General features: G+C 55.1%; 8 protein-coding genes and 2 long non-coding RNA genes across 38 annotated transcripts in view; 6 read left to right on the top strand and 4 right to left on the bottom strand.

Moving 5' to 3' along the window:
- The window catches only part of LOC103351777 (uncharacterized), a 3958-nt gene extending 300 nt beyond the window's left edge, over positions 1-3658 (bottom strand). Inside the window, exons 1-2 of the long non-coding RNA XR_519485.5 lie at positions 3513-3658; positions 878-1009 (exon numbers count right to left, since the gene is read on the bottom strand). This is a non-coding gene — a long non-coding RNA (uncharacterized LOC103351777). The remainder of the gene's footprint in view (positions 1-877; positions 1010-3512) is intronic.
- On the top strand, positions 3239-4238 carry LOC108176349 (uncharacterized). 2 transcript variants are annotated; one of them, XM_017340707.4, is made up of 4 exons: positions 3239-3309; positions 3607-3674; positions 3886-3945; positions 4076-4238. In XM_017340707.4, exons 2-4 carry the CDS (start codon positions 3628-3630, stop codon positions 4230-4232), a joined length of 264 nt encoding a protein of 87 aa, XP_017196196.1. In that variant the 5' UTR covers positions 3239-3309; positions 3607-3627; the 3' UTR covers positions 4233-4238. The 2 variants fall into 2 exon arrangements, with proteins under 2 accessions (XP_017196196.1, XP_069909765.1); XM_070053664.2 differs by lacking the exon at positions 3239-3309 and having other exon boundaries at positions 3535-3674.
- On the top strand, positions 3570-8148 carry CCL27 (C-C motif chemokine ligand 27). 2 transcript variants are annotated; one of them, XM_089318313.1, is made up of 3 exons: positions 3570-3674; positions 7657-7789; positions 7979-8148. In XM_089318313.1, coding segments are annotated over exons 1-3 (297 nt in total). In that variant the 5' UTR covers positions 3570-3673; the 3' UTR covers positions 8142-8148. The 2 variants fall into 2 exon arrangements, with proteins under 2 accessions (XP_089174439.1, XP_002707984.1); XM_002707938.6 differs by lacking the exon at positions 3570-3674 and adding an exon at positions 7234-7516.
- A 2-nt stretch (positions 8149-8150) lies between these two features.
- Positions 8151-18770, bottom strand: IL11RA (interleukin 11 receptor subunit alpha). 17 transcript variants are annotated; one of them, XM_051844486.2, is made up of 13 exons: positions 18521-18770; positions 15430-15529; positions 15116-15176; positions 12676-12845; positions 12464-12578; positions 12280-12312; positions 12024-12190; positions 11279-11442; positions 10331-10472; positions 9868-9987; positions 9665-9761; positions 9359-9441; positions 8151-8602 (listed from the first exon to the last, which is right to left on the bottom strand). In XM_051844486.2, exons 2-13 carry the CDS (start codon positions 15527-15529, stop codon positions 8586-8588), a joined length of 1269 nt encoding a protein of 422 aa, XP_051700446.1. In that variant the 5' UTR covers positions 18521-18770; the 3' UTR covers positions 8151-8585. The 17 variants fall into 17 exon arrangements, with proteins under 17 accessions (XP_051700446.1, XP_051700425.1, XP_089174389.1 ...); XM_051844465.3 differs by lacking the exon at positions 18521-18770 and adding an exon at positions 18321-18374; XM_089318263.1 differs by lacking the exon at positions 18521-18770 and adding an exon at positions 18321-18374 and having other exon boundaries at positions 12502-12578.
- A 1167-nt stretch (positions 18771-19937) lies between these two features.
- On the bottom strand, positions 19938-23161 carry GALT (galactose-1-phosphate uridylyltransferase). 9 transcript variants are annotated; one of them, XM_089318291.1, is made up of 11 exons: positions 23009-23161; positions 22577-22746; positions 22322-22400; positions 22184-22232; positions 21944-22073; positions 21732-21788; positions 21465-21587; positions 21044-21176; positions 20858-20941; positions 20356-20510; positions 19938-20119 (listed from the first exon to the last, which is right to left on the bottom strand). In XM_089318291.1, the coding sequence occupies exons 5-11, from the start codon at positions 22064-22066 to the stop codon at positions 20030-20032; spliced, it is 765 nt and encodes a 254-aa protein (XP_089174417.1). In that variant the 5' UTR covers positions 22067-22073; positions 22184-22232; positions 22322-22400; positions 22577-22746; positions 23009-23161; the 3' UTR covers positions 19938-20029. The 9 variants fall into 9 exon arrangements, with proteins under 9 accessions (XP_089174417.1, XP_008270812.3, XP_017196213.1 ...); XM_008272590.5 differs by having other exon boundaries at positions 22322-22397; XM_017340724.4 differs by having other exon boundaries at positions 22322-22397; positions 22870-23043.
- A 6947-nt stretch (positions 23162-30108) lies between these two features.
- Positions 30109-33476, top strand: SIGMAR1 (sigma receptor chaperone 1). The gene is made up of 4 exons (XM_002708016.6): positions 30109-30377; positions 30505-30705; positions 30843-30935; positions 32433-33476. The coding sequence occupies exons 1-4, from the start codon at positions 30227-30229 to the stop codon at positions 32657-32659; spliced, it is 672 nt and encodes a 223-aa protein (XP_002708062.1). The 5' UTR covers positions 30109-30226; the 3' UTR covers positions 32660-33476.
- Positions 33088-50074, bottom strand: LOC127490722 (uncharacterized). The gene is made up of 2 exons (XR_016224242.1): positions 49940-50074; positions 33088-34593 (listed from the first exon to the last, which is right to left on the bottom strand). It is a non-coding gene; the product is annotated as an uncharacterized LOC127490722 (long non-coding RNA).
- ARID3C (AT-rich interaction domain 3C) lies at positions 41462-48881 on the top strand. Its single transcript, XM_089318208.1, has 8 exons — positions 41462-41633; positions 42476-42859; positions 44450-44522; positions 46303-46486; positions 46642-46931; positions 47469-47651; positions 47844-47933; positions 48382-48881. Exons 2-8 carry the CDS (start codon positions 42548-42550, stop codon positions 48480-48482), a joined length of 1233 nt encoding a protein of 410 aa, XP_089174334.1. The 5' UTR covers positions 41462-41633; positions 42476-42547; the 3' UTR covers positions 48483-48881.
- DCTN3 (dynactin subunit 3) lies at positions 50074-58040 on the top strand. The gene is made up of 7 exons (XM_002708018.6): positions 50074-50192; positions 53185-53269; positions 53933-54019; positions 55815-55898; positions 56873-56931; positions 57504-57563; positions 57744-58040. The coding sequence occupies exons 1-7, from the start codon at positions 50097-50099 to the stop codon at positions 57831-57833; spliced, it is 561 nt and encodes a 186-aa protein (XP_002708064.3). The 5' UTR covers positions 50074-50096; the 3' UTR covers positions 57834-58040.
- Positions 58041-59334: 1294 nt separating this feature from the next.
- Positions 59335-60946, top strand: RPP25L (ribonuclease P/MRP subunit p25 like). 3 transcript variants are annotated; one of them, XM_008272942.5, is made up of 2 exons: positions 59335-59485; positions 60147-60946. In XM_008272942.5, the coding sequence occupies exon 2, from the start codon at positions 60188-60190 to the stop codon at positions 60677-60679; it is 492 nt and encodes a 163-aa protein (XP_008271164.1). In that variant the 5' UTR covers positions 59335-59485; positions 60147-60187; the 3' UTR covers positions 60680-60946. The 3 variants fall into 3 exon arrangements, with proteins under 3 accessions (XP_008271164.1, XP_002708066.1, XP_089174354.1); XM_002708020.6 differs by having other exon boundaries at positions 59357-59476; XM_089318228.1 differs by lacking the exon at positions 59335-59485 and adding an exon at positions 59501-59523.
- Positions 60947-65003: the final 4057 nt, after the last annotated feature.

Below are 65003 nucleotides of genomic sequence, written 5' to 3'. Positions count from 1 at the left end.
AATACACTTAATACCGTTAACCTAGCAAACATCATAACTTAGCTGCCAGTACACTGTAGGGTATCAATTGTTCATCCTCATGAGACTACAACATTGCTGGCTGGGGAAAATTCAACTTAAAATATGGTTTCTACTGAAACTATATTACTTTCTTCTCTCTCTCTCTCTTTTTAAGATGGATTGATTGATAGATTTGAGAGAGGCAGTTACAGGGAGGGAGGGAGACAGAGAGAGAATCTTCCATCTGCTGGTTCACTCCCCAGATGGCCACAATAGCCAGGGCTGGACTAGGCCAATGCCAGGAGCCTAGACCACCACCTAGGTCTCCCATTTGAGCCATCTACCACCACTTTCCCAGGTGCATCAACAGGGAGCTCTATCAGAAAAAGAGCAGCCAGGGCTCAAATCGGTGCTAATATGGGATGCCAGTAAAGCAGGGGATGGCTTAACCCACTGTATCAGAATGTCAGTCCCATGTGTATGGTTTTCACATCATCAAAAGTCAGAAAAACTGTGAGTCATTGTAAGTTCCAAAGCCAGGGACCACCTATACTTGGGAAATTCCAAATGTTTACAAAGTTTTCTCAGAAACCAGCAACAAAAACCAGACAAATTCTTTATTATACGCCAGAAGACATGAAAAAGACCCAGATCTTTATTATACACCAGAAGGGAGGAAATTGCGAGACACAGATAATAAGGGAGCCGTAAGTAGGAGATAACCACAAACTCATACACGTACATTCACAGGACCCCTCCCCACCCCTGCCCAGTATGCAGGGGCTTGCTCCCCAACAGGATAACTCCGGCTCACTCTCCCCCATCCCACCTTACACACAGTCTCACACACGTGGGTCTCCTGTACCCCTGCACACACCTGCTGCTCCCAGGGATTCTGCCCACTTATCCATCTCCATCCATCCCGTGGCCTCCTGTGTGGCAGTTCTCATCTTCTTACTGGACTGATTCGCTTGCCAGGAGGGGGTAAACTGGAGTAGGAAGAGAGGGCCTAGAGGGACCAGCACATAGTTTTTCGGGAAGTCAGTGAAAAAACTGAGTCAACACTCAGGTCTGAGAATGAACCTGAGGCTGTACATGCGGCAAACGGCTGTGCCCCTCTGGTGACTAAGTTCCTGTGTGACGTTAGTGTACCTGCAGATTGTGGGTATCCCTAGGCAGTCTGCATGTGTCTGCTTGTGTGCTGTGGGCATGCCTGTGGCGTGTGCAAGTACCCAGGGTATGTAGATGAGCCTGTGCTCCAGGTGTTTCTCTATGATCCACACCTGGCTGGTCTGGAAGCCCCTGGCTGCTCTTCTCTCTGTATGCTCCGCCTCAGCTGGTCTGGGTTTCAGGGGAAGAGGTCAGTGCATGTGGGTGAAGGAGAGAGCAACACCAAAGCTAAGGCACTGGCCACAAAGGGCCTGAATCCCAGTCAGGGCTGTGGCCTTTCCACCCTTGAGTTAAGCTGGAACACTAACCCCAACCCCTCCCCAGCTCTGAGAGAGGCCAACAATTCTGAGAATTCTTGCTTCTTGGTAAGCTAACACCCAATTCCTGGGACATGTTTGGTGCCTCTTGCTATCTCTTCCTCCAAGACAGCTGCAGGGTTCTTTATCCCATGGGGGGGGGGGGGGAGTGTCTAGGTTCCTCCCTCCCGATCACCTCCTCCATCATCCAGGCCGCCACTCACCATCTTATCTCCCTTACCCTTGCCCAGTCCCTCCCACAAAAGAGCCCCTAAAACGGGTTCCCAGACATGGTCCACAGCTTCTGACCCTCACACAGGGCCCCCCAGGAAGCTGGGCTCCAGGGCTCCCTTCTCTCTGCCTCCAGGTTCACCACACTGAGGGGCCTGCAGCTCTGTGCACCCCCGGAACAGCCCTGGGTGGGCCGCATCATTCGGAGACTGAAGCGGATCTCTGCCAAGGCAAGCCTGGCCCTCCCCAGCCCTGCCTCCTGCCTCCAAGCCCCTGGCCCCAGCTTCTGCCCCTGACCCTGCCTCTCCTTCCTCCCCAGGGCAAGCACCAGAGCAGTTAGCCCAGGACAGCACCACAGGGGGCCCTGTGTCTCAGTGAGGATGTGAATCACCCCGGCCTGGGGTCGGAGGACGAGGAGGCAGGAGCAGGCTCCCAGCTCCCCTGCACCAGGCCAGAGCCAGCCAGGGCAGAGCCTGCAGTGTCGACGAGAGTGTGAACTTGAGCGAGAAGGTGGTGTGTGAGGGCACAGCTTCTCCTCACCCAGACTGCAATGTTTCCAACAACGCCACTTGACACTTAGGGATCTGTCTGCTGCCTGTACATGGCTCAAGCAGGGGAGGATGGACAGGAGAGGGAGAAACAGAGTGGAATGGAGGGCAGGGCGGGGCGGGCTAGCCATCCTTCAGCGTTCACCAAGAGCAAACCTTCACCTCATTCATTTCTGGCCCCTCCCATAGTCAATCCAGCCACAAGGCTTTTTTCTCCCCTCCCCAGACCAAGTCTGGCTCTGCACCGAGCCTTGGCTGGGACATCAGAGGCCTGGGCCAGCTATTTCCTGCTTCCTACCCCGAGTTCACTGCCCTTTATTGGCATTCCCACAGCACCTTCCTCTTCCCCAAGCTACATTTAATGATGCGATTGTTCTCTTTTGACAACCTCCTGGGGTGGAAATTGCGCCTGGCTTCTTCACCGCTGCATCTCCAAGCCCAGCTCAGTGACTGGCGCCTGGCACACACTCAGTAAACATTTGTTGACTAAATGATTGTAAAAAAAAAAAAAATCACAGGAAATGGAGCTCAGCCATGACCCTCTGGCCGTTCAGTGACTTGGCCAAGGTCACTCGGCCAACAGTTATTTCCATAGTCTGGAAATAAGTAGAATCCTACACAGGGTTCTCTCTGGGGGCCTATTCCTCCTCAGTCCAGGGTCACTGAAGCGGAGGGAGGCAGTCAAGCAAGGGCAACTGGCAGGGCAGAGACAGGGAGGAGTAGACGAGGATGGAGACACGGAACGGGGAAGCCAGTCCTGGACCAAAGCCCTTTCTTGCTGCCTAGTGCTGAAGCCTCAGCGCCGCAGAGCTGAGCTCCAAAACCTGCTCCCAGGCCCACACAGTCCTACGCCCCACTCTTCATAAAAAGCCCGCCTCTGCCCCTTTCGCCCTGGGCTCCACCTCCTAGCGGGAGCTCTTGACTCCGCCCCTTCCGGTGATAAGCAAACCCCACCCCCGGTGCGCACCGGGGTCCCTGTGACGCACTGGTAACGGTCCGTTTCCGGGGTGGAGCCAGGGAGGGCGGGAGTTTAGGCTGCACCGACCCCCTCAGCCCCCCTCCAGGTGACCCCAGCCCCTGAAACTCCTCACCCAGGGCCCCAAATCTCCCAGTCCCATGACTGCCAAACCACTCGCCCTAAATGCCTCAGGCCCCGGAGATGACCGACCTCCTAACCCATTAATTTCTGGTGCCCCCAAATCTTCTATCTCATCCAGTCCCGATGTGGCTTACTGAGGCTTCCCGGGGGGCACCTGCCTCAGATTACCTGAGAGCTAGTCAGACTCGTCCTGAAAATGACGAAGAAGGGGACCTGGGGCTGGGGCGGGGGTGCTCCTTGATCCAACCATGCCGCCCCCCAGGAGACGCTCGGAGCCCAGGACATGCCGGGATTGAGGAGATACGAGGTGGCGCTGGAGGCGGAGGAGGAGTGAGTGGAGGCGGGGTTCTGCGGAGGAGGAACCAGGAGGCTCCGGGTGGGGGAGGGTGCGAGCCGTCCGGGGGCGGGAGGGGCGGGGCCTTGAGGGGGCGTGGGCTACGAGGGAGCCGCCCTCGCCAGGCTGGGCGGAGCCTTGCCCGAGGGGCGGGGTCTGTGGGGGTCAGCCCCGCCCGCCCGGCCCTGCTCGGCCTTCTCTCTGCAGGATCTACTGGGGCTGTTTCTACTTTTTCCCCTGGCTGCGAATGTGGCGGAGAGAACGAAGGTGAGGGGGCTGCGGCGCTGAAGCCCCTCCCCAGGTGTGGCCGAGGGTCGAGTCTCAGCAGACGGACTGGGGCGGGCGGGAATCCGGGAGCCCTCGCCCCGCCTCATGGCCGTGTCGGGTCGCCCCACAGTTCTGCACACCCGCGGGAGCAGAAGCTGGAGCCTCTGCGGGGTCTAATGAGCTGTCTGTCGAGCGGCCTGGGCCCTGCTCCCTCGCGTTCCGGTCGTGGCCTCCATTGCCGCACTCCCGCCGCCGCTGCCCAGGCAGCCGGTGCATTAAAGATTTAAAACGAAGCCCACCGTCCTGCCCTCCTGACTCTGCCGCCGGTGCCGCCGTTCGGGCTGGGAGCCCTTCTCCACACTGGCTGTGTGCGTCCTTACTGACAGGGCCTCCTTGCATGTCAATGCTCAGGGTCAGGCCTGCTGGTACTGTCAGCGCCTCCCCACCAAAAAAGCCAAACAAACGAAGCAAACAAAAAGAACCAGCACCCATCACCATGCACTCAGTGTGTCCTAGCCTGGCCTTCCTCCCGGCCTCATCCTCAGTGCTGTTACCACCTAGGTATCCTCCTGGCCAGGATTTTGCCAAGTGTCTGAAGAGTCTATTTGGGAGCAGCTATAAACCTTTTTAAGCCAGAACTGTAGGAAGTAGACTGAGGGAGGGTGGGGGGTATTCCTGAAAGCTAGCTGCCAGCCACAGGGGTGTGACTTTGCTACCCCAACTCCTGGGTCCTCCTGTTTGACCCTAAGTTAGAGCTACTTGGGATCAGCCCACCTAGCAGTTCTTGCTGCTTGCCTAGGGCAGTCTGAAAGCACTGCTCCCTGCTCCCCATCAGCCAGTACCCTGCTGGGAGTCAGGGACTAGCCCCACCACCAGAGAAGGGCACCAGAGGACGAGGTTAGAGACAGCCTGGTTTCTACTGGCACCAAGTCTGGCTCTGTGCCCGGAGCTGTCCCTGCTCCAGCAGGTTGGGACTGGGAGAAGACTTGGCCTTATCTTTGAAAAGGTCAAAGGAAAGAGATAGGTGCACACCTAGAAGAATTTGTTTCCTAGGAAAGACCAGAGTGTTGGCAGGAGCTGACGGAGGTCCATGACAAGGGGGTGGAACCTGGGAGATTTTCTGATGTCTCCACCCAGGCCCTGGGACATAAGTGGACTTGGGAATGGGAGGAGGACCCTAAGGCCTCTGGCACTAGAAGTTCCAGATGAATGACCTCTGGGTTGTGGTCATCTTCAAAAAATGTACCCAAACTCTTGAGCCATTTCCTCATATCTATGTCAGAGCCCTGTCCAGCCGGGGGCCCTTACCTCCCCATATCACTATCAGAAGACCTGAGGGCCCCCTAAGACAAATTCCACAGGGAGGGGCCGTCAAGCCAGGGAGGAGACGTCCAGGTCTTCAGTGTGGAGGGGACTAGCCCCTGTCCTGGGACCCAAAGTCCCTTGTGATTTTTGAAGCAACCCACAGCAGGAAGGGCTACTCAGAGTAGGTGCGAGTCCTATCCCAAAAGAAGACCTACCCCATAGAGGATGGCTGGTCCCAGGGCAGAAGACCGCACAAGGCAGAGCGCTGGATTATTAGGTTATGACTCAGTTTATGTCTCAGAGCAGAACAGGCCATGAGGATTGAAATCCCCAGACCAGGAGTGGACATTCGTCAGGGAGCCAGCGGCAGTAAACAGCAGCATGCCCCCTCCCTAGGCATTTTCCAGCTTCCTGGAAAGTGCTGGATCAGGAGGGGTAGGAGGTTTACACTGGGGGAAGTGGGATGAGGGGAGCCGGGCAATGGAAGATGGGATGCAGAGGGGCCAGGGGTTGGAGACGTGGGTATTGCTGAACTCTGGTGGAGAGCAGGGATGTTCCTCCAGGCCCGCAGTGGAGGCTGGAACTTGAGAACAAACGAAAAGTAACTGAGCTCTTGAGTTTGACTTCTCCAACAAGCTAGGGACTGAGTCTGCAGCCTCCAGGCCCCTACTGACAAGAGGCTGGCATTCCTGGAACAGGCTGAGGCAAAAACAGGTGAGATTTCATGAACTTTTCACCTGTTTTTGTTTTGCTTTTAAGTTTTCCTTTTATTTATTTTATAATTTGTAAAGGCATAGTGAAAAAGAAAGAGATTCTCCATCTGCTGGTTCACTCCCAAATGGCTGCAACAGCCAGGTCTGGGCCAGATTGAAACCAGGAGCCAAAACTTCATCCAGGGCTCTCACATGGGCAGCAGGGGCCCAAGCACTTGGACCATCCTCCACTGCTCTCACAGGCAGATCAGCAGGGAGCTGAACTGGAAGCAGAGCAGCCAGGACTCGAACTGATGCTCTAATATGGGATGCTGGCAACACAAACAGTGGCCCAACCCTCTGTACCATAACGATGGCCACTTTTACCTGTTTAGACAACAGCAGCCTGGCACCAGAGAGCTTTCATCTTTCCTTCTCATCCACCTCAACTTTGCTCCCTCTCTCTTCTTCCTGGAGGAAGAAGCCCCCTCAGCATCCCCAGGGCCTCGTCGGCACCATCAAAAAGGGCCTCGTCGGGATGGTGCTGTGAGTTAAGTCACCACTTGGGACGTCCACATCCCATATCAGAGTGCCTGGCTACTCCGCACTTCTGATCCAGCTTTCTGCTAATGCATCCTGGAAAGCAGATGATGGCCTAAGTACCTGGGTCCCCGCCGCCCATGTGGGAGACTAGAGTAGTTTGCCTGGGTTCAACCTTGCAAACCCCTGGCTGTTGTATTTGGGGAGTGAACTAGTGGGTGGAAGATTAGATAGATAATCTCACTCTGCCTTTAAAATAAATACAGCTTTTAAAGGGGGGTGGACTTCTCCTAGCTTCCCAGAATATGGCTGGCCTTAGCCAAGACCCCTCCTGAGCCAGAGGACTGCTTTGGGGACCAGTCCCCACCATTTCTCCGATAAGACAGACAGGCCAGGGCAGGAAATGGGGAGGGGAAAATGAAGGCAAGTTGATACTGGCCTGTTCTCTTCTCCCGTGCCACCCACAAGTCCCCCACGAGAGTCTGTGTGTGCCAGCAGGACTGTCTGATGTCCGTGGAAACACAACCGTGTGAGAGGGACTTCGTAGCTGGAGTGGTGTCATTTTTTGTCCGAGGCTGTCTGATCGTGGGTGTGACTTTGTGAGGCTGACTGAGTGATCAAGGTGTGACTGTGAATGTGCAGCTGTGTACGCATGAGCGTGACTGTCTCTCACTGGATGCCACTGCGGATCCTCGGCTGCCCTTAGTCACTGGGCCAGCAGTCCCCACATCCTGCACTGCCCTTTCCCCAGCTTCTCCGTTCAGGGCTTAGGAGCACATGGGAAATGGCAGCCCTAGAAGAGGAAGGGGTCTGTGACAACAGGCCAAGAATTAGGACCCAGGAGTGTCACAGGATAAGCAAGGCATCTCCACCTGCCTCTGACTCACCCGGTGCCTCAGGTAAAAGGCGCCCAGATAAAAGGTACAGGAGGAGGAGAGAGTAGGAAGTGTCTAGGCTGAGCAGCATGGAGGGGTGTTCACCTACCAGCAGGCTCCTGCTGCTGCTGTTGCTCCTGAGCCTGGACCCTGGAGCAGGTGAGTACGCGGGGGACACAGGTCTGGGGATCTGGGTGAATGCGATGAAGGGAAAGGGGCCCAGCAAGTCCAGCTCCAGCTGTCCGACAGAGGGGTTCTGGGTCTGGGCCCATCTGCATGTGTGCTGCATTGTCCCCTAGTGTTGATACTGCCACCCAGCACTACCTGCTGTACTCAGCTCTACCGACAGCCACTGTCAAACAAGCTACTGAGGAAGGTCATCCGGGTGGAACTGCAGGAGGCTGATGGAGACTGTCACCTGCAGGCTTTCGTGTGAGCGCTAACCCCACCCCGATCCCTCCAACTCTGACCTCAGCCCGATCCCCGACGCTGAGCCCAGCCCCAGACCCCACTACCAATTCGGACACTGACTCAGGTGTTCATCTGACCCCTGCTCCTAAGCCTGGGACACTACCCACAACCCCAGGTTATGGTCATGGCTTTGGACCCTTCCCTTCCCAGGCTTCATCTGGCTCGACGCAGCGTGTGCATTCATCCCCAGAACCGCAGCCTGGCTCGGTGGTTCGAGCGCCAAGGGAAGAGGCTCCAGGGGACTCAACCTGATTTCTGGGTTGCTAGGGAAAATGGGTTGGAGCCCCACAAAGCCCCAATAAAGCAACATTAGACAAGAATCTCTGTGTGTGATCTGCCAAGAACTTCTTCACTCTCTTTATTTGCACCTTCACAACCCTTGCAAGAGGTAAGGCCAAGAGTGAAGGACCTACACACACTCCCCAAGTACCTCCATACATACATACATACATGCATACATGCAGAGAACACAGGTTCCCTGCCTCACATACTCTTGGTCACACATGGATACAGACATCCACATCTACACATGTTCGTCAGGTAGACCTCCAGCTCTGGAATGAAATCAGCAGTCCAGGCACCTTTCAGCCTGCAAGTCTGGAATATGGGGTCTCCCAGAAATGGCCTCCAAGCACAGCTTCCAGCTGAGACCCCCTTCCACGGAGGTCTACTGTCCTGCCTGGGTTCTAGCTGTCCATCCATCTGCGCCAGCAAGACAGAGTTATAGGTAGAATCAGCTAAAGCCCTCCTGGGTCTTCTATAGGTTTGGAGCTCCTAGAAGAAGCAAGAGGCAAATTGTGAGACATCAGGACTGGGTCTGGGCCTAGACACTCTGGAAACTGCCCGAGTGGTCCAGGTGTGACTGAATGTGTCAGCTTTGATCTAAGGTACTCCAAGAGAAAGGATGACTATCCAGTTCTGAGTCTAACACCCTGAAAATGGGGGAGGGGGGGTCCTAGTGAAGTACCCAGATAGAAAGGAAAGGGACCCGCTGCTGAGCCCAGGGACTCAAGAATGGAAGGCCTAGGCCCAGCACAGTGGTGTAGGGGGTAAAGCTGCTGCCCGCAACACCAGCATCCCATATGGGCATTGGTTCATGTCCTGGCTACTCCAGTTCAGCTTCCTTCTAATGTGTCTCCTTTGGCACCCACATGGGAAACCTGCAGGAAGTTCCTGGCTCCTGGCTTTGGCCTGGGCCAGCTCAGGCCATTGTAGCCCATTGTAGTCATTTGGGGAGTGAATCAGCGGGTGGAAGATTCTTTTCTCTTTCTCTTTCTCTCTCTCTCTCCCTCCCTCCCTCCCTTTCTCCCTCTCTCCCCTCTCCTCTCTCTAGCTCTACCTTTAAAATAAATAAATTAAAAAAAAAAAAAGTCCCAAGCTCCAACCTAAACATAAGAATGAGAACACCCAACTCAGATTCTCAACACCTATAAAATGACTAAGATAGCTGGCTCTTTACCCAGAGCCTCTGAAAATGGGGGCACCCATTTCCAAGCCCAAACCTCCAAATCTCCTGGAAGTCCTACTAACCTGGAAGCTTGTCCACTGGAATCATCGGGGCCAAGAACCCAGGCTTTGGGGGTCCATCCTTCCCACTCCATCTCAGCCTCAGCCTGGGGCGTAAAAGGCAGCTGTCTCAATGTGGGACAGCCCCGTCTCCTCCCAAAGGGTTTTTAGTAAGGGTCAGGAAGGGAATCAGTGAGAATCATGACGTAGAATGGGGAGGGGTCAGCTGAATCGGTTTCGGTGGGCAGTCACGAGGGTGAGGACGAATGTGATCTCTGAGTAGAACAACTGTGGGGATCTGAGGCTGAGGGACCAGTGGCAGTCACTTACCACAGCCCTACTGCCAGAGCCCCCGCTGCCAGTCCCAGGAAAGAGAGGATTCCCAAAGACACCAGCACAGCCACATACTCCAGGGGGTCCCTGTGATCTGAGGAGGGCCACATGCCATTGAGAAGGAACCTCATCAAGCTTGCTGCCCCTCCTCCCTGGGGCTTTCCACCCTCTACAACCTTTGCCCACCCGCCCAAGCTCACCAAGTGGCCGCGGGTCTGGCTGGAGGGAGGACCGTGGAGGAGCCGGGCTGTCGACCCGAGGATCCACCTCTGGTTGCGTGTGTACCTGGGTCCCAGGTGCTATCTCCTTCGTCAGGGGCCCTGAAGGAACACAAGACCTGAGAAGTGTCCACGTGAGCAGTAGGTCAGGGGCCAGGTCCTGGGGATGGGCAAGGGCCCCAGTGGGACACAGGGTGCCAAGGAGGTGGAGCCTGAAAGGCTGTGGTCAGTTGCTGGGGTCCTAGCTTGGAGTAAAGGCTTTAATCACAGGAACGGGGAGGAGGAGCAGGGCTTAACCTGAGGCAGGGCTACAGGCCTAGGACAGCAACTGCAGCGCCTGCGCGGGTAGGGCTGTGCTAAGGCCGCCTGCCTTCTGCAAACCCTTCCAGCTGAGGGATGCTTTGGGGTAGCACCTCTGCCCTTGGCTTTTCACTTTGTCTCTCACCAGCACTTGGAGTTCCCCAGGCTTCCGGGCTCCAGGCACTCCAGGTGCCAGCGTCCAGAAAGTCCCGGGCACTGACGCGCACGGCATGGGGCAGCCCAGCCACAGCGTCGGTGATCACCTCCTCCAATCCCACCGGCTCCACCTGGGGGTGAAGATGGTTCCTCTGTGTGCTATCTAGGCTGTGGGAGCACAGCCCACCAACCCAGTCCTCATCTGCAAAGAGCTCCCGTTCCTCCCAGCCTGGTGGAGCTGTCTAGACTTCACCTGGGGACCACTTAGTGCTTGGAAGTCGGTAGTAAAGTAGTGAGTACTTAAAGGCAGCTGGTGCCCAGACTGCCTGGCCTCAAATCTTCGCTAAACCACTTACTGGGTGAACTTTGGGCCTCCTAGTGCCCCAGTTCATTTGTAAAATATATAAATACCTAATGAATAAGCCTAAATGAGATAATGTAGGTACAATATGCATCATGGACCTGGCAGGCAGACAGCACTAAACAAATACTGGTTATTATCTGATGCTGCCGCTCCCCAGACCTGATGCCAACCAATCTTATCTCCAGAGGTGGAATTCACTATCAACTGAGTGATGACTGTTTATGTAAAGATGTGCCTCTGGGTGGAAGGCACTCCCTTTCTTCGAAAAGTTGTTTTTTAAAAGGCACTGCTGTCTTCCCGCAGCTGTGGGCTTATATTATCGTTACAGCCCTGCAGGGCAGAGACTGTCCCCTCTGCAACCCCAACACCCAGCACAAAACCTGGCCCACGGGGAGCACATGAGTATGTGTGCATGCGAGTGTGAGTGTGTGTGTGTGTGTGTGCAAGCACACGGAATGCACCGTGGGGGTGGGCATGCATCAGTGAACTGCCCGAAACAGAAGCTACACAAAACACGTAGGATCATGAAAACAAAGTGCATTCCAACTTAGAACCCTGCACTGCGGTCCTTACCGTGGACCAGGCTAGATGCTGCGCTGGGCGGTACTGCAGCCGGAACTTGAGCAAGAAGTGGGGCTGGCGGGGCCAGGAGGCAGGGTATGTCCAGCTGGCACGCAGGCGTCTGGGGTAACCGGGTACAGACTCCACCCGCAGCCCCTGGGGTGGGTCAGGGCGCACTGGGGGTGGCAAGGCACAAAGGTTAAGCGACAGACATCTTTCCCACCATTTCCAGGACGTGTGCTTAGTCAGGTGTTTCCAAGAAGGGAAATCTTCAACTTGATCATTCATTAGGCTCAGTATCTGTCATCCTTATAAAAGAAGCTGAGATCTGGGGTTGGGGGTTTTGAATTGAGTGAATAATTCTTTCCTTCCAAGGAAGATGAATCGGCCCAATTCTAGCCAGAGTTTTACTGCTCTCCTCCCTCCCACACACAGATCAAGAGGCAGGGGCTTCCCTTGGGTAGGAAGCACATGAGAGATGATGCTTTCAGCTCAGGGCCTAGAAACAGGGATCAGCCCCGGGGCTAGGCTGCGAGGAAGGACCTGTGGGCAGCGGCAGCAGCTCCAGAACGAGTGCCACGTGGCCCCTGGGCTCTGATCCCTTCGACTTCTTAGTCTCCAGGGGTCATCTATGTGTGAAATGGAGTCTGTGAGGAGAGGGAACTCTTTAGAAGCTGGGGTGGGGTGGGGGAGAGGCGTCTGAGTCTGTGGGCGCCTCTGTGATGGGCATCTAGGGGAGATCCGGCTGGGTACTCACAGATGTTCTGCAGGCTCACGTCCAGCAGCCGCGTGCTGGCACCCAGTGGGTTCACCTCGGTCACATTAATCCGGTACTGGCTCCAGAACTCTGCCCCATGGACCACACAACGGGCAGCCCCTACGGGGTCCTGTGGGCATGGCCAGGGCCCTGTGGATGGACTCATCCTAGGAGCAAGGATGTGGTCTTGGTGCTTGGAAATAAATGCCCATCGTGGGTCCCAGCTGGAGCCCCCAGTCTCTCCCACTTGTCCTACCTCTGACCATCAGCTCCTGGAATGGTCTTCTTCCTGAGGGGAAGGGGTCATCTAAGGACAGGAAGGACAAGAGGGCCCTCCGCCCTCTCTGAGGCTGTCCTCAGGACCCCCTCCCTGCCTCCTGTACCCACATGGAGCCAGCACCCCCCAGTGTACAGGCACACACATCTGGTCGTGCACACACCTGTAGGAGGTGAGGTAGCGGGTGGGTAAACCGCTGACCTGGCTGGAACTCCAAGTGCAGGAGAAGTTCTCATAGTCAGTTGCTTGGCAGGAGACAACAGGGCGGGCTGGGGGATCTGGAGGCAGAGGGTGCAGCTGGAGACTGGGCCGTTCTCGGGGCCCAGATTCCCTCAGGAGCACCACGCCTCATCACTGCCATCCTCCCCAACTTACAGCCCAGCTGCAGGGTCACCATGCCCCAAAGTGCCCCATCCAGGGTCCGGCAGATGTAGTTGCCCTCGTCAGTGTGGCCTACGTGGGTCAGGACCAATGCATGTCCCAACCCAGAATCAGGTCCCTGGAGCAGCCTTGGCTCCCCGTCCCGAAACCAGGACACCAGGGCCCTGGAGGTGAGATAAGATGAAGACAGAAAATTTAAAGTGTACGTCAGATCATGCCACAGCTCCGTGGGCTTCTAGTTGCACCTGCAATACAACCCAAATTGCTTACACTGGCTCATTAAGCCCCTCGCATGCGATCGAGCCCCTGCCTTCCTCTCCTTCTCCAGCTTCTACTTCTCTCCCCTCATCCACTGCACTCCGGTTACACTGGTTTCCTTCTGAAGTGCTGAGTTCACTCCCATCTCAGGGTGCTTGTACTAGCTGTCCCCTCCACCAGGGATGCTTGCACCCTAATCTGTGCATAACTGCTTCCCTCCTGACCTTCAGAAATCAGTTGCAATGTCGCTTCCTCAGAGTGACTTTCCCTGATTACCAATAAAAAGTAACCACTCAGGGGAGGGCTGTCAGGCCGAGCGATTTAGACACCACATCCCCAGGGCTAGCATTATGGCGCAGTGGGCTAAGCTGCCAGCATCTAATAGGAGCTACAGTTCAAGCCCTGGCTGCTCCACTTTTGATCCAGCTCCCTGATAATGGGCCTGGGAAAGCACCAGAAGTGCTTAGGCCTCTGCCAACCACGTGGGAGACCCAAATAGAGTTCCTGGCTCCTGGCTTAGGCTTGGCCCAGCTCAAGCCACTGTAGCCATTTGGGGAGTGAACCAGTGGATGGAAGATTTCTCTCTCTTTGCTGTTCAAATAAATAAAGACTTTTTAAAAAAAATCTCATATTGGAGTGCCTGGGTTCAATATCTGCTTCTAGCTCCTGACTCCAGCTTCTTGTTGATGCAAATCCCGGATGGCTCATGGGGAGACCTGGACTGAGTTCTCAGCTCCCAGCTTCAGCTCTGTTGTAGGAATCTGGGGAGTGAATCAGGGGATTGGGAGTTCTCCTGCTCTCTTTCACTCTCTCTCTCTCTCTACCCCTCTCTCAGTAATAAAGGAGCAGGCATTGTGGTGCAGCAGGTTAACCTGTCACTTGGAACACTCACATCCCAGATAGGAGTGCCTATACAAGTATTGGCTACTCTACTTCTTTTTTTTTTTTTAAGATTTATTGTATTATTTATTTGAAAGGCAGAGTTACAGAGAGGCAGAGGCAGAGAAAGAGAGGTCTTCCATCCGCTGGTTCCTCCCCAAATGGCCGCAACAGCTGGAGCTGCGCCAATCAGAAGCCAGGAGCCAGGAGCTTCTTCTAGGTCTCCCACATGGGTGCAGGGGCCGAAGGACTTGGGCCATTTTCTACTGCTTTCCCAGGCTCATTAGCAGGGAGCTAGATAGGAAGTGGAACAGCTGAGACTTAAACCAACACCCGTATGGGATGCTGGCACTGCAGGCAGCAGCTTTATCCACTGTGCCACAGCGCCAGCTGCTGGCTACTCCACTTCTGATCCAGCTCCCTGAAATGCTTCCTGGGAGGCAGCAGACAATGGTTCAAGTGCCTGGGCCCCTACCATACATGTGGGAGACCCGGATGGAGTTCTAACTCCTGGCTTTAGCTTGGCCAGCCCTGGCTATTTCAGGCATTTGAGGAGTGAACCAGCAGACAGAAGTGATCTCTCTCTCTCTCTCTCTCTCTCTCTCTCTCTCCCTCTAAAAATAATATATTTTTTTAAATAGTAATCACTCAGGGCCAGCACTATGCACAGTGGATAAAGCTGCTGCCTGCAGTGCCAGCATCCCATATAGGCGCTGGTTTAAGTCTCAGCTGCTCCACTTCCTATCCAGCTCTCTGCTAATGAGCCTGGGAAAGCAGTACAATATGGCCCAAACCCTTGGTTCCCAGCACCCACGTGGGAGTCCCAGATGAAGCTCCTGGCTTCTGACTTCAGACTGGCTCAGCTCTGGCCATCGCAATCATCTGAGGAGTGAACCAGTGGTAGAAGCTCTCTCTTTCTGTCTCTCCTCCTCTGTAACCCTTCCAAATAAATAAATAAATAAATCTGTTTTAAAAAATAGTACCACTCAGCGCTCTCTTCCACAAGACTTTCTTTACGTTTCCTGTCCTCCAGGTATTACCTGGCAGGATTCTAACTGCTTACCTGTCTTCCCCACAGAATGTATGCACCTTGCATGGATTGTGCCCTGCCACATCCCAGAGCCTAGACTAGACCAGGCACTTAGCAGGTGCTCGATACATACAGATCAGTTGAATCTGGACAAAGAGGTACAGATTATAGACAGGGATGGGAAGGGATGTGAGGACACGGGACAAGGGACATGAGGACTGGGCAGGATCAGGAAAGGGTCAGGTGTCAGACAGGTGGGGCACTTACCCAGCAGTCACTCCGGGGCAACACAGCAGCACAGACTTGCCAGGCTGCCCATACTGGACCCCTGTGGAGGGCACTTCTGAGGTGAGGCTCTTCCTTTACAAGCCCCCACTCCCCCTCCACACACCCACACCCACACTCTGTAAGAATGACAGGGTAAGGACCCGAGTGGGTCATGTGACAATCTGGAGACAGAGATCAGAGGACAGGATACAGGGGGGACCCAGCTTGGTGGTCAGAGTTGGGAGACACAGTTAGGCATGGGAAGGGGCCACAGCAAGGGCAGCAAGTCACAAGTCACAGCCCAGGGTTCTCACCTTGGGGGCCCCAGGCCTGGGGGCAGGGGGAAGAGGCAGACACCAGGGCTGTAGCCACAGCCACCAGGACCCTGCTCAGCCCTGAGCAGCTGCTGCTCATCTGTGGAGGGGAGAGGCAGCGTCAGGGATCCCCCACCCCACAGTGGGAAGCAAAACCCTGGCTCCTCCTGCGGGAAACTGAGACTTCCTAGGAGGAAAACTGAGGCACCAAGTGGAGTCAGGGCACCAGAAATCATCGGGGGATCTGACTTGAGGTCCCCTTTCTCACCATACACCCATTGCCATGCATGTGCCTGTACACACGAACACAAACACACATACACACACACCCTCACCCCCTCCATCTCAGTCCTGGGCTTAGGGCCCAGAACAAAAGCCGGAGGCGACAGACTGCGCCAGCAACCACCCCCCACACCGCCCTTGGCGCCCACCCCTGGCACTAAGTACTGGCAGGGGCTCAGCCACTCCCATTAACCCCTCCAATGTAGCTGCTGGGATTTCAGCATTCTTCCTCACCTGCTCCAGGGCTAATCACCACCTCGGTCTAATCTGGGTCAGGCTTTATCAGCTGGGATGGGGGGGGCCGTCATGCTGGGCCTGAACCCACCCTGTACGCCCACCATGAGGCTTAGCCCTGCTCTGGCTGCCAAGCCTCCGGCCTGGGCCTGTCTCCTTGCTTTGACTACTTGGGCCACTTGAATGGGCCTGGCTTGAAATCTGGTCTCAAGCCTGCGAGGCTGGATGGGGCTAGGGTGCGGGCTGGGACTGCAGCGCTAAGCGGATCCAGATGCCCTGGCTGCTGCCAGAGGCTGGGAGCGGGCAAGGCGCCAGCAGATGGAGATGGAGACAGGGTGGCGGGAAGGGGAGAGGAGAGGAGGCTGAGAGGAGCTGGGAGCCTGCAGGGACAGGGGCCTGGCCTGGGGGCCACAGCACCGAGAGATAAACACTCAGTTTCGGGACAGGGAGGCAATGAGAAGGAGCTCAACAAGGGGAGGACAAAAAGTCCCTAGCAAAGTGTGCATGTGGGAGGTGATGGTGGGGGCGCTAGGAGAGAGGAATCCTGGAGCTGGGGGTGGGCAGGAGCAGCGGGAGGAAGGCACTAGGGAAGCGGCCATAGGAAAGGAAGGGGCAGATGGGAGACGGCCCTGACCAAGAGCAAGCAGAGGAAGAGGAAGACCCCTCCAGAGCAGAACAGGGCAGGGGGGAGCCTCCACGTGTCTAGGTGGCCCACCCCTGGCCACCCCACCCCACCACTCCCCAGTCACATTGACCACGCTCAGCCCCGCCCTACCTCGCTGGTCCCAGTGGCTGAGTATTCATGGCCTCCAGGACTTCCTCCCACCAGCCACAGCACAGGGCTGCTGTTCCACTCTGTTCTGAGACCCCAGAACCATCCCCTCCTTCCCCCTCCACGCCCCGCCCCCTCTGGGTCCCACAGCTCAGCCGCCCCTAGCCAGGCCCCCCCTCCCCTTCCCCCCTCCTCCCTCCTCCACTCCTACCCAAGGCCCTGGGAAGGGAAGAGGCCTCCCCCTAGTCTGGAGAGGAAGCCACAGACGGAGCCCAGGCCAGCAAGAGGGAGAGGAAGGTTGCTTATGTCCCTGTCAGTGAGATTCCCTGTGTTTTCACTGAGCCCGGACTCATTAGGCACCATGAACAAAAAGATACTCCCCTGAACACACACGTGCATACAATTAAAAAAAAAAAAAAGAGCCAAACCGGGCTCCTTTCTTTAGGCCACAGCTGGCTGTGTTTTGAGGGGAAGGGAGGCCCAGGTTGGGGGTATAAGGAGAAGCCTACAAGGCCACTTCTCCCTCCCCTGGAAGTTCCAGCCATTTCTCCCCCTCTCCCTCCGCTCTTTGGGCCCCAGCACCAGGAAATGCCTTCGGTCCCTTGGTGCCAGATACACAAGACCCACACTTACTTACCCTCAGACTCTCAGATAGCCAGTCACACCAATACCCAGACACCCTCACTCCGACTCAGACACACACTTCCACACACTCACAACAGCCACACACGTGCTCCGTCCCCAGGACGGGCCCACAGCACCACCTGGAAGCAGCTCCTCATGGTGCAGCAATGGCAGATGGGCGTCTCATCACTGTTCCAAGCCCCTAGGTAGCCAAAGAGACCAGGGCAAACAGGCAAGTCAGGCAGAGACAGGGAGCAAGAGAGGCAAAGCTAGAAACAGGGACAGGGAGCCATCTGGGGAAACGAACCCGTGAGAGACACACAGAGATCTCTCACTGGGAGAGAAAAAGAAACAGAACCAACTGAGCCAGGTGGGGCCGGGGACCAGCCAGGAGGAATTTTGAGCAGAAGAGGGAGGGGCAGCAGAGTGTGGGGATGGGGCTGCCTAGGCTGGACCCGAAGCAGACAGGTCAGTCCCGTTAGGGTTCAAATGGGTCCCCAGGTGGGAGCGCTGCTCTATACACACTCACACACACACAACTCCACGTTAGGACACAGGACACACACATAGTCACAAGTTTCACTGTTGTTCTGCTACTGCTGAAGTCACGCCTTGGCACACACGGACCCAACCACCCACTCGCAGCTGGCACACGGTCTTAAACTCCACGGAGCCCTTCCCCAAACACATCCCCGCTGTGGGCTGCCCCCTCATACACAAACACACGGCCCAACCGCACCAAACACTGCCCACAGACACACCCGTAACCCCGCACTCCCGCGGCCACAAGCATGCACGCCGACACACGCAGTCACGTTAGCTGACAGCCTGTCCAGAGTCTCCCACGCTGACACCGTCACACGCGGACACACTGACAGGCCGTCGGTCACTCGCGAACCCTCAGATCCTACACCGCCCTGCCCCGCCCCCTCCTGGCCAGACTTCGCGGTCGGCACCGTCCCGCCCCACCAGGCCTCACCTTCCGCGGCCGCCGCCGCCAGCGCCCTCCGCCCTCGCCCTCGCCCTCGCCCTCGCCCTCTGCCCCGGCCTCGACTCCCTCCCGCCCTGGGCCCCCGCAGCGGGGGCGGCTCCGCCCAGGCGCCAATGGAAGGAGAGGGGTGAAATAGGGGGGCTCCCGGCCCATTGGAGCCGCCAACTGCCAATCACCTCCACCCCCACCTCTGCCGGACACTTCCTGTCCCGTCCCGGACCAACACGGCTGCAGAGGACTGAGTGTAGAGCTGGCTTTCTGGGTCCTGGCCTGAAAGCTTGTCCTCCCTGAGACAGCAGGACTGAAACAGTACCCTTCCTCTTCCTGCTGAGCACAAAGCCTCGAGTTAAGAAGCCCTAGGGCAGGTGACTGGAGGAGCCGAAGGTGCCCCAGACTGCGGATAAGATAAGGAAGGAGTACTGGTGTTGCAAGCAGCGCTTCTCAAACTTGCTGGATATTGTGCTTTCAAACTGAGCAAGCCCCACCCTTTACCAGTTAAATCGGAATCTCTGGAGGTTGGACCTAGGCACCAGTAGTGTGTAACACGCAAAGGCAGCCGAGCAGAGGTGGAAGGTTGGGGGTGTGTGTGTGTGTGTGTAGCCGTAAGGAGCCAGCACCCAGCTCAGGGAGATGTGGACTGCCTGCTTCCTCTCCTTCAGAGCAGGGCAGCACTCTCTGGTCTCAGGGAAGAAACACCCTGGACTGAAAGGCAGGCAGCCAAGGCCCTGCGCCAGGTCCACTGTCTAGGCTTAGTGCCATTTCCCCACCCAGTTCCCCCTGGGACAAGAGTAGAGACAAAGAGCCTTCCGGCCATCTCTGCATTACTCACAAGCCCGACCTGCACCTGAAAGTTTGGTAGACACCAGGTGGCATTCAGGTCCCCTTTGGCCACATGGCCTGTTGTCCCCCACACTGTTGCACAACCTTGCAGAGGGACAGGTCCAGGGGGGAGGGTGTCAACTCAGGGTCATTCGGTCATTCTGGGACCCATGCCCTCCTCCCAGATCCTGGGGCTCCTAACTCTGGAAGCTCTTCTGTCCTGTGCAATGACTGGGGCACAGGGGAGCACAGAGCCTGCACGTACTGAACATGGCAATCTGGAGAAGCCAAGGACACTGACACAAAGCCACGTACACGCTTCCTACTCACCCCTTTGGCCCCTGTGGGCTGGAGCACAGCCAAGCTGTAGCCACTCACAAAGCCAGGATTCTGGCCAGCAGCCAAGGGTCTGGCCACTGACCACTGGCAGCAGGATCCTGCTCACCCACTCTCCACCAAACCCTCAGGCCCCGGCTTGGTGAGCTGACACCCTAGGGGTGGTGGTGACGGTGCTCGGGCTTCCCCAGAGCCTCAACCACAGCTAAGAACACAAAATTTTTTTAAATGTACTAAACTGGAATGCCATTTATACCATAAGAAAGAGAACCTATAGGCCAGGTGTAATACTGAATATTAATTTTGTTCAGCGATTTGGGGTGGATTTTTTGCATCAAGTTTTTGCAAATCTGTAGGCAAAGAAATTGTGGCCAGAGCGGTGCCTTTCATCCGTAACCCCAGGTCCCTGAAGATTCGGTTTCATACCCCTCTGGTGTCAACAGTATGTGATTAAAGTTGGAGAGGCACAATTTTATTGATGTTTCATCCACACAAACTCTAGGCTCCAGGTCCCTCAGGCAGAAGGACTCAAGGCCCTGTGGTCAGTGTGGTCGGGTGACGGCCGCAGTCTCCTTGTCCTTCTGCCTCAGGCGGTAATGAACCTCAGGAAGTGCCCTTAGTCTCTCTGCAGCCTGGAAGGGGGACAAAAGGCAATCAGGGAGGGGTAAGGGCTGCACCCACAGTGTGGGAGGGAGTTCTGAAGGAGGGCCTGTGGGGCTGGGGAGACGAGGGAGGGGGTAAGGACTGCCCAAGTCCCTGGAACGAGCAGGAGCTGTGTAGCTCCTGAGTCCCGAGGAAGGCCTCCTTGAGGAAGTGGGAAACAAAAAAAAGAGGGAGGGTGGAGACCCAGGGTGCTGCAGGTCCTGACCTGCTCAGGAGTGAGGTCCCTCTGAGCCTGAGCAAGCATTTCGTAGCCAACCATGAATTTGCGGACAGTGGCAGAGCGGAGCAGCGGAGGGTAGTAGTGAGCGTGCAGCTGCCAGTGGTCCCAGGCGGCCCCAGCCTCTGACCCTGTGGGAGCTCCTGACAGGAAGAAAAAAAGGCAGAGATGATACAGAGGGCTCTTTCTCAGTTCTTCAGCCTAGTCCCTACCCCCAAGCCAACCAGGCCAAGCAGCCGAAACTACATCTCCCAGCATCCCCTGCCAGCCATTAGAAAGCACATCACTGCCCAGAGCAGGGACGCTGGGAGTGTGGGTGGTGCTGCTCACTCTCACTCCCAGCATCCACCTCACTCCCAGCATCCCCGCTCCGGACACTTCCCCCAGCAGGTGTCTCAAGACCCGCCAGGGGTTGTAGTCCACTGGGCTGGGCCCCAGGAGCCCAGAAATAGAGTTTTAGCATTATACATAGGTTCTCAAAAAGCCTCACCATGCCAGCCCATGGAGTAGGGAAAGGAAGTCTCAAACAGGTTGTCGTACTTGGTCAAGAGCTTCTTCATGATGGAGGCCAGATCTGGAATCAGAGCCTGACACTCAGCCCGAAACCCAGATCCTGGCCCTACCAGAGCGCCCCGGGTCCAGCGCCTAGCCCCAGGGTCCTAGTTGGGAGACTCACCATCGCGCTCAGTGGGTGTCAGCTCAGGCAGCCGCCGCACATGGCGACGGGGCAGCAGCAGTGTCTGGAAGGGCCACACTGCCCAGAAGGGGACCAGCACCAACCAGTGCTCGCTGGTTAGGACCAGACGGTCCTGGGCAGACAAAACAGTTATTAAGGTGTGTGTGTGTGTGTGTGTGTGTGTGTGTGTTTGTGTGTGTGTTTTGGGAGTAGAAAGGGATCAGCAAATAGGCAGAAGAAAAGAATGTACGACGCATGTGATAGGTTCTCACCACCTCTGCCACTACCGCTCATCTAAACCATCATCAATTTCCCTTTAGATAATGGCTGGGGCCTCCTAAGCAAGTCTCCCTCACACACCTCTCTCTTTCGGGGGTAAGGCCAGGGATTCCTTGGGGAAGAGGGACGGGCTCTCCCCCACCTTCCGGAGCAGCTCCTGGCGGCCATACTCCATCAGCAGAGGCTCTCCGTGTTGACTGTGATAGGCCCGCTGAGATCTCTCCTCGCGCTGGGCAATATCTGGCAGGAAGCTGCTGGCCCACACCTGTCCAAGGGCAGGAGCAGAGAAGAGTGGACAGTTCCTTCACCTCCAAGTCTGCATATTTTCTTTGTACCATCCCTTAATCTAGTTCTCCTGCCCACAATGCTGGCTTGAACCCAGCCAAAAAAAACTCACTGAGACACTCACCTGGCAGTGAGGGTGGGGATTGGAACAGCCCATCATGGCTCCTTTGTTTTCAAAGATCTGTCAGGTGGGGGTAGGGGGCTTTAATAGCCAAAAAGACATCAAGTGAACCCCCTCCTGACCACACCCTGTGGAAACAGGAATGCTACTTCCCAGAACCAAAGCTGCACCACCCCCTCCTCGGCCCATCCAGGGGAGGGGGCGCCCTTACAGACCTGCACCCAAGGGTACTGAGTACCCAGATCCTCTGTGACTGAGGCCCATGCATCGACGACAGCCCGGATCTCAGGGACTGACATGAGTGGCAGCGTCACATCCGACCAGGGGTGGAAGCACATGACCTTACTAGGTGGTGAGGGGAAGGGGTGACAGAGGGACAGGGCTTGTCTGCGCTGGGACCAACCCCAGTGCTCAACCTCAGGCTGAAGGTTTTCAGAGAGGAAATCCATAGTTACCAAACTCCTCGGGCAGCCTGTGCTTGGAAAAGCGGGTGATCGCTGGGTCCTGAAATAAAGAGGGCAGCACTCTCTACGGCAGAAGTCCCCCCCAGGGGCCTAGCCCCCACTCCCCAACAGTGCCTCGAGCCAGGTTACCTGGATTAGGGGCATCAGGCTGCAGAGCTGGGAAGTCGTTGTCAAACAGGAAGGTGCCATCATAGTTAGGATTCACCTACTGACAAGGATGGGCTACAGGCATTCCACTGCCCCACGCCACAAACCATGTGGTGGAGCTGGAGGGCTGACCAGACTCCAGGGGGTGGGAAAGGCCCACGGCGCCTGTGGGTGAAGGGCAGCTCTAAGGGGAACCCCTGTCCCCGGCCCAGCCAGGCGCAGCCTCCACAGGCTTACCTCTCCATTGGCCCGGGTGGCCCCGGGACACAGAGGGTTGAGGGGGTCGTGGCGGGGCACTGTCTTCAGAGGCTCAGGCTCCACTTGCCCCTGCCAGGGCCGCTTCATGCGGTGAGCTGACACCAGCACCCACTCATCCTGCAGCGGGTTGTAGCGGATATGCTGATGCTCTGAGGACAGAAGGGTCAGGATCAGTCAGCAAAGCTGTCACGCTTCTCCCAGCAGCACGAGCTGGGGGGGGGGGGGTGCTCTCAACCCCGACCCGCTCAGGAGCCACAGGCCCGGAATTAGACCTTGGCAGTGTCGGCCTGCAGCGCCTGCAGGGGCGTGTCTCTTTGCCCCGCCGGCCTTGCTTGGGGTGGGCGCGAGGACTTTTTAAGGAAGCGAAGGGACAGCCTGCGTCCCAGCGAGTCCCGGCCGCCCTGCAATTACCGCTTGCCCGGAAGGCTGTTTTCGTGGCGTCTGCCTCTGACGCCTGCTGGCGCTGCTCGGAGTCAGTTCCGCCGCGCGACATGAGTCTACCTCGGGGATCTTCTGGAACGCGAGCAAGGCTGCGCCTCGCCCTTCCATTTCTTGGTCTGCCCCGCCCCGACACGCCTCGCCCCCGGTGATTGGCCAGGCGCCAGCACGTGACTGCCTGAGGGTGCCGCCCGGCCACCTAGGGGCGGGGCTCAGGGTAGCTGAGGTCTTTGATGATCCCCCCTGCCCTAGGCTGGAGCCATGACCCTGTGAATGCCGCTTATTGCAGAGTCTTCTACTCTAGGACACTTACAGACTTCTTTTCTGCATTCAGTCATCCGTTTGGTCATTCATTCAGCAAATATTTACCGAGCATCTACCGTGTGCCAAGCAGCTTGGCTCTACGTGTGACAGCCCTGGGTGCACAAATCAGGCATGACCTCTGCCCTCTCAAAGCTTACAGTCCAAGCCCAGCGAAGGTCTCACTTTGGAGCCACAATCACCCTGATGCCTGCTGGGAGAGGGAACTTTGAGGTTGCAGAAGGACTTGGATCTGCTGTTACCGAATTCTAGCCCTTTAGATGGTACCTCAAAGAGTGGGTACTCCACCGTAGTCACGCCTCAGCCACCAGCACAGAGACTTGGGGGGAAAGGCTAAGTAACCACATCCCCCCAACCCTGCCATGGGTGTGCCTGTGTATGCGTCCTCCGCCCCCAACACACACATACACACAAAGTGCGAGGAGAAAAAGGACTATACAATATCTAAAAATATGGGGAGGACAGGGCTGTCAGTAGCTTCCAACCATCTTGTGGGTGAGATCAGGAGTGGTGTTGTTTGAGATTTTATTTCTTTGAAAGGCAGAGCAACCAAAGGAGAAAGGGATAGACTGAGAGGGATATTCCATTCACTGGTTTGCTCCCCAAATGCCCCAAACAGCAGGGCCTGGGTCAGGCTGAAGCCAGGAGCCCAGAACTCCATCTGTGTCTCCCTTGTGGCTGACAGGGATCTAACTGCTTTGAAGGGTGTGCATTGACAGGAAGCTGGATCAAAAGTAGAACAGAGACTAAGCCCAGGCATTTGGATAATTGATGTGGGCATCTTAAAGTCTGAACCAAACACTCATCCCAGTGATGTTCTTTCTGCATCTCTTTCCCCTCTCCAAATTTGCCTGCGATCAGATCAATAACAATAGAAAAAAATTCAATTAATTCTCCCTTGCACTTCTTTAAAATTTTTTTTTAATTATTGATTTATTTTGAGAGAGAGAGAGAATCTTCCATCTACTGGTTCACTCCCCAGGTAGCCACAAGGGCCAGCGCTGGGTCAGGACAAAGCCAGGAGCCAGGAGCTTCTTCCAGGTCTCCTAGGTGGGTGGCAGAGGCCCAAAAATGTTTGGGCCATCTTCCACTGCTTTTCCCAGGCCATTAGCATGGAGCTGGATCACAAGTGGAGCAGCCAGGACACAAACTGGCACCCATACAGGATGCCAGAAGCCTTACCTGTTACACCTTGATGCCAACCCCTCTTCTAGCACTTTTAAAGAGTCACGTAAATACGCGCCTAAACATTTTCCCCATCTCATCGTGGGGACAAAGATATCAACATCACCCAGAGAATGAATAGCTGAGATTTGAATGCAAGTTTTCCTGGCTCTTGTCCATGCTGTGCATCATTGGGATTCAGGACAGAACCCTTGTGAGCTAGGAGCTGGGCCTAGAAGGAAGGCCCCTTCCCACAAGCCAGGCCAAACCTGGCATTTGGAGAAAACACACACACACACACACACACACACACACAAAACTGGGTCATTGGTCATTTACCTGATCTCTGCCCTATGGTCGTCAAGCTGGAATCTAAAGAGGCCACTAGATAGGGGGCAAAGAGCAGGGGACTGGGGTTTTATCTGTGCCCCTGGCTGCTCGCAGTTCAGGAGGGGTGAGGGCAGGAATGGGAGACACGCTTTTGTGCTCTCTCAGCTCTTTGTTTGGGTAACTGGATTTTGGAGGCTTCTTTCTTCCATTTTCCTGGTAACACCAATGCTTGGGAAGCCACTGCATGGCTCAGGCCAACCGACTCAGACCCTCTTCCAGAACGTCTCCAAACCTCTCCTCTCCCCATGGTCACTTTTTGTGGGAAGAGGAGAATGGCTGGGATGGGACCGACTCAGCCCTCTTCCTCCCAGATGCTGGAAGTGTGATCTCTCCTATGACATCTGAGCCAGCAGGCTGTGGCCCTCAACCCCTTTGTCTCCACCCAGGATCACTCAAGGCCCTAGGACACTCCTTTGTTGTTCTTGCTTTTCAGGGTTTGCTGGGGAGGCTTTCTGAAAGACCAGACGGGGGAGCTGCGGGCCCAGATCTTCTCAGGAGGCTGTGCTTGGGGTGTGGGGCAGAGACCAGATATGGGGGTTGATCCCTGCTGCCCACAGTTCTAAGAGGATGCTGTGGCTGAAGTGCCACAGAAGCCCAAGCCAATACAAAACGTGTTTCCTCAATCCCACATTCTTTTTTTTTTTTTTTTTAGAACACTTGCTCCCTTAAAAAATAAGAGTTATTTATTTACCTGAAAGGCAGAGTTACAGAAAGAGGGAGAAACAGAGATGATCTTCCATCTGCTAGTTCACTCCCCAAATGACCACAACAGCCAGGGCTGTGCCAGGCTGAAGTCAGGACCCTGGAACTCCATCTGAGTCTCCCACATGGGTTGCAGGGGCCCAGGTAATTGGGCCATTTTCCACTGCTTTCCCCTGGGAGCTGGATTAGAAGCAGAGCAGCTGGGATTCAAACAAGTGCTCATATGGGATGCTGGCATCACAGGCAACAGCTTAACCAGCTGTGCCACAACCTAGGCCTCATCCCTTTTTGCTTTTTTTAAATTCTTATTTATTTATTTAAATAAAAAAATTTTTTTGGACAGGCAGAGTGGATAGTGAGAGAGAGAGAGACAGAGAGAAAGGTCTTCCTTTTGCCGTTGGTTCACCCTCCAATGGCCACCACGGCTGGCACACTGCGGCCGGCGCACCGCGCTGATCCGAAGGCAGGAGCCAGGTGCTTCTCCTGGTCTCCCATGGGGTGCAGGGCCCAAGCACTTGGGCCATCCTCCACTGCTCTCCCGGGCCACAGCAGAGAGCTGGCCTGGAAGAGGGGCAACCGGGACAGAATCTGGCACCCCGACCAGGACTAGAACCCGGTGTGCAGGTGCCACAAGGCGAAGGATTAGCCTATTGAGCCACGGTGCCAGCCTTATTTATTTATTTTTATGTGAAAATACTCAGTGAATATTATTTATTTTCATCCACTTGAAAGGCAGAACAATAGAGAGAGAAGGAGGGAGTCATTCTCTACGGCTTCGGAATTTCCCATTAGACCCTCTGCAATGGTGGTAAGAGATGAAGGAGAATGTAAAGAATTTCACAGGAGATTTTAGCAGTCAAAGACCAGGAAGTGGCATCCATCATTTCTGCTTTCGTTTCATTGGCCAGAATGCAATCACATGGCCGCTTCTAACTACAGAGTAGATTGTGGAATGTAATCTGGCTGCCCAAGAGCAAAAGGAAACAGATTTATGAATGTGGCATTGTCTCTGTCACATGCCCCTAATGAGAACTCTGACCATTTCCCATCATCTTAGTGAACCTCTCAATTATATGTGATTGTGTGACCCTTCATTCCAAGATTCCTATGTGTGAGGCCACTCTCTGTTTTTATATTTTATTTATATAATAATACATATAATGTTCACTATGTACCAGGCACTAGTTGATTTATAAATATTAATATTTAAACTTCATTTCAATGAAAGTATTTACTAGGAGGTAGGTACTTTTATTTACTCCATTTTACAGATAAGAAAACTGAGTCAGCTTTTTTTTTTTTTTTTTTTTTTTTTGACAGGCAGTCAGACAGAGAGAGAGAGACAGGTCTTCCTTCCATTGGTTCACTCCCCAAATGGCTGCTACAGCCGGCGCTGCGCTGAGCCGAAGCCAGGAGCTTCTTCCTGGTCTCCCATGCAGGTGCAGGGGCCCAAGCACCTGGGCCATCCTCCACTGCACTCCCGGGCCACAGCAGAGAGCTGGACTGGAAGAGGAGCAACCAGGACTAGAACCCAGCATCGATATGGTATGCCGGCACTGCTGGCAGAGGATTAACCAAGTGAGCCATGGCGCCGGCTCCTGAGTCAGCTTTTAAGTAACCTATCCAAGGTTACACAACTGGTGGGTGGCAGGAACCAGGCTTTGAACTCAAGTAATCTAGTTTCAGCGTTTATTCTTTTTTTTTTTTTATCTTAATTATGTATCTATTTAAAAGGCAGAGTTAGAAAGAACAGGCACAGAGAATTTCCATCTGCTGGTTTACTCCCCAAATAGCTGAAACAGCCAGGGCTGGGCAAGGCCGAAGCCAGGAGCCAGGAATTTCATCTGGGTCTCCCACAGGGGTACAGGGCCCAAGCATTTGGGCCATCTTCCGCTGCTTTCCAAGGCACATTAGCAGGGAGCTGGATTGGAAGTGGAGCAGCTAGGACTTGATCCAGTGCCCATATGGGGCCAGTATCATAGGCAGCAGCTTAACTGGCTGTGCCACAAAGCTGGACCCCCAGAGTTCATTTTTCTCTCTCTCTCTCTATTTTTTTTTTAATTTATTTATTTTACTTGAAAGTCAGTTACACAGAGAGAGGAGAGGCAGAATGGTGGTGGTGGGGGGTGTCTTCCATCCACTGGTTCACTCCCCAGTTGGCCCCAATGACCGGAACTGCGCAATCTGAAGCCAGGAGTCAGGAGTTTCCTCTGGGTCTCCCACTTGGGTGCAGGGGCCCAAGGACTAGGGCCATCTTCTACTGCTTTCCTAGGCCATAGCAGAGAGCAGGATCAGAAGTGGAGCAGCCAGGTCTCGAACCAGCGCCCACATGGGATGCTGGCACTGCAGGTGGCAGCTTTACCCACTACGCCACAGCACTGGTCCCTCTTTCTCTTTTTTAAAGACTTATTTATTTATTTGAAAGGCAAAACTACAGAAAGGCAGAAGCTGAGACAGGGACAGAGACAGATAGAGTCAGGTTTTCCATCCATTGGTTCACTCCCCAGATGGCTGCAATGGCTGGAGCTGAACTGAGCTGAGCTTAAGCCAGGAGCCAGGAGCTTCTTCCAGGTCTCCCATGTAGGTGCGGAGGCCCAAGAACTTAGGCCATCTTCCACTGCTTTCCCAGGCCATAGCAGAAAGCTAGATCAGAAGTGGAGCAGCCGGGTCTTGAACCAGCACCTGTATGAGATGCCGGCACTGCAAGTCGAAGCTTTACCAGCTACACCACAGCGCTGGCCCCAGAGTTTATTTCTTAATCACTGCACTACGTTGCCTCTGTTCTCTTTTGCATCCTCTTTTTTGGTCACTTCTTCTTCTGTCCATCCCTTAACCTGTGGTATTCTCTAGGGCTCTGTCTGTCCTTTGCCTTACCTTACTCAATTCCCCTCACGGTGAGATTTTATTCATTCTTTCTGTTTTAGTTACCTTTTCTTTAGGTTCCCCAGTGATGTCTCTAAGGTGATGTGCCATATCCCCACATGGCCGCTACAGAATTTGGCACACAGAAACGCTTACAAAATATCTGTTGCCAGAGCCGGCACAGCAGCGCAGGTTAATCCTCCGCCTGCAGCGCCGGCATCCCATATGGGCGCCGGTTCTAGTCCCAGCTGCTCCTCTGCCCATCCAGCTCTCTGCTATGGCCTGGGATAGCAGTGGAAGATGGTCCAGGTGGCTGGGCCCCTGCACCCGCATGGGAAACCAGGAAGAAGCACCTGGCTCCTGGCTTCGGATGGGTGCAGCTCCAGCCGTTGCGGCCATTTGGGGAGTGAACCAGCGGAAGGAAGACCTCTCTCTCTGTCTCTCTCTCTCACTGTCTGTAACTCTACCTGTCAAATAAATAAATAAAATTTTTTTAAAAATATATCTGTTGCCTGAATCAATGGCAGCTCCTAACCCTCTCTCCAGACTGGATCTGAGCTCCAGACCTGGATGCTCAGCTGCCCAGTAGACAAGAACAGGATGTCGGCCAAGAAAGAAGGAGCAAAGGAGGCGGAGGTGGGAAGTATCCCAGGAAGAAGAGCTCGAGCACGGACAGTTACTCCCAGAGTGCTCCAGCTCTTACCACAGTCATAGTATCCCTGGCTCTCCACTGGCTCCCCTCGGCGGCCCGGTGCCAATCAGTGCAAAATACTCTCTCCTGGTTCCCCTGCTCTGCTTCAAAACAGACCGCATTCCACCTCTGCCCTTCAGGCCTTTGCTGCTGGAGTAGGTCACCTTGGGCTGGCACGCCCTCGTCGGCTCTCTTAAAAACGCTGCCAGGGACAGGCCTTTGGCAAAGAGGTTAAACCGCCGCCTGCAGCGCCTCCATCCCTTACTGGAGTCCCTCGCTCCAGATTCCTGCTTCCTGCTAATGAGCACCCTGGGAAGCAGTGGAGAATGGCTTCAAGTGCTTGGGTACCTGCCACCCACGTGGGGAGACCCCACAGAGATCCTGGGTGTGGTTGTTATGAGCATTTGGGGAGTGAACCAATGGACAGGGGGGCGTTTGCTCTCTCTCCCTCCTCCATCTCTCTCTGCCTTTCAAGTGGAAAAGAAAACAAAACACTGTTCAGACGTCACTGCCTCTGGACTGAGGCACTCCCCGACTGAACTGCCCCTTTGCAGCTCCTGGGCGAGCCCAGGCGGGCCTTAATAACCTCAGTCCCAGGAGGCAGCTCCTTCCCGCCCAAGCACGAGCCAAGGCCGACCTTAACAACCGGGAGTCTCAGAAGGCCCCACTTCCGGGCTCGCCTGCTTCGCCCGCCCCTGAGCCCAGGCGGGCCAGTCCATTGCGGGTCTCACCGCCACCCACCCTTCCCCCGAAGTCCAGCGGCCCTGGGTCGGACCCTGCGGGAGGACCCCACCGCCCGCGGCTGAGCGTCGCGGCCCCGCCCCCTCAGTGCGAGTGCGCGGCGCCGCCCCTCTGCTCCGCGCACCCCACGCGGAAATGGTTCAACCGAAGGGGCGGGGCTGGGTTGCCGCGGCCCTTAGGATTGGCCAGGGCGAGCCGTACCACGGTGGTGGCGGGGGTAGCGAGCCGTGAGCTGCCGGCGGCGGGCTCGGAGGCTGTGAGTGTCCCAATCTGAGGCCCAGGTTCCGTGCCGCGCTGCGCTGTGCCAGGCCGCCGCCGGGATGCAGTGGGCCGTGGGCCGGCGGTGGGCGTGGGCCGCGCTGCTTCTGGTTGTCGTGGCGGTGCTGACCCAGATCCTCTGGCTCTGGCTGGGTACGCAGAACTTCGTCTTCCAGCGTGAAGAGATCGCGCAGCTGGCGCGGCAGTACGCGGGTAAGCGGGCACAGGGCGGGAGCGGGCAGCCGGCCCAGGATCGGAGCCAGGGATTCCAAGGACGCTGTCCCCAAACCTGGGACCCGAGCTGGCCCTGATACCGCCGCCGCTCCTCTGTTTCCGCCAGGGCTGGACCACGAGCTGGCATTTTCTCGGCTGATTGTCGAACTGCGGCGGCTGCACCCAGGACACGTGCTGCCCGACGAGGAGCTGCAGTGGGTGTTCGTGAACGCGGGCGGCTGGATGGGCGCCATGTGCCTTCTGCACGCCTCGCTGTCCGAGTACGTGCTGCTCTTCGGCACCGCCCTGGGCTCCCGCGGCCACTCGGGTCAGTGTTAGCGGTGGGCCGGACTGGGAGGCTGGGGCTGCGCAAGGGCCAGTGTCCTCCTTTCTGATCTTGGGCTGAGCCATGTATGTGATGGTGCGGATGCCCTGATGGTTGGTGTCCATCTGTCTGTCACTTAGGGCGCTACTGGGCTGAGATCTCCGACACCATCATCTCTGGCACCTTCCACCAATGGAGAGAGGGCACCACCAAAAGCGAAGTCTTCTACCCAGGTGAGTAGGGAAGGTGAGTGCCCTCACACTGAAAGCGCCCACAGCTGGGAGAGCGAGCAATGGCGTTGAAGAGGGGGTGCTTTGAGGACCACTGCCCCACAAAGCCACAGGTGGTTGGTTGGCCAGAGCTGAGAGACCCTGTTGCTTTCCTCTGTTAACAGGAAGCAAAACATAACAACTTCCTGTTAATAAGTCTGATTTATTTTTGTCTATCTGGACACTTTTTAAAAAAAGATTTATTTATTTTATTTGAAAGAGTTACACACAGAGAGAAGGAGAGGCAGAGAGAGAGTCTTCCATCTGCTGGTTCACTCCCCAACTGGCCACAACAGCCAGGTCTGCGCTGATCCAAAGCCAGGAGCCAGGAGCCTCCTCCCGGTCTCCCACGTGGGTGCAGGGGCCCAAGCACCTGGGCTGCCCTCCACTGCTTTCCCAGGCCATAGCAGAGAGCTGGATTGGAAGTGAAGCAGCCAGTACTCGAACCAGTGCCCATATGGGATGCCAGCACTGCAGGCGGCAGTTTTACCCGCCATGCCACAGCGCCGGCCCCGAACACTGTTTTATCCAGCCAATACCCCAACAAATGTTGGGGAGACAGCTGGGTAATTAGAAAAGCTCTCTCTCATACCTAAAAGACAAGACAATCATCTTCCTCTCCATTTCTTTTTTAAATAGTGAAACAACTTATATTAAAAGTAGAGCTTTGGATTTCCAAGCAGGTTTGAGGTGGAGGATGAGCATGGCAAGTATTGTGACTGAACAGCTTGGAAAGCCTCACAAGTCCTGTAACCGCACGCTCCCTCTCTAACAAGTCCAGCCCAAGTTTAGCTAACTTTCTACTTGAATTGAATGAGGCTTGGGATTGCAGACTTCTTTAAAAAAAATTAATTAACTTTTTTAAAAAATATTTATTTATTTGAAAGGCATAGTTACAGAGAGGCAGAGAGTGAGAGGGAGAGGTCTTCCATCCAGTGGTTCACTCCTCAGTTGGCCACAAAGGCCAGAGCTGGACTGATCTGAAGCTAGGAGCTAGAAGCTTCTTCTAGGTCTCCTACCCTGCTCTCACCTGTGCAGGGGCCCAAGCACTTGGGCCATCTTCTACTGCCTTCCCAGGCCATAGCAGAGAGCTGGATTGGAAGTGGAGCAGCCGGGACTCGAACTGGTGCCCACATGGGATGCCAGCCTGCAGGCAGCAGCGTTACCCGCTCTGCCACAGCACCAGCCCAGGGATTGCAGACTTCACCGACTTGCATAGAAAGTCCTGTGGCCAGGTGAGGTGGCTCTGTATGGCTTCCCCTTGGAGATGCCACAGAAGAACATTTAGGAATGGCCATCTGGGCTCCTGACCCCTCTCATGGGACACCCGACCAGCAAGGTAGAGCTTTTCCCTTTCTTGAAGCTCTCTCTCCATTCCTGATTCCTCACTGGTCCATGGGCCAGGGAAACTGCAGCAGTGGAAGGACTGGGCTCCTCACATGGGTATTCCTTGTCCCCCAGGGGAGACGGTGGTGCACGGGCCTGGCGAAGCAACGGCTGTGGAGTGGGGGCCAAACACGTGGATGGTGGAGTACGGCCGCGGTGTCATCCCATCCACCCTGGCATTCGCACTGGCTGATACTGTCTTCAGCACTCAGGACTTCTTCACCCTCTTCTATACTCTTCGCTCCTATGCCCGGTGCCTCCGGCTCGAACTTACCACCTACCTCTTCGGCCAGGACGCTTGACCAGCCATGCCAGAAAGAAGACCTGTGGATGGACAGGAGCGGGCAGGCCCGCACACATCCACTTCCTGGAGCCCACGTGCAGATAGGGACATGCTTACAGCACGCAGGTGCTGAGTCCCTGCTGTACGGATAGGGACATACGTGCTTACATATCCAAACACGGACGTGTGGGAACAAGTGGGACATATACAGAGATACCAAGTCCTGTGCACACTGCAGGCTCATGCACTCACACCCATTCAGAGAGGGAGCCCCACATATACCAAGTGGGCTAGTCATGTTCAGATGCACCTGTCACAAGCTTGGCTCATGAACTCAGGCCTTTCCAGAGCGTGCCGTCCCCATTCCGGGCTCTGGGGTTAAGGACGGGGTGGGGATTGCACCCTGCCTCAGTCTGACTCCTCAGCCCAGCAGCAGCTTGGGGCCGTGGGGGGGAAGAGGAGCTGCCCTTTGGAGGCCCCTTCACCGCAGCGATGATGCCCTTCCCCTCATTTCCTGTCCTCTCACCATATGCCTTATCCGCATTCGATTCCCTGCTATGCAAGTGCCCCCACCCCTCAACAAACAGGTCAGCTGGGGAAACAGAGGAAGGTGGAGAATGCCCTCCATCCCAGAAGACCCCCACTCCTCTCTTGTGGGCCCACCCCTGAGGAGGGGACCTGGAGAGGTGGGCCTGGGTCCTAGGGGCCACCCCTGGCCAACAGAAGGCCTTTTTCTGCACATGCGTACACATGGCCATCACTTTCCAGACACTGCCCCTGCTGTGTTCCCTATTCATCTGTCTGTCTCTGTTAATAAAGATGTCAAAGAGTTCCAATTCTCTGTGTGTCTGAACAGCAGGAAAAGCCGCTAACTCCTGGGGCCCTCCAGATGGCCTCTCCCTTACCGCACCACTCTGAGACTGCGGTTTTGGACTATCGTAGGGACTACGTACCTGAGCGTGCCTAAGAATCACCCTTAGGTAATGTAATGTGCAGCCTACGGATTCCCGTGCTCCCTCCCAGAGATCCGTTTCTGGGGTTGAGGCCTGAGACCAGCATCCCCTCCAACAGAGGTGGAATGCCACAGTTGGAGAAAATCAGGACTGGGTGAGGTGGGGTGTGTTTTAGCCTTGCCTCTGCCAGTGGCATTCTCGAAGGTCCTGAGAAGCCGGCCAGAGATGGCCCTGGCTGGCCACAGGGTGGCGGTGTATGCCCACCGCAGAGCTGAAAGAGGGCCTGCTCTGCTTTTTTCTGGGTTCCCGCAGTGAGTTGTTGCCCACCACCAGAGTAGCCCTCCATGCTACATTCTGCCTTCTCCAGGACCCTCCACTTCTGTGGGGACTCCTGGGGTGGAAAACAGGCTCTCCACCTGGCAGAGTGTGAGGCATGTAGGGCCAGGACTAGGGCAAGACAGGATGGGCCGAGGCGCGTTCGTCCCCAAGGATCCTGCTCTTGCCATCTTAACTTTTTGGCCTGAGGTATCAGGCTTGCCTCATCCTCATCGTAACTCTCCTTGGTGATTGAAAAAGGCACAAGCCACCTCCACTTCATTTTGTTTTTATAAAGATTTATTTGACAGAGTTACAGATATATATATATATATACACACATACACACATATATATATATACACACACACACACACACAGAGAGACATATCTTCCATTTGCTGGTTCATTCCCCAGCACCCACAGCTGCTTGGGCTGAGCCAGGCTGGAGCCAAGAGCCAGGAGCTTCTTCTGGGTCTCCCATGTGGGTGGCATGGCCCAAATACTTAGGCCATCCTCCACTGCTTTCCTGGGCCATTAGCAGGGAGCTGTATCAGAAGTGAAGCAGCTGAGACAGGAACTGTCTCATATGGGGGACATATGGGATGCTGCTGTCACAGGCGGTGGCCTTACCTGCTATGTCACAATGTTGGCTCTGCTTCTGCTTCTTAGAGTTTCCAGAATACTGCAAATGGAAGAAACACCATTATAAGAATTGTGTATTTTTAAAACTTATCAAATAAACACGAATGAAAAATACTGTACATGTAAGTGAACGAATGTGAAGCCCAAGAAAATTGGTCATCTCAGTCCCACCACCACCACCACAGTGTTGGCCATGACAGGCCCTGGCTAGGGATATGGGCCTCTCTGTGCTCCCAGGTTTTAAGCCCCGCCTCCTGGGAAGTGCTCCCCCATCCTGAACCTGACTCTGCCTCTGCTCTCAGAGTGCTGATCTGTCAGGGATTCCCCCACCACCACCACTGCCGCTCTTCCACAGGGGACTAGTTCCCGGATTCCACCTGTTGCTAAGTCCAGCGTGCATTTGATAGTTCTCAACTTTGATTTGAAACAGGAAATCACTTCTTAATTTTTTGTTTTGCAAGACAGAGACAGAGAGTTCCCATCTGCTGATTCACTCCCCAGCTACCACAGCGGGGGTCAGGCTGATCGGAAGCCTAGAGTCAGGAACTCATCCCCTGCTGCCTCCCAGGGTCTGCATGAGCAGGGGCAGAGCTGGGGATCAAACCCAGGCAGTGCGATGTGGGATGCAGGCAGCTTAACCACCAGGCCAAATGCCCATCCTGTAACCACCCTTAAAACACCTCGGGCTTCTGAGGCACTACTCTTCCTTCCTCTGAATTCCCAGAACTTAGTTCTCAAACCTCTGTTTACACCCTTTCTTAGGTGATCTCAGTTATTTCTTTAAATACCACTTATATAATTTATCCATTTATTTTGCCCTTTTATTTTATTTTTTTGACAGGCAGAGTTAGACAGTGAGAGAGAGACAGAGAGAAAGGTCTTCCTTTTCCATTGGTTCACCCCCCCCCCCACATGGCCACCACAGCTGGCGCACTGCGCCGATCCAAAGCCAGGAGCCAGGTGCCTCCTCCTGGTCCCCCATGCGGGTGCAGGGCCCAAGCACTTAGGCCATCCTCTACTGCACTCCCAGGCCACAGCAGAGAGCTGGACCGGAAGAGGAGCAACCGGGACAGAATCCGGCGCCCCAACTGGGACTAGAACCCGGAGTGCCAGCGCTGCAGGCGGAGGATTAGCCTAGTGAGCCTTGGCACCAGCCTATCCATTTATTTTGAAAGGCAGAGTTACAGAATGAGGGGAATAGGCAGAGAGAGAAAGAGAGTGATCTCACTTTCAGGGTTCACTCCCCAAATGACAGGAGCTGGGCTAGGCCAAAGCCAGCAACCTTTAGAATTCCATCTGGATCTCCCATGTGGGTGGCATGGACCCAAGTACGTGGGCCATCCTCCAGTGTTTTCCCAGACACATTAGCAGGGAGCTGGATCAGAAGTGGAGCAGTTGAGACTTGAACCAGCACTCATATGAGACGCAAGTGTTGCAGACAGAGGTTTAGCCCACTGTTGCACAACACTGGCCCTACCTATCTTTTCTTAATATTGATATTCTTTGAGGCAGAGTGACCGGGAGAGTGGGATGGACAGAGAGAAATCTTCCAACTGCTGGTTCACTCTCCAAATGCCTTCAACAGCCAGGGCTGGGCCAGGCTGAAGCCAGGAGTCAGGAGCCAGGAATCCCATCCAGTTCTCCACATGGCTGGCAGGGGCCCAAGCACTTGGATCATCTTCTCTTGCCTCCCAGTAACATTAGCAGGGAGCTGGATGGATCAGAAGCAGAGAAGGTGAGACTCAAACTGGCACTCTGGGTCAGCTTTGTGGCTCAGCGGATTAAGCAGCTTCTTGTGACATCAGCATCCCATACCCAAATGCATGTTCAAGTCCCCATTACTCTGCATCTGATGTAGCTCCCTGATAATGTCCTTGAAAGGCAATGGAAGATGGTCCAGGTGTTTCAGTCCCTGCCACCCATGTGAGAGACCAGGATGAAGTCCCTGACCCCTTGCTTCGACCTGGCCCAGACTTGGCTATAGCAGTCATTTAGGGAATGAGATAGCAGATGGAAGGTACCCCTCCTCCCTCCCTCCCTACCTCCCTCCCTCTCTCTCCCTCTCTCTCTCCCTTCCACCCCACTCCCAACAGTCTTCATTGTTTCATTAAGGGCACCTCCACTCACCCAGCCGCCCAGGCCAGAGACCTTGCATCCTCTTGTACACCTCTCATTCTTGCACATCCCATATCCCTTCCGGCAACAAATTCTGTCACTTTGATCTTCAGAACATCCAGAATTAAATCTCTTCATGCCACCTCTACTGCCACCATCTGTTGCCCGCACTGCTGCAACTGAGCTCACATTTGCATCCTGTAGGGAGGGATTTGCATGCAGCAGCCTGGGCCTTTCACTCTCTGCTGAGACATTTCCATTTTCCATCTCATTCTGTCCTTAAACTCCTTCTAAGGACACACTCCAAGGCTGCTCCAAACATCTGACTGCTCATCACCCTACTCCAACCCAGGGACCTCCTTGCTTTTCTTCCCCATCAACCAAACTTCTATCCCAGGATATTTGCACCTGCTATTCTCTTGACTGTAATGCTCTTCTCTAGGTATCTACACAGCTCTCTTCCTCTCCGCTCCCTTCAATTCCCGCTGAGTGAGTCCTTCCCTTAACACAAGTAATAGCATCCCTGCTGTGTTGGTTTTAAAATACCTCCACACAATTTTTGATACTCCTGGGGTGGGCATTGTGGCACAGTGGGTAAAGCCACCACCTGCAATGCCAGCATCCTATATAGGTGCCAATTCAAGTCCCGGCAGCTACACTTCCAATCCAGCTCCCTGCTAATAGACTGGAAAAAGCAGAAGATGATCTAACTGTTTGGGCCCCTGATGCCCACATGGGGGGCCAGGATGAAGCTCCTGGCCTGACCCAGCACTGGCCATTGTGGCCAGCTGGGGAGTGAACCAGCAGAGGGGAGATCTCTCTGTGTCTTCTTCTCTCTCTGTAACTCTAAGAGAGGGGGGGGGGTCTTCCAACCACTGGCTCCTTCCCCAAACAGCCACAATGGCCAGGGCTGGGCTAGTCTGAAGCCAGGAGGCAGAAGCCAGGAGCCTGGAGCCGCTTCCAGGTCTCCCACATGGCTGCAGGGGCCTGAGGAATTGGGCCATCCTCCACTGCCCTCCCAGGTGTAATAGCAGGGAGGTGAATCGGAAGTGGAGCTGCTGGGACTCAAACCAGTGCCCACATGGGATGCCAGCACTGCAAGTGGAGGCCCAACCCTCCACACCACAGCCCCTTAAATAAATATTTTAAAAAACTTTTTTTCTTTGACAGGCAAAGTGGACAGTGAGAGAGAGAGACAGAGAGAAAGGTCTTCCTTGTCTGTTGGTTCACCCTCCCCAGTGGCCGCCAAGGCCGGCGCACTATGGCTGGGGCATCATGCTGATCCAAAGCCAGGAGCCAGGTGTTTCTCCTGGTCTCCCATTCAGGTACAGGGCCCAAGGACTTGGGCCATCCTCCACTGCACTCCCGGGCCATAGCAGAGAGCTGGCCTGGAAGAGGGGCAACCGGGACAGGATCCGGTGCCCCGACCAGGACTAGAACCCAGTGTGCTGGTGCCGCAGGCGGAGGATTAGCCTATTGAGCCACGGCGCCAGCCAAAACTTTTTTTCAATACTCCTCCCTTTAAGAAGTGAACCTTAATTTTCTTCCCCTTGAGTGTGAGCCAGGCCTAGTTACATACTTTAACAAACAGTATGTGGCAGAAGTGACAGTTGGTGACTTCTAGGACCAGACCATAAAAAGTATTGCCTTGGAGCCAGCACTGTGGTGTAGTGGCTAAAGCCACCACCTGCAGTGCCACCATCTCATATGGGTGCCAGTTCTAGTCCCAGCTGCTCCACTTCCCATCCAACTCTCTGCAACAGCCTGGGAAAGCAGCAAAAGATGGCCTAAATCCTTGGGCCTCTGCACCTGTGTGGGAGACCCAGTGGAAGCTCCTGGCTCCTGGTGCCTTGGCTTCACATTTGCCCAGTTCTAGCTCTTGCAGCCATTTGTGGAGTGAACCAGCAGATGGAAGACCTCTCTCTCTCTCTCTCTCTCTCTCTCTGCCTCTGTAACTCTGCCTTTCAAATAAATAAATAAAGCTTTAAAAAGAAAAAAAAGGACCAGGGTATAATTTCATAGACCTAATAAAAGTAATACTAAAAAAAAAAAAAAAAAAGCATTGCCTCGGGGCTGGCATTGTGGCATGGCAGGTTAAGCTGTCACCAGCATCCCATATGGATGCTGGTTCAAGTCCTACCTGCTCTACTTCCCATTCTATTCCCTGCTAATGCACCTGGAAAAGCAACAGAGGATGTTCCAAGTGCTTGGATGCCTGCACCTATGTGGGAGACCCAGAAGAAGTTATTGGCTTTTGACTTTGGCCTGGCCCAGCCCCAGCTGCTGTAGCCATTTAGGGAGTGAACCAGCAGATGGAAGACCTTTATCTCTGTCTCTGTCTCTCTGTATCTCTGTAAGTCTACCTCTCAAATAAATTAAATATTTTTATTCATTATTTATTTGAAAGTCGGAGTTACACAAAAGGAAAGGCAGAGATAGATAGATAGATAGATAGACAGACAGACAGACAGACAGAGACAGAGAGGTCTCCTATCCACTGATTCACTCCCCAATTGGCTGCAATGGCCAGAGCTGTGCTGATCCACAGCCAGGAGCCAGGAGCTTCTTCTGGGTCTCCCATGTGGGTGTGCGGGCCCAAGGACTTGGGCCATCTTCTACTGCTTTCTCAGGCCATATCTGAGAGCTGGATCGGAAGTGGAGCAGCAAGGACTCAAACAGGTGCCCATATGGGATGCCAGCACTGCAGGTGGCAGCTTTATCCACTATGCCACAGCGCAGGCCCCTAATTAAATCTTAAAATTGCCTTAGGGGCTGGTGCTGTGGTGTAATGGGTTAAGCCGCCACCTGCAGTGCCAGCATCCCATTGGGCACTGACTTGAGTCCCAGCTTCTCCACTTCCAAACCAGCTCCCTGCTAATGTGCTAGGGAAAGCAGCAAAGGATGGCCCAAGTGCTTGGGCCCTAGCACCTGCGTGGGAGACCTGAAAGAAGCTCCCGGCTCCTGGGTTCAGATAGGCCCAGCTCTGGCCAATGTGGCCATTTGGGGAGTGAACCAGCAGATGGAAGACCTCTCTCTGTGTCTATCCCTCTCTCTGTCTGTAACTCTACCTCCCAAATAAATAAATAAATCTTTTTTTTTTTAAGCATTGCCTCATAAGTCCCTCTTTCTAGATCGCCTGCCCTGTTGGGAAGCTCACAGGCAGTCCTGTGGAGACGCCCAGTGGGGAGACCTGTGCGGGGAGCAGCAGCTTCTTGCCAGTAGCCATGTGAGGAGCTCACAGACCACTGTGGTCCTGCTGACTCTTTTACTGCAACTCACAAGAGACAATGAATCAGAACCACCCAGCTATGCCACTCTTGAGTTTTGGATGTGCAGCATTATGAGAAAATAAACATTTGGTGTTTTGGGGGGCGCGGTAGGTGTGTGTCCTTAGTGATTCTTTTTTATGTTTTTTTTTTTTTCTATCTACTTGAAAGGCAGAGGAGCTGGCATCGTGGCACAGTGAATTAAGCCCTGTCTGTGACACTGGTGTGCCACATGAGCACCAGTTCAAGGCCTGGGTACTCCACTTCCAATCTAGCTCCCTGCTAATGTGCCTGGGAAAGCAGTAGAAGATAGTCCCAAGGGCTTGGGCCCCTGCATCCACATGGGAAACCCAGATGGAGTTCCAGACTGTTGGCTTTGGCCTGGCCCAGCCCCAGCCATCATGGCTATCTGGGGAGTGAACCAATGAATTAAAGATTTATCTCTCTTTCACTCATTCTCTCTTGCTCTCGCTCCCCCCGCCCCAACTCTGGCTTTGAAATAAATTCAAGCAATGGAGCCAGGACTTGAACACTGGCACTCTCTGATATAATATGTGGGCATCCCCAGCACCATTTTAAGTACCCATGCCAGGTATGACTCCCTACAGACACCTGCTATTCCCTCACCCCCTCAGCATCACCTTAGGGTAGGTCTTGTGGCTTTGGTAGAAGGCCCTCTTGGGTACAGAAAGAAACTGGGGAAGGAAGAAGGGACCTGAGAGGAGCAACACCCAGGCGGCTCAGAGTAGAAGCTGTAGCTTGTCATTCAAGATCCCCCAAATACGGAACATCTGGAGGATGGTTGGGGGGGGGTAATAGCAAATGGCTGAGGGGATTTGGAAACACAGACTTGGGCATCGGGGAAGTGGGGAAGGTGTGTGAAGCTGGGCAAAATGCAAACCATTGTTGAAACAAGTGGAGATGAGTATCAGAGGTCTCCTATGCCTGAACTAGCCATACTCCCTGTGTATATGTTTGAAAATGTCCCTAATGAGATAGCCAGAGGTCGAAACCCTGTGTGCCTGTGCATCTGCACACCGTGCCCGGCCTGCGGTGGGTGAGCAGTCAACTCGGAGACCTCTGAGGTGTGAGTTCGTGGATGTGAGCCCATGGCCATGCGCAGCCTGTGGGCCGGGCAGGGGAAGCTTCAGTTCTTCACACTTAGCCCACGCCCTGCATGGATTCCCCTCGTGGGCACAGCCTGCTGAGTCTGTGACACTGGGGATGTCTCTCGTGACAGGTGTGCTGGTGTGTGACCGCCGCTGCTTGTGTGAGAATACCCAATACTGAATGTGAGTGTAAGGGGCACGGCTTGGGATGCTGTGCGGTGCCCTGGTCCGGAGTCCGGCGGCAAGGACTTCTCACTCTTCGTTCGCGCGGTTCCCTTTAGCTCTCCAGCGCCCCGCCCCCGGATCGGGCAGAACAGAAGGTGGGAAACACCTGTTGGGGGCCTGAGAGCCGCGGAGCCCGCAGGGGCCTCTCCCGCCGTGCCCCGCCCGTCCTGCCGTCTCGGGTCCCGCCCCCGCGGCCGCAGCCAGCAGAGCGGCGAGTGAGCGCACGGCGGCCAGAGGAGCGCAAGGCGGCTGGAGCGCACGGCGGGGACCCCGCTCAGGGAATCGAGCCAAGGCAGCGGCTGCCCGGGAGGCGGGCGAAGAGGAGCGCCGTGGAGACGCCGGGGGCAGCGGGCCGCGCCAGGCAGGTGAGTGCTGCTGCAGGGTACCGGGAGCGAGAGAGCCGGGCGGCGCGACCCCGCCGCTCCTGCCCGTCCGGTGCCGTCCCCGTCCCAGGCTGTCTCTGTCGCCCGCTATTCTCGCGCCTCCCTGATTCTTGGCCTCGGCTTCTCTGCCCTGTCCCTCCGTCTGATTTTCCCTGCCCTTGTCTGTCCGTTTCCCTCTACTGTCTAGCCCTCCTTCTGAGCTCTCTGTCTCTGCTCCTGCTGCGACTGTCCCTCTCTCTCAACCCGTGTCTGTCTCTCTTGGCCTCTGTCTCTGTCTCTCTCCGAACTGCCCATCACTTAGGTTTTGATCTGTTGCTCCCCCCCACCCATCTCTCTACCCAGGATCTTTATCAGCCTCATTTTCCCCTTCTCCGTGTCTCCACCCTTGCATCTACCTGATACTGCTGTCTCTCTCCATCTTGGTTCCTCTCAGTCTCTGTCTCTCTCCACCTGTCTCTCCTTGTCGCTTTGCCTCATCTCCATCTCTATCTCCGATCTGTCCTTGTCCTAGCGTACATCTCTCTCTCTCTCTCCCCCACCCCCCACCCCTCAGTCATCTCTCTCTGTCTCTTGGTTCCTGTCACCCTCTCTGATCTGCTCAGTCTCTCTCTGTCCTCCATCAAGGGCGGATTCTGACTGACTGGGATCTGGCCTCCTCTTTCCTCTTCTTTCTACCTCTCTGTCTCTGCCCATCTCTGGAAAAGCTATCTTTCTGTCTCTTTTCTGATGACCCTCTGCACTTCCCTGCTTCCGTGACCCCCTCCGCTTGTGTTGGGGGTTGTGGATGCAGCAGCGGCCAGCACCCCCAATTCCCTCCCCTACAGGAGGCCCTCTCCTTGGGGCCCCGTCTGGTACCAGGACCCCCTCAGACAGGGGGACTGCGCCTGGAAGCTGTCATGGAGGCCCTGCAGAGGCAGCAGGCAGCTCGCCTGGCCCAGGGGGTGGGGCCACTGGCCCCTCCACGCCTGCCACTGCCACCACGGCCTCCCCTGCCTGGCCCCCGGACCCTGCAGGCTCCTGATGGGGCCTTGGGGGAGGTTGGGGCTGAGGAAGAGGAGGCCGAAGACGATGAAGAGGGAGAGGAAGCTGGGGCAGAGGAGGAGACAGCTGAGGAGACCCATCCAGGGACCCAGGACCCCAGCTCACCTTGCAGCCAGCCTCCTGGACCCCATCCCCATGAGTGGACCTATGAGGAACAGTTCAAGCAGGTAGGACCCCTCAATGTGAGCTCGTCCCCCTGCCCTCAGGAAATAAGCAGAGCTAAGCGACTGGCAGTCCACCCACCCTTACCACCCTCTGCCGGACGGAGAGAGATGGAGAAACAGAGACCCGCGGCCAGATAGTGGGGAGACTGGAGGGCAAATAGTGGCATGGAGAGAGGGAGAGAGGCAGCTGACGCCCAGAAGCATGGAGACTGACAGACTAGAGGCCATTTGTGGGGCCGGGAGGGAAGGAGAGAGGGGCGCGGGGGCCCTTGAGGGAGGGGGATCTGGAGCTGGGGATCCCAGTGAGACCTCTAGAGGTCGCCACTCCCTTGGCAGGCTGGTACACTCCTCTCTCCTGTCACATCGCTCCTCCCATCCAAACTTTCTCCTGGCCCAAATTCCATGGGTGAGGCCAGCCTGTGAAAGGTGCTGCAGCCCCACCATGACTAACGGGTCCCTGTGCAGCTGGGAGCGACAGTCCCTTATTCATAGGGCCTTAATTGCGGAACCCTTTGCGTCTTATACTAAGGACACTAATCTAGGCTGTCATATGGAGGTGTTACATTGGGCTGTGACTCCAGGTGGTGTTACTTGCAGGGTGTTGATCTTGGGTGTTTTCCAGAAGCATCAGTCTGTCTGGTACCCCATGGCATTCATGTAAGACAGTGTTACTCCGGGCTCTGTGCCTCTGGAGATGCAGCTCTGACAGCGTTTCTCCTGGTGTGTCTGGGGCTTATTACCTAGAGAACATGCGTGGCTTTGCAGGTCTCCATCTAGAACAGGGCTCAGTCGTTCTGGGGTGTGGCTTGTGGTGTTTTCGACTCTGACACTTCTTACTGGGAGATGGAGTGTCACCTATAGGAACTGTCCTAGTCAACGACTCCATTTCTTGAGGATTGTTCCTTTTGGGTGCTATTTGGGAGGTGACACTGGAGGTGAAGCTCCGGGTGACTAGAAGTGGGGGGGACGACAACCTGCAGGTCTGGTGTAGCACAGAACCAGTGCCTCTGTGGCGGCCTCTATGCTCAGCAGGGTAACTGCCTCCAGAGGAGGTTAGACCAGAAGTTGGGCCCAGTGCCGTAAGTTCTGAACATCTACCGTGCCCAAGGGATGGGCTAGAGACACCTCTGCCCCTCACCCACCCCAAGCCCTGGAACACAGGGATGTGGACAGCATGACGCCCTTGCATGAACGAGTGAGGGTGAATGAGTGCCCGGGGTATAGCCCATCTCCTCCGTGCAGAGCAGAGCCCCAGCTGGCTTCCTCCCTGGGGCTCTGAATATTTCCCCCATTCTGGGGGGAGGGGGAGGTAAAACTGAGTTCTCAAGAGCAGGCTGAGCCTCCCCAGCTTCTTCCTCTTCTTATCTTTGCCTGTTCCCCAGATGGGTGCTTTGAGCTGCCCAGCGCCTAGCCAGTGTGGGTCTCTTATATACATCAGAAAAAGGCACCCCTCTGTGACCCCAGGGGAGACAGCCTAATGCCAGAGAGTCCATGTTCAGAGCCCACATACCCTCCAGCCGGAGACTCTTGTTCAGGGTGCAACCTGAACCGGGCTCTCGGGGGAGCTGGAGAATGACTGCTGTCCCTCCCCAGCTGTATGAGCTCGATGCGGACCCCAAGAGGAAGGAGTTCCTGGACGACCTGTTTACCTTCATGCAGAAGAGAGGTGAGTGAGGCGATGTGGGGAAGACCCTGGCGTCACCCCCATACTCCAGATCTCAGGAAGTGGTACCCCAGGTTTAGTTCCCGGGTTGGGTCCTCCTGGCACAGGTCTGAGCTTGGTAGCACCTGTCCTCTGGGCCCTCAATAGCGTCTTTAACCTCTGACCCTGCCCCCTCTCTTCTGCCCTGGGATTAATTAGTGGCCAGCCCACTGGCAGGTTAATGTGTGTGGGATCAATTGGGAGGCTGGGAGGGGGAACTGGTTGGGAGTTGGTCTGGGGTGGGAGGCTTCTGGGACTGGAGGGCTGGGAACGTCTTGGTTTTCTTATTGTAGGCTCCTCCTCCAGCCTTGTCTCTCCTCAGTTTCCCCTTGCTTTAGGTAGGGGACTTCCTATGGGCTCTACAGCAGGAAGGGTGGGGATTAGACTGAAGGAGGGACTTCCCAAGGGGTAGGCTGGGGAAAGGGGGGGAGGCATTCCTTTCCAGGAATTTCAGAGCTGGAAGAGAATGCAAGAAGGGTCTAGGAGGGGTGGGCGGCAGTCCATCACTTCAGCTTCTCCCCAGATTCATGGGACTGAACACTGACTCATTATCTCTCTCTACAAAGCTAATTAACTCACTCAGAGCGCAGCCTGATAAGCTGCTAATTAACTAGCTGCACTGACCCCCTCCCCGCCCCCTTAGTGCTGGCCCAAGTATTCCACCCCCCACCCCAGACCCAGCATCTCTTCCTGGTCTCCTCCTTCCCGGGACCCTCAGTGGGGCCCATTGTCCTCTTGCTCCCCAGGAGGCACAGTCATCCTGGTGCCAGTGTCCCCTCTCTGCCTTTCCCTCCAGGCCTCCCCTTCCACTGACAGGGGTGGAGGAGTCTGGGTAGATCCCAGCACTGCCCACACCCCCAGCTCTGCTTCCCTTCCGTGCCTGCCTCCCTCCACTCCCGCTGCGGGGGGAGGGGGTCCCGCGGGGCCGATAATTTCCCCCCATTAATCAGGCCGCAGCTAATTGTTCGGGTCCAAAGGCGGCGGCGGAAGGGGACGGGATCGGTAAGGAATTAACTGGGTCCCATCGCTCAGTGCAGACAGGCCCCTTTGTCAGGACTGGCCGGCGGGGGCGGCGCGGGCGGCGCGGGCTGGCGCGCTGCGGGCCCAGGCAGGGGCTGATTCTTCTCCTGCCGCCATCCCCAGCCTCGAGCAGCCATCCAGGGTCTGCTGCTTAGGGGAGTCCAGCTGTTCAGCACTCTCCAGAAGTCCTTCCTACTCTCTACCCCAGGGGTCAGCAAACTAAGGCGGGGCCAAATCCAGACGCCTGGGAGATAAGAACGACCTCTACATTTTTAAATAGTTGAGGAGGGGAATTAAAAGATGAAACACATTTTCAGACATGTGAAATTAGAATTTCAGAGAGTTCCAATAAAGTTTTATTGGAACACTGTGGCACCCATCCCTTTATGCTCCATGGCTGCTTTTAGGCTACAATTGCAGAACTGAAGAGTTGTGACAGATCATTTGGCCTGTAAACCCTAAAATATTTACCATCGAGCCCTATACAGAAGTTTGCTGATCCCTGGTCAGCTCCCAGTCCTTCCTGATACTACAGAGGCCCCTTGGGAGGCTCGGTGGGCTCTACCTGTAATGCCACCCCACCATCCCTTTTGACTGCCTTGGTCCCTGGAGGCCCTGCCCTGTACCCAGGGCTCAGGCAGGCATCCAACTCCTTTGGTCGCTGGAGATGTCTCTAGACAGGGTCTCATCTTGGTGGCCTGACTCTCTGCCCACTCCCCACCAGGGACACCAGTGAATCGCGTGCCCATCATGGCCAAGCAGGTGCTGGACCTCTATGCACTGTTTCGCCTGGTGACGGCCAAGGGCGGACTGGTGGAAGTCATCAACCGAAAGGTGTGGCGGGAGGTCACCCGTGGCCTCAGTCTGCCCACCACCATCACCTCAGCCGCCTTCACTCTGCGCACCCAGTGAGGCCAGGGATGCAAGTGGAAGGGAAGGGGCATGCCGGGAGTGGAGGGGGGCGGGATGCGGAGGGCCAGGGTTGTGTCAGGGCATAGAACTTGATCGGTTGGGCCCAGCCTCCCACCCATCCCACCCCGGCTCACCTCCCCTCCCCTCCTAGGTACATGAAATATCTGTACCCATATGAATGCGAGACGCGGGCGCTCAGCTCCCCCGGAGAGCTCCAGGCCGCCATAGACAGCAACCGGCGCGAGGGCCGTCGCCAGGCCTATCCCACCACCCAGCTCTTCAGCTTTGCGGGGCCGCCCCCTCGGAGCACTCCTGGCTCTGTCCTGGGGGCTGGCCCTGCCGTGCCGGTGCCCCCATCTGGCCCCGCCCCTCTCCAGGGTTCCACCTCCAGCCTGCCAGTGCACGCGTGCGCCCAACTGAGCCCCAGTCCCATTAAGAAAGGTGCGAAGGGCAATGGGGCAGGGGTTTGGGGGTCTCTGAGTTCTATCCAAGCACTGAGATATAGGAAACATCAAAGAGGGACTCAGATTTGAGAGGCTTTTAGATATGGGAGCAGTAAGGTCTGATGGCGCTGTAAGGCTTGGGCATCGCTAAGGCATGGGAGTCCTGAGGTTGGAGAGGAGTAAATGCTTGAGAGCTCTCTGGAATGGGTTAACTGTGGTGTGAGCTAAGCTCAGGAAAAGGCCCCTCACAATCGCTGCTGCATTCCACACCTGTCGGCCCAGGGCTTCTATTTCTATGTCTTTTGTGCCTCCCACAACCTGTATCACGTAGCAACCAGGAACAAGAAACTCCCCCAAATTCTGAGGCTAACCTAGATGTAGAGTTCTCCAGCTTCAGAGCCACCAGGCCAAGGCTCTGGATGGGAAGAGAGGTTGAACTAGGTGTGTGAGCTTGGGTGGCATCTCTTGGTCCTGAGCCTGAGGGAAGAAACACAGGTGGATTGGGTCAGGGGAGCTGAATGACCTGTGCTTCCAGAGGACAGCGGAATTCCAACCCCTCATCTGGCACTTCCCATTGGCCTGGCCTTGGGACCTGCACGGGAGAAGTTGGCACCAGAGGAGCCCCCAGAGAAGAGAGCTGTGCTGATGGGGCCTGCAGACCCACCTCGGCCTGGAGCGCCCACCAGTTTCCTGCCGCGTGGCAAGGTTCCCCTGAGGGGTGAGGAGGGGCTTGTTGGTGAGGGGCTTTGGACCTGTACACTAAGGGAGGCAGCACCTGATGGTTGTTGGAGACGGGGCAGACAAGTCCCTCTCTGACAACTGGGATTAGCTGTGGGGCTGAAGCGGAGTGGGGGCTCTCCACAGGGAGGGAGGATTTCTAAGTCTGACTTTCCTGTCCCTTCCTGGACAGAAGAGCGGCTGGATGGGCCTCTCAGTCTGGCAGGCAGTGGCATCAGCAGTATCAACATGGCTCTAGAGATCAACGGGGTGGTCTACACTGGTATGGGTACTACAGAGCTGTCTACACTAGCATGGAGTATTGAGATTGGCATGGGGATTTTAGACTTTCCTTACTAGCATGAAGTCCAGGGATCTCTGAACGTGCATGGATAATGAGGGGTTCACGGGATTGCTACATGGCATGGGTTAAAGCGGTATCTATATGGCATGGGTTCCAAGGCATGACCGCTCTGGCATGGGTACCATGGGATGTCTGCCTTGTCATGGACCTGTGTATCAGTGTAAATGTTTCTTGTTTAGCTGTCTGAAGGTATCTACGTCAGCACAGGAGTCTTGTGCCAAGGGGCTTGTTCTCGTTGGTCTGTGGCAGGGGTATATGTGTGGGGTTCTAGCAATCAGGGCACTTACTTTTCTCCCCTTTTCTGTTTCTGTGCCCCACTTCCTCCTGCTTGTGTTTGCCCTCTACCATTTCCTCATCCCTTTGCCAGGTGTCCTCTTTGCCCGCCGCCAGTCTGTGCCAGCTCCCCAGGGCCCAGCCAGTCCTGCACCCCCATCCTCTACAGGGCCTCCCTCCAGCTCCTTGCCCTGAGAACTCCTCCTCACAACTCGGAGTCCCAGCCCCAGTGCTGAAAGGGGAAGAGGCACCCCCTCCCCCATTTTGGTTCTTTCCAGACGCCTGATCTAGGACCCAGCTCTAGGAGGTGACCATACCCCACCTCCACGCCAAAGAGTTTTCTTTTGATGTTCTATCTACCTCATTACAGAAGGAGGGCACTTCCTCCCTGGCCACTTCCGGCAGCATCTACCAAAGAATTCTTGCCCCAGTACCCCCATCACCTCCTTATGTGCCCCCTGTATCAATGTCATCTCTAAGATTCCACCCACTTTGACCCAGCCCTGCTACTCTTCAGGAACCAGGTGACCGATTGTGTTGGGATGTTATGAAGGAAACATCCCAGGATCATATCTGGAAAATAAAGCCGTGGTCCTTCCCTCTCTAGTGCCTCTTTTTGTTTGGGTCTGGGAGGTCGGGAGGAATGAGGTACATGGGCAGCATGAGACCAAGGGACTCGTGTAGGGAAAGGCACAAAACATATGAGCTCCATCTCTTGATTCACACTGCTTGAGTTCAAATCCCAGTTCTTTCACTATAGTGCTGGGTGGCCTTGGGCACAAATCTTAAAGGGCTTCACATGGGCAGGTGGCACAGTAGGTTAAGCCCCCCAGTCTGGAGGCCTGCATCCATATCAGAACACCTGAGATGGAGCCCCACCTCTGCTTCCGGTTCAGCTCCCACCTAATGCACCTGGTGGGGGCAGATGACAGCTCAAGTGCTTCAGTCCCTGCCACCCATGTGGGAGACCCAGATGGAGTTCCTGGCTCCAGCTCTGCTGTTGTGAGCATTTGGGGAGTGAACCAGAAGATGAAAAATATCTCGCTCTCTCTTGCTCTTTCAAATAAAATAAATAAATAATATTTTCAAAAAGTTTATAGTGGGGCCAGCACTGTGGTGTAACAGGTAAAGTCGCCACCTGCAGTGCCGGCATCCCATACGGGCGCTGGTTCGACCCGGCTGCTCCACTTCTGATCCAGCTCTCTGCTATAGCCTGGGAAAGCAGTAGAAGATGGCCCAAGTCCTTGGACCCCTGCACCGGCATGGGAGACCCCAGGAGGCTCCTGGCTTCAGATGGCGCAGCTCAGTTGGGACCAACTGGGGAGTGAACCAGCGGATGGAAGACCTCTCTTTCTCTGTCTCTGTCTCTCCTTCTCTCTGTGTAACTCTGACTTTCAAATAAATAAATTTAAAAAAAAGTCTATAGTATTTCAGGGAGCTTCTGACTGAACTATGTATGAGAATGGGCCTATCCTGGAATAGCGGGTGTACTTCCACGTGCAACCACAGAGGATGGGATGGGGAAACTTTTTTTACTACCTTGGAACTATGAGAAAGGCAAAAGTCCTCTTGAGAACGGAGCTGGAAACCGGGGTGGAATGGGGACAGGTAGCCGTTGCCTAGGTAACCCGGCAGCGTTTGACACCACTCACTCACTCCTTCCGGTCGCTTCCGCACTAAAGGCCGAATAGTGGCGTCATTTCCGGCACGGAGGGCCGCCCTTGCACTCGGATTGGCCAGTCTTCCTGGTAGGACGGACGTCCCGCCCCCTGGCTGTGCCCCAGGTGAGGCGCGGCGGCGGCGGTGGAGATGGCGGCTCTGACGGATGTTCAGCGGCTGCAAGCCCGAGTAGAGGAGCTGGAGCGCTGGGTGTACGGGCCTGGCGGGGTGCGCGGCTCGCGGAAGGTGAGCGATCTGGTCCGGCGGTCCTTTTTTGGGGAAGAGCAAATGCAGTCCGCTGGCCCCGCTCCCGGGATAGATGCAACCGCTCCAGTCCCGTCGTCCGCAGCCCAGCTTTTGAAATAACAGAGGTCCTGGACCAGACCTCCTGGAGCAGATTGGGCCCTCGGAGTCCTTCTTCTGGGGGTCTGCAGGGGATTAGATCTGCTCCAGATGAACGCAGTGCCGTCTGTGATCGAGGCTCCGCCCCTGCTGGCACAGGCTCGTTGGGGAGAATCTGCCACACTCGAGAAGCTGACTAATGAGAGTTTCAGTAAGAGCTGAAGTCCACCAAATACCGTCCTGGAGCCCTGACTAATTAATTGCTAAGCGAATTGTTCAGAGAAAGGGCCAAGAGACCCCAGAGGGGTGGCTAAGGACAGCCAGAAGGGAGGAAAGGTCAGGTGCGGGAGGAGCAGGGATTGGATACAGGACGTTCAGCTGTGGGCCGGCACTGCGCCGCAACAGTGGCTGGATTTGACGGCTAGGAGGCTCAGGTGCCCTCTGATCCCTTTCCGCCGAGGGAAGACCTTTTCCTGAAGGTCTTCTGATGGAGTGGTAGGCCTATCATGGAGCCAAGTGCATCAGTGGCAGTGATGTCTGTTGGAACACTTCTGGTGCAATTACTTGTCCCTAGCATGGTTGCTCTCCCGTTTGAGAATCAATTTCTCAAAATATTCTTTCCCCTTTGATATCTATGACTCTAACTCCTAGCTGCCTCTCTGGCTGCCTGCTTCTCAGTCTTATTTAGCCCCCCCGTGTATCCAACTCTTGAATATTGGCATTCCTTGTCCTGGACCCTAAAACCTGGGTGAGCTCATTCACTTCCCTAGTCTCCCCCTATATTTGACCCTTTAATATTGGAATTCCTCATCTTCTACATTTAAATCCTCGATAGGCTTATTTGCTTCTTTTGGAGAGAGAGAGAGAGAGAGAGAGAGGTCTCCCATTTGCTGGGTGACTCCCCAAAAGCCTGCAATAGCTGGTACTGGGCCAGGCTGAAGTGGGATCTAGAAATTTAATCCAGGTCTCCCACTTGGGTAGCAGGGAAGCAACTACTTGAGCCATCACTGCTGCCTCCCAGAGTGTGCATTAGCAGGAAGCTGGAATGAGGAGCGGAGCCAGGCCTCAAGCCCTGGTGCCCAATATGGCGTGCAGGTGTTTCAGTGACACCGCAGCCACTAAGCCCAAGCCCACCCTCAGGTTTTTTTATTTCCTAGTTTCAGTCACTATTTACATGTCTTTATGTTTCTTTTCTTTCTTTTTTTTTTTTTTTAAGATTTGTTTATTTATTTGAAAGTCAGAGTTACACAGAGAGAGGAGAGGCAGAGAGAGCGAGAGAGAGCTTCCATCTGCTGGTTCATTACCCAATTGGCCACAACAGCCGGAGCTGCGCCGATCTGAAGCCAGGAGCCAGGAGCTTCTTCCGTGTCTCCTGCAGGGGCCCAAGGACTTGGGCCATCTTCTACTGCTTTTCCAGGCTATAACAGAGAGCTGGATCGGAAGAGGAGCAGCCGGGACTAGAACCGGCGCCCATATGGGATGCCGGTGCTTCAGGCCAGGGCGTTAACCAGCTGCGGCACAGCGCCGGCCCCTTTATGTTTCAAACCTATGTCTTTGATCCAGATTTCTATGCTGAGGCAGATTTGGATATCCAGTTGTCTCCTGGACTTTTTTTTTTTCTTTTTTTTCTTTTTTTTTTGACAGGCAGAGTGGACAGTGAGAGAGAGACAGACAGACAGAAAGGTCTTCCTTTGCTGTTGGTTCATCCTCCAATGGCCGCCGCGGCCGGCGCACCACGCTGATCCGAAGCCAGGAGCCAAGTGCTTCTCCTGGTCTCCCATGGGGTGCAGGGCCCAAGCACTTGGGCCATCCTCCACTGCACTCCCGGGCCACAGCAGAGAGCTGGCCTGGAAGAGGGGCAACCGGGACAGAATCTGGCGCCCCGACCGGGACTAGAACCTGGGTGCTGGCGCCGCGAGGCAGAGGATTAGCCTATTGAGCTGCAGCGCCGGATGTCTCCTGGACTTTTCCACTTGGTATCCAACAGGCATTTCAAACTCAACCTGTATGCTTTTAAAGGTACTCTTCTTCTCCCCTAACCTGATTCTCTTCTGCATTCTATAATACAAGTGTTGCACCATCATTAAGATCCTAAGGATTGGGGCTGGCTCTATGGCATAGTGGGTAAAGCTGTCGCCTGCACTGCCAGCATTCCATATGGGCTCCAGTTCAAGTCTTAGCTGCTCCACTTCCGATCCAGCTTTTTGCTATGGCCTGGGAAAGTGGTGGAGAAATGCCCAGGTCCTTGGGCCCCTGCACCTGCATGGGAGACCTGGAGAAAGCTCCTGGCTCCTGGCTTCATATCAGCACAGCTCGGGCCGTTGTGGCCAATTGGGGAGTGAACCAGCAGACGGAAGACCTCTCTCTCTCCCTGCCTCTCCTTCTCTGTGTAACTCTGGCTCTCAAGTAAATAAATAAATCTTAAAAAAAAAAAATCCTAAGGATCATCTTAAACTCTCCCATCTCCCACACTAGAATTGATGTGGATGGGATGGGGCTTTGAGGTGGGCCAAGCCAGTCTGGCAGCTGGGACAATCATCCATGAGGTCATGACAGCATGGGGAAAAATGCTTGCATTTCTCATGCCCAAATCCAGGACTTAGGAACCAGGGAGTATATATTGTATATGCTGGTGCCCCATAAACTGTAAAACAGTTTGTTATCTCCTTAATCAGACTTGAAACTCTAAGGAGTACATGATTCTCTCTCCCTTCACATTAAAGATCCCCTGAATGTGGGCTGCATCTCCCTTAATACAAGAGAAATCAAGAGAAGGGGATCAACCTAGATTACTGGGACTCAGAAATTCACGGGTCTGGAGGAATGAGTGTTCTTTACTCTCACAAGCCTTGAACCAGGTGGTTTACCTTGGAATTAATCTGTACTCCCCTTACAGGTGGCTGATGGCCTGGTCAAGGTGCAGGTGGCCTTGGGAAACATTGCCAGCAAGAGGGAGAGGGTGAAGATCCTGTACAAAAAGAGTAAGTGCTTCCATGGGGTGCTTCCTGGGACCTGACCCTGGCTCTTCAGTCCGGGAGGTCACTGGAGTAGCCCTCTGACAATAGAAGAGACGTAAGGACAAGTCCCTTCCTAAGCAGTGAGTTGGGATATGCTTTTCCACCTTGTCACTCAGCTCAAGCCTAAGTTCCAGGATGAGGGCTCTGCCTGAAAGCTCCACTTGGGAAAGGAGGGAAAGAAGGGTACGGGATTTCCCAAGGCAGGGTTAGAGGCGGAAAGATGTTGGACACTGAGATTTCCAGCCTTGGCTCAGCCAAACCTTTTTGATTACGTGAGAGCTGATAACGTGCTCAGTAACTAGATAAAGCTCTGGCTTTTCTCGGTAGCATCAACGCAGGAGTATACCTTTGCTGAGGATGGTCATTGGTAAAGCCGAAGGCTCCAGGGTGGTGGTAGCAATTATATTTTTAGCTCCAAAGTCTGAGACTGGCCAGCAAGTGATAAGCTTAGAGAGACAGGGAAGTGAGGGTAGGGTTTGGGGAGGTCCGCTGATGGGGTACAGCTGATGGTGTCAGCTGCTCATTCAAAGATGTCCCAGGGTTGACCACTCCCCAGACATCCTTCATAACATTGAGCTCCACTCTCCAACCCTGTTCGGTCCATTCTCCATCTTGCTACTTTTCTAGTTGAAGACCTGATCAAGTACCTGGATCCTGAGTACATTGACCGCATTGCTATCCCTGATGCCTCTAAGCTGCAGTTCATCTTGGCAGGTAATGCTGGACTGTGTGTGTGCACGTGCAACTGAGGACGTGGGCTGTTGGAGACCTTGAGCACAGAGATGGCCTCGCCAGCCAGTCTGTTCGTGGATCCAACCCTGAAAACTAATGCCTGGACTTCTGGCCTGGCTCTGGGCTACGGCTGGAGGTGACCCTGTAGGTTCTCCAGTAGCTTTGGGTACAGTATAATTTGGGCCAACTGCAGGCCGTGGTGCCAGCCACAGTAGGAACTACTCCAGTGTTCTTATCAATGGCCAGCCTTAGGATATTCTTTTAGAACCTTCTTTATATCTGCTCACTGGACAGAGGGGCTTCTAGGAAAGAGGAGGCAGAGAGCTTTGTCATATGGGAGAATATTGGGTTGAGTTTGAAGTTCTTTCATGTGAGAAATCTCTAGGATTTCAGAGTTCTAGGTAGGAACTATTATTGCCTTGGAAATAACTGCTCATCCGTTAGTCAGCTAGTCCACAGGCTAGGATTTTCTGAGCACCTGTATTTGTTCGTTCATCTAAAAGATAGTCACAGATCAGCTACCATGATTCAGGCTCTGTCCTAGGAGTGAGGAATACAATGGTGAATTGGAAAGTCCTTGCCCTGATAGGCACAACCAGAGCTAGAGGAATCAGAATCGCTGCTTCAGGGACCTGAGCTTATAACCCAGCTGGAAGCTCCACTTCCCAGGAGACTGATCAGTACAGTGTGGCACTGCAGAATGGGTGAGGAGGGACAGCTCCTGCTTACAGGAGCTATCAGAGCTCCACAGGGCTCCTGATTAATTGACATGGCTTTGGGCCCAGCATAGTGATGCAGTGGGTTAAGCCACCACTTGTGACACGGCATCCCATATCAGAATGCCAATTCGAGTTAATGTGCTTGAGAACACAGTGGCTGATGGCCTGAGCACTTGGGCCACCTTCCGCTGCTTTCCCAGGGAGTTGGATCAGAAGTAGAACAGCCAGGACATGAACCAGCACCCATGTGGGATGCCGGTGTCACAGGCAGCAGCTTTACCCACCACATCACAACGCCAGCCCCCACAAAAACACATTTCTAACCTGCCACTTTGCCCACATTAGAACCCCAGTGCCCCCTTTCCTTGATAGGTGAAAGCCCTAATTCTTTAACTTGCCATTCAAAGCCTTCCAGTGTGCTGGGCCTACCCTCCCATACTCTTCCCCGCTCCAGCTCAGCCAGTTGAATTCTTTTTTTCTCTGCTAGTTGATAAGCATTCCTCCCTCCAAGCATTTGCACACAGAGCCCTCACTCTCAAATGTCTTTGTCCCTCTGGATCTCAGTGTGTTGAAGGCCCCTGTACATAGACAGCCCAGCCCAAGCCCTGGTCTCCTCTTTGGACTCTCATGGTACTGTCCCAGTTCTACAGCTGGTAGTCGTCTGTGCCTCTGAGCAGAACCTGCCTGCTGTAGTCTGTAACATCTCTTTCAGACCTTCCTGGGGCCTATGGGTGTGGGAACCCAAGTCTGGGTATTTTGTCCCTTGTAGTCTAGGAGGCGCTCACTGAGCTTGTTGATAAGCAGCTAGAAGAAGAGGCCTTGGAGTTAAAACTTAGAGAAAGACGGTATTAGAGCTCTTTAGGCTCAAGATGTGTCAGACTACTGGTATACAGAAGTAGGGGCAGGGTGGGGAATGTGGGAGAGGGGCAGGGGCAGAGCCACTGTCCAAAGTTCCAGGACCCAGCCATTTCCCCTGTCAGGGCTCGCCTCCTTGCACGGGAGTAGGAATGCCCGCAAGGCTCGCGTCACCGTCCCTGTCTCGTCTGTTTATGCTGCAGAGGAGCAGTTTATCCTCGCCCAGGTTGCACTCCTAGAGCAGGTGGACGCCTTGGTTCCCATGCTGGACAGTGCTCACATCAAAGGTACGCCATGCGACTGCGGCCCGGCCCCACCACGGCTGGGGACACGGGTGGGGACACGGGTGGGTGGGCAAGATGGCCCTGGGCCTCAGGCTCCCAGAGCTCGGGCTGGATTTGCTCCTTGTGTTTTTCTTACCCTGGGGGTACCTGCCACCTTTGCTGGGATGACAGTCACCAGTGGGGAGAGCCCAGTTTCAACTTATGCAAATCTGGGCCTGAGGGAACCAGCAGAGCTGTGGGGTTCCTTCTGTCTCCGACCCAGCCCCTCAGCATCTCTCTGTCTGGGTGTTGCAGAGCCCAGGTCTTGTCAGAGTCCCTGCCAGGCACATTAATATGTGGAATTCTTCCTGCTGCACTGCTGAGAGCAGGCCCTGGCCTGGACTTGACAAGCAGACAGGGACTTTAATTGAATCCAGATATCCATCTTGTCTGTCTCTGGAGGTATTTTCCCCAGCTCCCCCTCCCTGCCCCGATCAGATACTTGCTGAGTATCTCAAGCTTTAAGCTGCGGCCCAGCATGGTGGGCAAGGTGGATGTTGGTTTCCAGGTGGCTAGTTTAGGGGCCTGGTGCCCATCCTCAGCCCACCTGCAGGCTTCCTGCTCCTTAGGCCAGGCAGACCTGACCCCGTGGGCCTAGGGGAAAGGAATAGATCCTATGAGAGGCAAAGCTCTCTCCCTGGCCCTGGGAATAGCACTGGGGTCAGGTAGGAGCCATAATGGGGACTCCTAGGTTTTGGCTTCTCTTGAGACTCTGTCCTCTCCTTTCGTCTCCTCCCTGTGTGTCCTGGAATAAAACTGGGGTGGGCAGGGAGCCCCACCACCACCACCACCACCTCCAGCTGCAGCGGTCGATGAAGGCTGGCGTTTGTTTAGCTTCTCCACTCAATACTCTAATCCTGCCGAAGACCTAATAGACTATTGAGCAGTCCCGGGGGAGGGCACAGGCATCATCGGGCAGTGTGTGTTGTGTTTTACAGCCGTTCCGGAGCACGCCGCCCGCCTGCAGCGCTTGGCCCAGATCCACATCCAGCAGCAGGTATGGGAGAGCAGAGGCAGGGCGGGGAAGGCAGAAGTGGCGAGACACGGGGTCCCCACTCCTCCCCGGGGGAGCAGCCTCAGGCTTGTCTGATGTCGGCCTGGAGGAAACTTGAGGCTTTATGCTTTTTCTTCCACATGCCCTGGGGAGGGGAAGGGACTTGCCTGCGACCACACCCAGGCTTCTTTCCTCCCTGAGTTGAGCTGTTGGGACATCAGGAGGTTGAAGTTGGGAGGTACCCAAGAATTCCTGGGGACAGTATGTCCTTGACTTTGGTGAAGGAGCTGTGTACCCAGGCTCTGGCTTAGGCACAGAGGAATAGGAGACATGCACAAGGAAGGAATTTCACCAATGTGTGGCCCACTCCCATTTGCATCAGTGGGAGTGACTGGTGTCAGTCGTCCATCCTAGAGTCTGAATGTGCCCCCTAGCAGCCTGCTCCTTTGGGTCTGGGTTAAGCATCACGTTTTCTGGGTTCTATGGGGGAATGAGGGTCCCTAAAGAGACAGGACATTTAGTGAGACATGGGGGCTTTACCCAACTGCCTTTTCTGCCACAATTTGCCTTCATAGGACCAATGTATGGAGATCACCGAGGAGTCCAAAGCTCTCCTGGAAGAATACAACAAGACTGTATCCTTTTTGCTTGGTTAGGACCCTAATGGCTGCCATCCCCAAGCCATTGTTCTACTCTGGATCTCTTTCATCACAACAAGCCTGTCCTTTCCCTCCTCCTCCTCTCTGCCCCTGTAGCACATGCAGTCTCCCTACTCCCTCACCCAGACTCCTGTTCTTACCTTGACCAGTGACCAGACAATGCTTCTCTCCAAGCAGTTCGTGCAGTGGGATGAGCTGCTTTGCCAGCTGGAGGCTGCCAAGCAAGTGAAGCCCGCAGAGGAGTGATGGCTGCTCCCCTCCCAGGGTGGGCCAAGGCCCCCGGGCTCCAGGCTCCAGTGCCAACCTGTCTTCGTGACGAGGCAGAGGCCACTTTGTATTTATTGGATTCTAGGGCCATTTGTCTGCACTTAGAGGTCAGGTTACCTGAGATTTGTGATTTACCTTCCCACCATCAGTTTTCTGTACAGTGTAACAATAAAGGTCGGAGGAGGAGTGTGTGCTTCCCAGGCCAGGACGGGCTTGGTGGTGAGGATGGGGGTGGCAGAGGGCAGAGCTGGCGGCCTGCAGAGTGGGTGGCCTGGGGACTGTACATATCCTGGTCTGGCTTTGTGGAAGGAGTAGAGCTCCCCAGATGAAGGCCCGCACTTGACTGATGCAAATGAGACATCTGTTTAGCGTCCATTTATCCCATGTTCACTCAGCACGCTCTAAATGTCAGATGCCACACCGAGGGGGAGGGGGGGCACACAGGTAGGGCCCACCTAATCCCTGACGGGCTGTGCGGGCAGGAGGGGGTGGGTGTCAAGGTAAAGGGAAGTCTCACCTGGTAGGCACAGAAGAGAAATGGAGTGAAGTGGAGGCGGCCCTGCTGGGTGACATGCAGGGATTTCAGAGCCAAGGGGGCAGTGGGCGGAAAGCCAGAGAGAAGCCTTGACATTCTTCTTGGGAGCCTACCTCGTGTCACTAGCTGATAAAGGGAGCCCAAGAGGTTTGGATGCGGGAAGTTTTCGGTTCTGGGGAGAGGGCAGGAGAAACTGATTGGCACGGCGCGCCACCAAGTGTTTGCTGCCCCCTCGTGGTCTCACGGAGTGCTCTGGCTCTAGATCCCTTTCACCCGCCTCTGTCACCGCACGTGTGTGCCCTGTCAGCGAGTTCAAACTGGCCTGAAACCTGGGAGTCATCCTACTTCTCTATCCAGTCTTCACGGAACCTATCTACTAGTAGCTCCCAATTTAATCCTTTCTCTATCCCTACTGCCCTTTTCTCTGGTTCATTAATCCAACAAAGAATGTAACGAATACTCGAGCGCCTGTTAAACGCGGGGCACTGCACTAGGCACCGAAAGCAGAGCTCGCCGGCGTCTGCGGCTCGATTTCTCCCACCAGTCCCTCCCCTGCGAGGTGAGGCCTGAGCGAGGTGTGGACAAAATCGGCTGGACCGGCCCCTGTTGAAAACCCTTCGTGGTTCGCCGGTGCCCACAGGATGAGATTACAGCTCCTAACTGGGTGACCAAGGCTCTGACCCGCACAGCAGCACGCGGTATTTCTAAAGCCACTCCTAGCTGAACCTGCTGCTTCCCCTTTGCGGGATACTCAACTGGTGACGCCAGCCTCCCAGCGCTGTGGTCGCTTCTCTCACCCACTGAGCTCTCTCCCCGCCACTAGGAGTGCCCTTGACCCGGGCGTAACAGCTGAGGGGTGGGGGCGTGTCCCCAGGCGCCGGAGCTCCTGGACCCGCTCACCCCAGCACGTTGTAGCCCATTTAGCGCCCCCCGCAGAGCCACCAAGGGCGGCCCCGAAAAACCCCGCGGGGCACGCCCCTCCTCAGGCCCCGCCCCCGCCCGGCGTGCGCGGCTCCGCGGCCTCGGCGCGCTCCCGGCTCGCTCGCCATCTTGGCTCCCGATCCAGCGAGACGCGGCGGCGGCGGCGGTAGGGGCGGTGAGAGCCGGCACCTGGCGGGAGCGGGGCTCTGGATGGTAGGGGAGACGGGACGCCGCAGCGGCTCGCGGGACCATGGAAGCCGCCGGTGGCGATGGAGACGGCCGAGGCCGGCTGGGAGTCGCCTAAGCAGCCTTCTGCGTCGTGCTCTCTGAGTTTCTAAGTGACTTGGTTGATACCGAGCGACCCTGGGAATCCCGGGGGAGGAATGCTCAGCCTTGTCTTACGGATCCCGTCGTTGGGGGAGGGGGAGCACTTGAGGTTCTCGGCCGTGCCCGGAGGAGCCTGGGGCGAAGCGGCGTGGCCCTGCCCTGTGGGAACATGGAGTGAGGGGGCCTTGGCTCTGTCCTTGCGGGGAGGAGCGTTCCGTCGTGTTCTTGAGAGGGAGAGAGTGGTGAAGGACCCCTCAGAGTCCAGGATTAGAGGGGCCGGGTCCCAAAGAGCCCAGTGTTTGCGGCCTCCGGGATTGGGGGGCGGGTGCTGATGGGGTGCATCCCTAAACGGGGCGGGGCTGGCACGCCCCTGTGGTGAGAAGCCAGGGAGGCGGGGATCTGACCCTGGTCCTGGGAAGTTTGGGATGAGGAGCAGCGCCGGGCTGGGAAGGGGGTGGAGGGCGGCCTGGGGCGCACTGCCTAGGCACTCATCTGATGCTTCCCTGCAGTGGGCGGCGAGAACCGAACCGCAGACACCGCAGCATGCAAGATGGAGCACTACCGTAAGGCCGGCTCTGTGGAGCTCCCAGCACCATCCCCGATTCCCCAACTGCCTCCCGATACCCTCGAGATGCGGGTTCGAGATGGCAGCAAAATCCGCAACCTGCTGGGGCTGGCGCTGGGCCGCTTAGAGGGCGGCAGCGCAAGGCACGTGGTCTTCTCAGGGTCTGGCCGGGCCGCAGGGAAGGCTGTCAGCTGTGCGGAGATTGTGAAGCGGCGGGTCCCAGGCCTGCACCAGCTCACCAAGCTGCGATTCCTGCAGACTGAGGACAGCTGGGTCCCAACCTCACCTGATACCGGCCTAGACCCCCTCACAGTGCGCCGCCATGTGCCTGCAGTGTGGGTACTGCTCAGCCGGGACCCCCTGGACCCTAATGAGTGTGGCTATCAGCCTCCAGGGGCACCTCCTGGTCTGGGCCCCATACCCAGCTCCAGCTGTGGCCCCCGACCCCGAAGAAGAGCTCGAGACAACCGGTCCTGAAGATCTGCTGAAGGGCTGTTCTCCAGGCCCGAATGCCCCGTGACTGCTCAGCGTCCCCAGCAAGGCTCTGGTTCACAGAGGCGGGCCTCTTCCTGCTTCCCATTCCCTCTGGCATGTGGGAAGGGACTGCTAATGAAGTGACAGGTGCGGACTGTCATCTGCCAACGTCTAGATTGCTCTGCCTTCTACCTACAGTGCATCTACTCTGTCTGTGACAGGTCCAGGGAGGGCGTCAGGAAATAAAGGTTCTGCCCATTTGTCTGATGAGCCTCTGCTCAGCTGCTGTGTGGAAGTGGGACTAAGAACAGCACTCCCTGCCCCTGCCTGCTGAGAGCCCGCGGGCTGCAGACAGGAAGAGTAGGCCCACGCTGGTGCTGGGATGGTCTGTGTCCGTAAGAAGCCTCAGGCAGGAAGCCACCTGGGCACACAGCACTGTAGGAACATTAATTGGTATTATTAATGTCCCAGTATATAGAGATGCCTTTTTCTGTCTTAAAAACACCTCAAGGGCAGGCATTCTGACATAGCAAGTTAAATCTCACTTAGGATACATTCCTTAGCAGAGTTCCTGGTGCAAGTCCTGGCTACTCTGCTTCCCATCCAGCTTCCTGCTAACATGCCTGGGGGGCAGCAGATGATAGTCTGAGTGCTTGGACGCCTGCCACCCATGTGGGAAACCTGGAAGGCATTCTGGGTCCTGGCTTCAGCCTGGCCTGCCCTGACTTGTGGGTATTTGGGGAGTGAACCAGTGGATGGACAATCTTTCTGTCTTTCCCTCTCTGTCACTCTGCTTTCCAAATAAAATGTTTAAATTTTTACTTGAAAGGCAGAGTGATAGAGATCTTCCATCCGTTGGTTCACTCCCCCAGTGGCCATAAGGAAGCAGGACTCACATGGGATGCCAGCATTGCAGCTGCACCACAGCCCTGGCCTCAATAAAAGTTTCTAAGATTTTGTTTTGAAAGAGGGAGAGACACAGATCTTCCACCTGCTCATTCACTCCCTGGATGGCCTCAACTGAGGCCAGCACTGGGTCACACAGGAGCCAGGAGCTTCATCCAGGTCTTCCGCATAGGTGGCAGGGTCCGAACTCTTCAGCCATCTTCTATCGCTTTTCCCAGGTCATGAGCAGGCAGCTGGATTGGAAGTGGAGCAGCTGGGACATGAACCGATGCCCATATGGGATTCTGGCATCACAGGCAGCAGCATTACCTGTTCTGCTACAGCACCAGCCCTGAAAAAAACCTTTTTTTTTTTTTTTAAATCACCTCAATCCTATGTTTCTCTCTAGGTTTCAGAGTCCAGAGTGCTAAACGTTACATACTGGAACCCCTCCAGGTCTCATCCTTGTCTTTCTGCCCCTTGCTACTTTGCTACCTTACCTTGGCCTTAAACTGTGAGTTCACCAGGTCAGGGGGCCATAGGCACGTAGCAGGGGTGTGGCCACTGGTAGACTGAAAAGTTGGATCAATCGATCTTGAGCTTTACTCCCGTGTATCCAGCAGCCTGGGCGTCCAGTCACAAGGAAAGCAGGGTGGACCCAGTAACTTGCCGGTAGTGCAGTGATGTCTGGCTGAGACCAGGCAGGAGGGATTAGGGGGTGGGAGGAGGTGTTGGGGAACTGGAGGCCTTGATAAAGGCTTGGAAGAGGCTGAGGTGACATTGGGACAGCAGCCTGTGCTCAAAAACTTAAACACCATCCTTTGCTTTCCAAGACAGGTCAGCCCCAAGTGATGGAGAGGAGGATAGGTGATGAGGATTTGGGGATGAAGTCTCAGTGGCCGCCCGTCCTCTCAAATGCAGAGGGGTCCTGAAGCATCTAACACATCTAACAAGGATCTTGGGCTCGGCAGCCCGTCCCTACCCGGTCTGCTGTGGCCAGGGCGGAGAGGTCAGATGCAGTAAGTGTGGGACCCGTGCTAAGGGGGTGATCCAGTCAGGTGGCACTGGGAGCTCTGGAGTCCCCAGAGGCCTCCCCTGCTGGGCTGCTCGCTGTAGAAGCGCCATCTGCTGTCCCCAAGGATGATGGCAGCAGTAGTGTAGAAGAAAACAGGGTCAAATCCCTTCAGAGGACCATGAAAATGATCTCCCACCTGGGTAGCAGGTAGAAGATATAAGATGATCTCAGCCTAAGGGAGGAGGGCTGAGGATCTCAGGGCAGTTCCCCTCCCCCTTGGCCTCTATAGTGTTCATCTGGGCCTACAGTAGGAAGCTTTGGCGGTAAGGGGAACAGAGGGAGGTGAAGCCTTTGCAGTCAGCCTGAGCAGACTTAGGAGGGAGCTCAAGAATCGTATAGAGGGCCGGTGCTGTGGCATAGCGGATAAAGCTGCCACCTGCGACACCAGCATCCCTTATGGGCACCAGTTCAAGTCCTGGCTGCTCTACTTCCCATCCAGCTCCCTGCTAATGCACCTGGGAAAGCAGTGGGGATGGTCCAAGTGCTTGGGCCTCTGCACCCAGCTGGGAGACTCAAAAGAAGCTCCCGACTCCGGGCTTCAGCTTGGCCCAGCCATTATGGCCATTTTGGGGAGTGAACCAGTGGATGGAAGACCTCTCCCTCCCTGTCTCTAACTCTGCCTTGCAAATATATAATACATCCTTTTTTTTTTTTTTTAAGTGCATAATTCTTTACTTCTGACTTTCTCCTTAATCCATTGCAATGTGGTTCTCCCTTGGGGCAGAAGGAGGTGGAGACAGCTCTTCCAAGAAGCTGGATTGAGAGTGGGTAGAGAGCAGTGAGAGAGTTTTCTGTTTTGTTTGGATTTTTAAATATACTGGCAGTGAGGAGCATGGTTATAGGCCAGTGGGGAAGACAGTAGGGAAAGATGCAAGAAGCAGGAAGTTCCTGAAGGGGTGAAAGGGCGTGGGATCGCAGATGGCAGAGGAGAGCTGACTGCTGACCCAGGAGGAAGGAGTTGAGGATGGGTGTATGTGCCAATAGCTGTTGAGGTAAAGGTGGGACATAAGGGAGTTCAGAAGGCCTCACTTGGGTCTGGTGGTGTGGCATGGCAGGTAAAGCTGCTGCCTATAGTGCCGGCATCCTGTATGGGCACTGGTTTGAGTCTTGGCTGCTCTGTTTCCAATTCAGCTCCTTGAAAACGAACTGGGAAAGTGGCCCAAGTGCTTGGGCCCCTGTCACTCATCTAGCTCAGTCTCTGTCTGTCTGTCTTTCTCTCTAACTTTGCCTTTCAAATGAATAAATAGATCCTTAAAAAAAAAGTGGAGAGAAAGGACACAGGCCAGTAGTCTGGAGGGCCCCGTGAAGCTGTCAGGAGAGCACCAGGCAGGTGGGAATATTGTAGCGACTAGTTTGAAAGCTGCTGTAATAGGACCACAAACTGGGTGACTCGGAGTAGTAGAATTAGTCCTCTCAGCTCTAGAGGCTGGAAGTCCAAGGTCAAGGTGTTAGCAGACTCATCCTAGCTTCTGGCTTGTAGGTTTCCCAAACCCTCTGTCTTCACGTGGCGTCTTCCCTGTGTTTGTGTCGCCTCCATCCACATCTCAGTCATGCTGGAAAACAGCCTTCCCTGATGGCCTCCTTTTCATTTGATTAACTAGGTAAAGACCGCATTTCCAAATAAAGCCACTGGGGTATGGGGGTTTGGAAGTCAATGTGTCTTTTGGGGGGCAGAGCACAATTTGCTCCATGACAGTAGCTAAAGGATAGGATGGAGGAGTCAGCGGGATTAAGAGTTTTAGGAGGGGCCGGCGCTGTGGTGCAGCCCTGGCCTGAAGCACTGGCATCCCATATGGGCGCTGGTTCGAGTCCTGGCTGCTCCACTTCCAATCCAGCTCTCTGCTATGGCCTGGGATAGCAGTGGAAAATGGCCCAAGTCCTTGGGCCCCTGCACCCACGTGGGAGACCCAGAAGAAGCTCCTGGTTCCTGGCTTCAGATCAGTGCAGCTCCGGCTGTTGCGGCCAATTGGGAGAATGAACCAGCAGATGGAAGACTCTGTCTCTCTCTCTTCCTCTCCCCCAGAGACTAGCAAGGGGAGGGCCCCTTAACTCTGACTTTCAAATAAATAAATAAATCTTTAACAAAAAAGTTTTAGGAGCTGATAGGATTTGTTGTGAGGATGAGATAGCTGGATGGCTGGAAGCAAAATCACTAAGGTGCAGCCACTTTGTTTGTTATCCTTCAAAGGAGGATCTACCTCACAACATAGCATGCAGTTACCTGCCTCCCGTGTGCAGGTGAGCACCAAGTCCTGCCAATTTTGCATCCTTGGTCTCTCACCAGGCCCCCTGCCTGTGTTCACTCGTGCCCCACATCTTAGTATCTCCTTACCACATCCCTGCTTCCCCTCCCTCTGAGCTCTCTTC

Source organism: Oryctolagus cuniculus, chromosome 1 (genome assembly GCF_051225735.1).
Source record: "Oryctolagus cuniculus isolate XC-2025 breed Fujian yellow rabbit chromosome 1, ASM5122573v1, whole genome shotgun sequence".
Classification (NCBI taxonomy): Eukaryota; Metazoa; Chordata; class Mammalia; order Lagomorpha; family Leporidae; genus Oryctolagus; species Oryctolagus cuniculus.
The sequence above is the reverse complement of the archived record's forward strand: the minus strand, read 5'-3'. Positions and strand labels throughout refer to the sequence as shown.

Coding starts and splice junctions, on each gene's coding strand:
- CCL27 (XM_002707938.6), top strand. CDS start 7,447: ATGGAGGGGTGTTCACCTACCAGCAGGCTCCTGCTGCTGCTGTTGCTC. Junction 7,517..7,656: donor GAGCCTGGACCCTGGAGCAG/GTGAGTACGCGG, acceptor ATTGTCCCCTAG/TGTTGATACTGCCACCCAGC. Junction 7,790..7,978: donor TGTCACCTGCAGGCTTTCGT/GTGAGCGCTAAC, acceptor TTCCCTTCCCAG/GCTTCATCTGGCTCGACGCA.
- GALT (XM_008272590.5), bottom strand. CDS start 23,090: ATGTCGCGCGGCGGAACTGACTCCGAGCAGCGCCAGCAGGCGTCAGAG. Junction 20,942..21,043: donor GACACCCACTGAGCGCGATG/GTGAGTCTCCCA, acceptor CTCTGATTCCAG/ATCTGGCCTCCATCATGAAG. Junction 20,120..20,355: donor GGGACCTCACTCCTGAGCAG/GTCAGGACCTGC, acceptor TCCCCCTTCCAG/GCTGCAGAGAGACTAAGGGC.
- LOC108176349 (XM_017340707.4), top strand. CDS start 3,628: ATGCCGGGATTGAGGAGATACGAGGTGGCGCTGGAGGCGGAGGAGGA. Junction 3,675..3,885: donor GCGCTGGAGGCGGAGGAGGA/GTGAGTGGAGGC, acceptor TTCTCTCTGCAG/GATCTACTGGGGCTGTTTCT. Junction 3,946..4,075: donor ATGTGGCGGAGAGAACGAAG/GTGAGGGGGCTG, acceptor GTCGCCCCACAG/TTCTGCACACCCGCGGGAGC.
- DCTN3 (XM_002708018.6), top strand. CDS start 50,097: ATGGCGGCTCTGACGGATGTTCAGCGGCTGCAAGCCCGAGTAGAGGAG. Junction 50,193..53,184: donor GGGTGCGCGGCTCGCGGAAG/GTGAGCGATCTG, acceptor CTCCCCTTACAG/GTGGCTGATGGCCTGGTCAA. Junction 56,932..57,503: donor AGATCCACATCCAGCAGCAG/GTATGGGAGAGC, acceptor TTGCCTTCATAG/GACCAATGTATGGAGATCAC.
- SIGMAR1 (XM_002708016.6), top strand. CDS start 30,227: ATGCAGTGGGCCGTGGGCCGGCGGTGGGCGTGGGCCGCGCTGCTTCTG. Junction 30,378..30,504: donor GCTGGCGCGGCAGTACGCGG/GTAAGCGGGCAC, acceptor TGTTTCCGCCAG/GGCTGGACCACGAGCTGGCA. Junction 30,706..30,842: donor GGGCTCCCGCGGCCACTCGG/GTCAGTGTTAGC, acceptor TCTGTCACTTAG/GGCGCTACTGGGCTGAGATC.
- IL11RA (XM_070053618.1), bottom strand. Junction 9,988..10,330: donor CTGGGGAACTCCAAGTGCTG/GTGAGAGACAAA, acceptor GTGTTCCTTCAG/GGCCCCTGACGAAGGAGATA. Junction 9,442..9,664: donor GCTCTGGCAGTAGGGCTGTG/GTAAGTGACTGC, acceptor TTTACGCCCCAG/GCTGAGGCTGAGATGGAGTG.
- ARID3C (XM_089318208.1), top strand. CDS start 42,548: ATGGAGGCCCTGCAGAGGCAGCAGGCAGCTCGCCTGGCCCAGGGGGTG. Junction 42,860..44,449: donor ATGAGGAACAGTTCAAGCAG/GTAGGACCCCTC, acceptor GTCCCTCCCCAG/CTGTATGAGCTCGATGCGGA. Junction 46,932..47,468: donor CCCCAGTCCCATTAAGAAAG/GTGCGAAGGGCA, acceptor CTGTGCTTCCAG/AGGACAGCGGAATTCCAACC.
- RPP25L (XM_008272942.5), top strand. CDS start 60,188: ATGGAGCACTACCGTAAGGCCGGCTCTGTGGAGCTCCCAGCACCATCC.